We start from the raw sequence: 72,089 nt of genomic DNA, 5'->3' as shown, positions 1-72,089 counted from the left end.
GCCTGCAGCAAGATAACTTTCTATCCTAGTCATCTAATGTGCCTTTTTGGACGTTATTCTGTCTGCCTTTAAGAATGAGCTTTGTATCACTTAGAAGGAGGGCTTTAAAAGCAATAGGTGTTTTTGTCAGTATCCTTCATCTATGGATAAAGGAGTATAAAATCCGGAATCCATCTTTATAATTAAAAAATACCTAATATTTCCAACTGCAGTTTAATCCTTTTATTTCTACATATAATAGTAGAGATGCACCTGCTTCAACATGCATTGCTATAGTACAAAGACACATAGTAAAATATATTTCTAAATGATATTGGAATGGGTCACTTCAGGTCACTTTAAAATTTTCATCAGCTGCTTTTAAATAAGACTGATGAGTATTTATAATGTAAGTTGAATCCCATCAAAGATTTTAAAAACAACAAAAAAGGAATTTTCCACATAAAGTGAAACTTGCTAGTATGTAACATTTGAACTGAACTTGAATCTTTACTAATATAATATGAAGTTTTCATTGCAATTGTCTGAACTGCAGTCACAATATGTGCCAATTATATGCAATAAATTTGCCTTTGTATCTCTGTTCCTTTCTGTTGTCTTGTTTGATTTTACCAAAGAAGACTTGGAAGCCAGATGCTGTGGTGAGAATCTACTAGCTCAGAGATGCAGGAAAAGCACCCGATGACCTTCTTTAATAGCTGATCTCCTTAAAAGAGTTTGTTCCCTACACTGTCTCAAGAACATCTCAAAATGAATGTGAATTCTCTCTTTTTCCTATGTATTTCTTTATACATTCTCCTAACTTTGTCTTACCATCTATATTTTTCTCTGATTCGCTCCCTGTCAACAGATTGTTTGTTCTGCCTCTTAAAGTATAGTTGACTTTATTTAATCCTTTTATGACTACAATAAACATCAAACTCTTGAACTAAAGGTATGTTTGGATTGAGCCACACCACAACTAGAAACAGACATTAATACAGTCTTAGTGTTCATTGTATGATCAATTATCCTGCTATATTTGTCTGTTTCCCTATCCATGTAATTTATGCCAGCACACATACACAAATCTGCACAAACAGATGGGCATTCTCTCAGTTTCAGTATCCTGGAAATCTTTATGACAATTCTACCCATTTATAAGAATCTACTGCAATGTCCAATGAATTTTATGGAATCCTAATTCTAGTGGCTGTTCTTTTATTTACATATCTTTATTGTAAAATATTTCTAACACAGTACTCTGACGTTTAATATTTAGTGTTCTGTTGATGAGATTTGGAATTTTCTAAAAGATGTATCTCTGGGTGGTTTTCGGAGGATATATTTATAAAGGGTTAGTTCAGGAGAGGAAACCAACCCTGAGTGTGGGTAGCATTATCCTGTGAGGTGTTTGTCACTGTGCTTCCTAGTATGAACTCAGTATGACTACCAACTTGTGTTTCTTCTGACATGCCTTTCCATTTGATGAACTACATTCAGTCATAAACTATGAGATAAAATAGAGGCTGAAGACAAGGCTCAGGTGTTATGAACACTAGCTTCTTCTCCAGAGGAGCTACATCTGGTACACAGCATTCATATCATGACTCACAACCATAAGTAATTACAGCTTCAGTGTATCTAACATCTATTTATAGCCCCATGAATAGCAGCCATGCATGTGATATGTAGTCCTTCATGTAAACAAATATTCATATGCATATAATGAAATAAATAAAGCCTTTAAAATGTAATTCTTCCTTGGATTTTTTCTACTACATATTTTTCCATAGCAATTAAGAAAGCAACTAATATAGTCTAGTATTAAAATTTAAAATATTTGTATATATCTTCATTAACAAGAACAAATACTATAACTACTTTGCTTGGTCTGAAATACCCAACACTATCTATTTCCTATATAATGCTTTCGCTTTCTTGTCTTGAATCTATGGAAAACTGCAAGAATATAATATATTAATTTTAATATCCTATACACCACTTCAATTCTAAGTAGCACTTTTCTGTCCTTCCTCTTTTCTGACATCTTTCTTCGCTTACACACTCTTTCTCTTTTATCTTTAATATGCATAATGATTCACTAGGCAGCTCATAGCCTATAAGAGACTTGGAATGGAAGACATGTTAAAAGAAATTAACACTTCTACAAAAGTTTTTACTTTATCACCAAACTGCTATCTCTGGAAAGATGACAGTATTAATGGAGCTGGTGACTCACTACTGGAAGAATGTCATTTGATAAAGTAAAGTTGTTCTGCCTTCTCATAAAGAGGCCTTCACCATATATGCCACAAAAATAAATGCAATCCCTTGAGTTTCTGGATATAAACTGTCATCATCCTGATATGATTTTTCTATTTTTCACTTCTGTTTTTTTAACATGTACATTATATTCTTTCATCTATCTAACTACCCACATGTTGGTGATAATTTTCCATCTTATTCAAATTAATTTTATAAGATTTTAGTTGTGCTGGCTTGCAGTCCCTCTGGAATGATGAATTCAGATTTCACCATTCCTTTTCATTGTCCCATATTTGCTCTTTCCCTGATGCCTTTGCACCAAATTAGCTGGAACAAAGTTCCCATATTTGCAATAAGAATGAGGAAGTGCTTATACTGAAATTAAAATGAAAATCCTAGAATGGCAAGGCTATAAAATATTTGCTTGTTCTAGCTAGATTTCAGACCAAAAATTTATTGTAACATATCTATAGCTTTTATTCTTTTGACAGTAAGATTGCCTCTAATGACTAAGCCTCTCCTAAGAATATTTTGGATTCAGACAAGTCATAGAACCTCAATCCAATTGCCTTGTCTGAAGGTGATAACCTATTTTGAGTTGAGAATCCCTGAATGGCAAAAGGAAGCACAATTACATAATGTGTTTCACATTGGATACTAATCTACACATTAGCTTGAGATTAGCCACAGGTGAGTGTTAAAAGGGAAAAAGTATGAGCTTACTCATCACAAGGAGAAAATAAATGTTGCAGTGTTCTACACTGAGATTGTCTTCAACAAGCATAAGGCTAGACCATGCTTTAACTAAGTACTGATTAGATCACTATAAGTAGAGTAGTATTACCCACTCACTATCTACTTAGTTGGTTAGCTTTTGTTATTGTATACAAAGTACCCAAGACATTCATCTTAAAAAAGGAAAGGCTCACACTGCAGATTGAGAGATGTTAATGCTTGTAGTACTATAAACCACTGGAAAAAGGATAAACGCTGTGTTCATGTATAAAGCATCATTTTATAAATAGCATTTGAGAGACATGATGTCAGATGATACATCATTTCAATAATTTAAATCATACATGTTTCTTTTATCTTAGTTCCACCACATCTTTTTGTATCTTATTGATATCCGTTTCAAAAGACAGAGTTGAGGAATATATGAGACAGTGAATCCCTCTTTGTAAACACCACTCTTAGAAAGCAAGTGGGAACAGAAACTTGGTTGTGATTTAAACAAAATATTCTGTATCTATCACAATAATGACATTATTTTATTTATTTTACACTACAGTCAAAATTAGTCCTTAGGAATATAATAGCATTTAATTATGCAATAAGAAAGCTTGGAAAGAAAGAAAAGGTAGTAGCAGGTCTCATATTCAACTGAAATGTAGAAATCACTGACAATTTTGGGGAAGAGTGGATAGGCACAAGCACATATTAATGCTTAGAACACATTTACAGTAAACTTAGTGTTAGCAGGTCTTCTTTACTGAGAAATAATCTGAAAATTTGACTGACAGGTGTCTCTGGCAGCGGAGAGCATCATATAACAACTGCTTTTCCAGAGATGAAGTTTCTCTGAACACATGGAAATGGAGAACTTCAATAAAGGGCATAAGAAGAGTCATTTTTTTTGTGCTACTGCAGAGCCCCTAAATATACAGAAGGAAATAATATCTAATAGACTTGAAAAATGTACAAGCTTAAGGATCTAATATTTATCAACATGAATTCTATTCTGAGTACAAATTAAATCAAAGTAAAGAAGAGAAAAGTTGCGAGGTCTTTCCAGAGATGCAAGATGTAATGCAGCATAGAAATATAAGAATTTCAGAGGCCATCTGCCACCAGGAACAGCGGAGACCCAGGGACGCAGGCTTGGTGAGAATGCTCTGCGAGTCGCCGGGGGCACAGAGGTGTGAGCCAAGTGCACAGAAAGCACCCCCCCTTGGTTCAGGAGAGCAGGAACTCTGCCGTAGGGATTCAGTTTTCACCCAGAGGGCCTGTGCATACGGACCAAATGTTTAGTTCATTTGCCACCAGGAACAGCAGAGATCAAGGGACACAAGCAAAGTACACTGGAGAGACAGGAACCAATCAGTGACAACAAGACCACATATAATCACAACAACAAGATGGCAAGAGGAAAGCAAAAGAACTTACACAATGGAAACCAAGACAACCAGGCAACACCAAAACCTAGCTCTCTCATCACAGAAAACAGCAGAATGCCAAACACTCCAGAATAAGAACACTCAGAACCCAAAATTATACCTCAAGATGATAATAGAGATCCTTAAACAAGTACGGGAGGACAGGCATAAAGAAATAAAAGCTTTTAAAGGGGAAACAAGAAAAACATTCAAAGAAATAGAGAAAAACAGAACCAAAGAGATGAAGAAATTGAAGAAGGAATTTAAAATGAAAATAGAAACAATAAAGAAAACACTGAAAGAGACAACCCTGGAGGTAGAAAACCTAAAAAAGATATCAGTAGTCACAGATGCAAGCATCTCCAGCAGACTAGAAGAGATGGAAGAGAGAATCTCAAAGGCCGACGAAAATATGGAAAACATAGAACAGTCAGAGAATATGCAAAAACTGAAAAGCTCCTAACCGAAAATGTCCAGGAAATCCTGTAACCAGTGAAAAGACCAAACCTCAGGATAATAGGAATAGAAGAGGTCAAAGAATATCAACTAAGAGGCACTGTAAATATCTTCAAGAAAATCGCAGAAGAAAACTTTCCTACCCTTAAGAATGAGATGACCATGAGCATAAAAGAAGCCTACAGAACTCCAAATAAAGTGGACCAGAAAAGAAATTTCTCCCTACACATAATCTGACTTTGCAACAGAGATTATGAAAGCTAAAAGATCCTGGACAGACATAATGCAGACCCTAAGAGAACATAAGTGTCAGTCCAGGATTCTATACCCAGCAATACTCTCAATCATCATAGATGAAGAGACCAAGATATTCCAGGACAAAACTAAATATATACAATATCTGACCACAAACCCAGCACTATAATGAATTGTAGGTGGAAAACCCAATACAAGGAGGGATATGACATCTTAGTAAAATCAAGAAAATACCTAAGCAAGAAAACTAAAAGACAAAAGACACACAGGAACAATTATACCTCTAAAAGCAAAAATAGCAGGAAAAAACAAACACTATTCCTTAATATCTGTTAATGTAAATGGACTCAATTCCTTAATAAAAAGACATTTTGCTGCATACAGGAAACTCAACTCAGAGACAAAGACAGACATTATCTCAGGGTAAAAGTTTGGAAAAAAAAACTTCCAAGAAAACAGCCCCAAAAAGCAAGCTGGAATGGCCATTCTAATATCGAATAAAGTAGATTTTCTACCAAATGTTATGAAAAAAGATAAGGAAGGACACTTTTTACTCATTACATGGTAAATTTGTAAGGAGGAGCTCTCAATCCTTTATATATATGCTCCAAACAAAAGAACGCCAACCTTCATAAAAGAAACCCTACTAAAGCTAAAAAAATACATTGAATCCCACAAAATAATAGTGGAAGACCTCAACCCACCACTCTCATCAATGGAGATATCATAGAAACAGAAATTGAACAAGGACACAGTGAAACTAGCTGCATTTATGAACCAATAATAATTAATAGACATCTAAAGAACATTTAATCCTAAAACAAAAGAACACACCTTCTTCTCAGCACCTGACTGTACCTTCTACAAAATTGAGCACATAATCAGTCACAGAACAAGCCTCAATATGTATAATAAGATTGAAATACTCCCGAGCATCCCATCATATCATCATGGTCTAAGGCTGGTATTTAATAACAACAAAGACAACAAAAAGCTCATATACACATGGAAACTAAACAATGCTCTTTTAAAGGATACCATGGTCAAAGAAGACATAAAGAAAGAAATAAAGGACTTTTTAGAATTTAATGAAAATTAGAACACAACATAAGCAACCTATGGGATGGAATGAAAGCAGCAGTGAGAGGAAAACTAAAGCTCTGGGTCCTTACAAAAAGAAACAAGAGAGAGCATCCAATAACAACTTGAGATCAAAGTTGAAATCTCTAGAACAAAAGGAAACAGATACACCCAAGAGGCATAGATTGCAAGAAATAATCAAACTCCAAGCAGAAATTGACCAAATAGAAACAAAATGAACCATTTAAAGCATCAACAAAACCAAGAGCTGGTTTTTTGAATAATTAACAAGATTGATAAAGCATTAGCGACTCTACCTAGAGGGCAAAGAGAGAATAACCAAAATAAATAATCAGAAAGAAAAGTGAAGACATAACAACTGAAACTGTGGAAATTCAAGAAATCATCAGATCCTACTACAAAAGCCTATACTCAACAAAGCTGGAAAATATTGAGGAAATGGATAAATTCCTAGACAGATACCAGATACTAAAGTTAAATCAGGTCCAGGTAAACCACGTAAAGAATCCCATAACACTTAAAGAAATTGAAGCAGTCATCAAAAGCTCCCAAGCAAAAAAGCCCAGGTCCAGATGGGTTCAGTGCAGAATTCTATCAGACATTTATTGAGGACCTAATATCATTACTCTCCAAACTATTTCACAAAATAGAGTCAAATGGAACACTTCTTAACTCCTTTTTCGCGGCCACAATAACCCTTGTTTCTAAACCATACAAAGACCCAACAAGGAAAGAGAACTTCAGACCATTCTCACTTATAAACAATGATGTGAAAATACTTAAAAAAAAATCCCTGCAAACCAAATGTAAGAACACATCAAAATGATCATTCACCATGATCAATTAGGCTTCATCCCAGGAATGCAGGGATGGTTTAATATATCGAAATCCAGCAATGTAATCCACCATAAAACAAACTCAAAGAAAAAAAAAACACATGGTTATCTCACTAGATGTTCTGAAAACATTTGACAAAATTCAACACCCTTCATGTTAAAAGTTTTGGAAAGAAGAGGTATCCAAGGCCAATACCTAAACACAATAAAAACAATATACAGCAAGCCAACAGCCAACATCAAACTTAATGGTCAGAAATTTGAAGCAACCCCACTAAAATCAGGGACTAGACAAGGCTGCCCACTCTCCCCCTACCTATTCAACATAGTACTGGATGTCCTGGCCAGAGCAATTAGATAGCAGAAAGAAATCAAATGATACAAAATGGAAAGGAAGAAGTAAAAACATCACTGTTTGCACATGGCATGATAGTGTACATAAGTGACTATAAATTCCACCAGAGAACTTCTACAGCTGATAAACAAGTTCAGCAAAGTGGCTGGATATATAATTAACTCAAACAAATCAGTAGCCATCCTCTTCTCAAAGGACAAACATGCTGAGAAAGAAATTTTAAAAAAGATGCATTTCACAATAGTCACAAATAATATGAAATACCTTGGTATGACTCAAACTAAGCAGGTGAAGTACTTGTACAACAATAACTTCAAATCTCTGAAGATGAAAATTGAGGAAGATTTCAGAAAATGGAAAGATCTCCCATGCTCGTGGAATGGAAGTATCAACATTTTAAAATGGCCTTCTTACCAAAATCAATCTAGAGATTCAATGCAATCTTCATCAAAATCCCTACCCAATTCTTCATACAGATGGAAAGATCATTGTACAATTTCATATGGAATAACAGGAGACCAAGAATAGTGAATTCATCCTCTACAACTAGAAGACATCTGCAGGAACCACCATCCCTGACCTCAAGCTATATTACAAGGCAATTGTGCTAAAAACTGCATAGTACTGATATAGAAATGGGCACGTGGATCTATGAAATAGCATAAAAGATCCAGAAATGAGCCCTCACATATATGGTCACTTGATTTTTGACAAGGAGCTGTAAACATTCAATGGAAAAAGGACAGCCTATTCAACAAATGGTGTTGGTCCTACTGGCCTTCAGCATGCAAAAGAATGAAAATAGACCCTTTCCTATCTCTTTGAAGAAAGCCCAGTGTAATTGGTTCAAGGTTCTTCACATTAAACCAGGTACACTGAAACTATTAGAAGAGAAAGTAGGGAAAACCTTAGAACACATAGGCACAGGAGAAAATTTCCTGAACAGAACACCAATGGGTCCTACTATAGACAAATGTGACGTAATGGGATTGTAAAGTTTCTGTAAAGCTAAGGACACTGTCAAGGAAACAAAATGTCAGCTAGCAGATTGAGAAAAGGTCTCTACCAACCCCACATCTGATAGAGGCCTAATAGCAAAGGTATACAAAGAACTCAAGAAGCTAGACACCAGAGAATCAAACAACACTATTAAAAATGGGGTATAGAGCTAAACAAAAAGTTCTCAATTGAGGAATATTGAATGGCAGAGAAGCATCCTTAGCCATCAGGGAAATGCAAATCAAAACAACCCTGAGATTCTACCTCATACCAGTTGGAATGGCTATGGTAAAAAATTCAGATGACAGCAGATGCTGGTGAGAATATGAACAAATAGGAACACTTCTCCACTGTTGGTGGGGCTGTAAAATGGTACAACCACTGTGGAAATCAGTCTGGTGGTTCCTCAGAAAATTGGACATATTTCTTTCTGAAGATCCAATTATTCCACTTCTGGGCATATAACCCAGAGAAGCTCAAACATACAAGGAAGGCACATGTACCACAATGTTCATAGCAGCCTATTTATAAAAGCCAGAAGATGGAAAGGACTCAGATGTCCTTCAATAATTGAATGTATACACTGATAATTGATTACTAACCCCAGAAAGCTCTGAACACCCCAGAAACAACTCACAGACTATATGAATTTCAAGAAAAACAGAGGCCAAAAAAAAAAAGGAAAAGAAAATTCATTATGCTTAATCTTTACACACCAAGAAAACTTTGACTATTTCCAGGTTACATCTTGTTTCACATGTAGTTTATGCTCATTGTAACTAGTAAGATTTTAAGGCATACTATCAAACCTTTAAAAAAATCAAGTTTAACAAAACGTATTCATATACTTATACTTTTATGCAAAAGTTCTTTTAAAATCTGTACATATATCTTTTTTAAATAAAGTTTTTCAATTAAAAAATTAATATATGAAATTCAAACTTGAAATTTAATAACTTATTCATACATTGTACATTTTTTTTACAAAGGTGGTAATTGATTGTGGACTAGGTGTTCGGTAACATGTCTCTAATAGTCCATGGTAGACACAATTCATGATTAAATAGAAGACCAAGCTACTGCAAAACTATGTTACCAAATTTGTTATTGAGCCATGGATTTCACTTAATAGATACATTTTACATTTGCATTTCCTATATATTTATTTCACAATCCAGATAAATGTTTAAATTATTTTTATATCCATTATCAGCAAATGGAGTGAATGTGAGAATTATTAAATTAAGTGGACAAACCCAGATTTATGTAGACAAATATCATGTGTTCTAGATCATGTGCAAACCCTAACTTGGATATTTATATACATGTTCCTATTTGATTGTGAATCTGGTCTCATTATTGAAATAAGAAAGGAGACCATGCAAGGAGAAATGAGGATTTAGAAAGTCATTGGGGGAGTGAAATGGAACATGTGAAGCCTGAAAATAGAAAACCTACTACACCTTATGGAAGGGAACAGGTAAATGAGGGGATGGGAAGAGGAATGAGGAGACGAATCATTCGAAACAAAGTGTGCATGGGAATGCTAGAGCAAGACCAATATTGTATATATTATTTAAGTCAAGAAAATAGAAAGCTGCAAAAACAATATTTGATTTATACAACTACTCATGTGGTAATTTGTATAATCTTTGCTACATGGAAGTGTGAGGCAGAAGGATCACAAAATTGAAAGTTTCTCTGGCAAACTAGAGAGATGCTCCTTCAAATAAAGAGGGGCTGGTAATGAAGGACTAGCATGCCCAATGCCCTATGTGCATGTGAGCCAGTGTGAAGTTTTCTTTGCTTTATAACTACTCTGAATAAGCTGGGCAGTGGTGTTTTGTACCTTCAATCCCAGTGCTCCAGAGGCAGAGGCAAGCAGATTTCTGAGCTCCAGGATAGCCTGGTATACACAGAAATTTCAAGACAGCCAGCACTTTACAAAAAAAAAAAAAAAAAATTCTGTCTAGGAACTGCACCTTCCCACTTCCACACACAAACATCAACAGCAATATTAAACAATTTCTGAGCAAGAATTGCCTGATTTTAATCAATTAGGATATACTGCATATACTCTCCCCTAAACTTGGGGATTCTCATTTTGAACTCCAGAATTGTAATATACTTTAAGTTACGTTAATACTTGGGGAGGCAAGTACATATTCAGTTCCAGTTCAGTTTGTTAAACAGGATTAAAGACTCCCTTAATAACTTGTCTTGGGACTTCATTAAAACCATTTGATCACAAAAATGAGTATCTATGTAATTTTACTTATTTTTTTTTAAATGGGTGTTGTGTAACACATTATTGGTGCAAATTCACAAATTAAACATTAAAATCAGGATGACATTAAATTCCTGACTGATCCCTTTATCTCATAATGACTTTATAGAGCTCAAATTATTTCCCTGCCACCATGTAGCATATGGAGAGCAAAGCTGGTATCCTGACTGTAATGCCTCACTAGTCAGCCTTTGTGAGAATCCTACTAAATGCCTCACTACCAGAATCCTGTCTTGTAAGTTCTATTGCTAAGATCAGACTTGACAAGGTTTGTCTGGCTTATTGGTCTTAACTTTTTTTTCTTAGAAGAAAAATAACAGTATATAATGACAATAGAAAATCTGAAAATATAATAAAGAAAGTGTACAAAGATAAAATAACTTCTACATATAGTATATATAGGACTGAGAGAAGACATCAGGACTTGCTTAAATATTTACCTTTCAATTTACTTATTTCTTTTTATGACTAAGACCTATAAGATCCTAAGTGTGATGGTTAGCAAGTAGAAGCTACTTAGTAAGAAAACACAGCAAGGCAACACAAATTGATGTGATTGCATTTTTCAAATTAAGCCCAAGTGAGTAGCAATAAATACACTGTATACAGAGTAGAAAATAATTTAACTTGAAGTTTCAGGTTCATAAATGCATCAAATCCTCGAGTAAGTGTTGAAAATGCAGTTGGTAACCTCATAAAGAAGCATAGAGTCTGCGCAGCCATTAAGGCAGGGAGCCAGGGATTGTACTTGGTAGAACAATCTAGGCAAACTTTTGATATTCATTCACATGGGTTCCTTACCATTATTATTAATTAACTCATTTTCTCTTACTTAAAAAGAATATTTTTTATTTCCGCAAATCAATTGTCAGCTTTTCTCTAAATATGGATCAAAATTTGTCAGTTACTCCTCTGATATATCATATTATATAACTGAACAAATGGATAAAATATGCTCATCGAGGTACTTTTGAATTTTCATATGATCTACAGTATGGCACCCATCTGGGCCTTTAAATGACTTATTATTGAGAAGGCAATTTATTGTTCTGTTGTGTTTGCAGGGGTTAGAAGAAACCAAAGCTACAAACTAGGTATCAGAAGCTGAATACCTAATTAATTCTGTGAAGCATTCCTAGCTCTAAAAGATAATTCATTGGTAAGATGAGAGTGGGTGGGTGGGAGCTACCTCTTATAGGCAAAAGAGAGGGAAGAGGGGTAGGAGGGAAGGTTGTAGAAGTGAATTCGGGAAGAGGCAAAATATTTAAAATGTTCATAAATTCAATAATTTAAAAGAAAATAAGAATATATATATATATATATACAATAAAAACCTTTGAGAGGAATCACTATCCCTGACCACAGATCAACTGTGATAAAAAACTGCATGGTTTTGGTACAGAGACAGGCACGTAGATCAATGGAATGGAATTGAAGACCCAGATATGAACCACACACTTATGGTCACTTGATCTTTGACAAAGGAGCTACAAACATTCAATAGAAAAAGGGGAGCCTGAGCAAGTAGGCTTCATCCCTGGGATGCAGGGATGGTTTGATATAAGGAAATCCACCAATGTAATCCACCATATAAAAAAAAAAAAAAACTCAAAGACCAAAATGGCATGGTCATCTCACTAGATGCTGAGAAAGCATTTGACAAAATTCAACACCCCTTCATTTTGGAAAGCCTCGATAGCATTGGCTATCACAAGATGGCACTGACTTCCGTTGCGGCAGACTGGCCCCTCCCTGTAAACAAACTGTGTGCACATGTGCAAGAGTGTGTTTGTGCCAAGTCTTTGCCCACCTGGGGCATGCCAGTGAGATCAGGAGTAAGTGACCAATTAGACATGGACACCCAGCCTTGGGGACTATATAGGGGACAGCTCGCGAAGCCTCGAGGTCTTCCTCTTAAAGATGCAATAAACGCTTTGCTGCAGAAGGATCCTGGTGTTCCCTGTGCGTTCTTGCTGGGGAGAGAGTAGCGCAGGACATTTGGTGCCGAAACCCGGGAAACATTGAAATTGTCGGTACCAAGGAGACCTTCCGTCTGCAGAGATGATCCAGAACTACGGAATAAGGTAAGCTCTGAGAGACATGTTTGGTCTTGACCTCTCCCATCTCTCTCCCTCCGCTGAAGGCGCCGTAGAAGCTTTTATTCTTGTCTTCCTTGCCTTGATTCTTTTTCTTTTGGTGTCATTAGAAAATGAAGCCTATCGCCCTATGGTAGTGGCAGGACAGGGAGCTCTGGAGGAGTTGCAGGACAGCACATCAGAAACAGAGCGAGATGAAAGATTAAAGAGCTCAAAGAGAAAAGGTGCACCTAAGAAAAAAAGACCCTTCCAAGGACCTTGGATCCAAGGAAGCGAGAGATAAGGGAAAGGATGCCCTGGGTGAGAGACAGGAGAAAGAGGAAAAGCTTGAGGACAAAAGGATCCTGGGAGAGAAACAGGGAAAAGAGGAGAAAACCCCGAAAAGGAAAAGCTTTTATCTGGTAAAGGAGTTAGAGGCTTTGGGGCTTGATAGTTCAGAAACAGATGAGCTTAGCCCCTCTGAGGAAGAGGATTTAGAAGATGAGGCAGCTTGCCATGAAGAAGAAAGATACCACACAGATGAACGATGAGCTAACAGCTCGGGTAAAAAACAGAAGAAAGTGGGAGGTGGAAACCACACAGTTTTCCCGGCCTATAGGCCCCAGCGCCCCTCCACCTTGTACTTATTCAGGCAGAAAAGAGATTTTGGAATAACAGCAGCTGTGGTAGTGGTGATGGCTGCTTCGGCAGCTGCAGCAATTGACGCTGGGGCTGCCATGGCAATCACAGTTCAAACAGGCACAACCTTAAATCAATTGTCAGCCGCAGTGGCAGATGCTGTTGATTTTCATACCTCCCCTAGTGCCCAGTTAAAGGGCAGATTAATGATTGTTAACAAACACCTCGACCTGGTAAAGATTAGATATTCTCTTTCAATTGGCCCAATTGGGATGTGAGAGAAAATTGGGGGCACTTTGCATTACCAGTGTACAATATGAAAATTTTACCCAAGCAGCTAATCTGTCTAGACGATTGTCATTGTACCTTGCAGGAAATTGGTCAGCAGGATTTGACGAGAATCTCGAGTCTTTGAGGGCAGCAGTGTTGGCTATCAACTCAATATGAGTAGACCTGTCACTGATGGAGGGGCTCTCTTCCTGGATTTCCTCAGCCTTTTCTCACTTCAGAGAATGGGTGGTGGTGGCTCTGTTTGGTGCAGCCCTATGCTGTGGATTAGTGTTCATGCTATGGTTGGTTTGCAAACTCAGATCTCAACAGAAATGTGACAAGGTTGTTATCACTCAAGCACTTGTGGCCATTGAGCAAGGGGCCTCCCCTAAAATTTGGTTATCTATGCTCAAGAATTAGTCAGCTTCTGAGTTCTCTGCTCTTGCACCCCACGGATTTATAGATCCATTGCACTGGGACGAAAGAGACTCAGCGGTCCTTGGTCAGCCCTTGCACATCTCTGAAGTTTCCTCATTTCACGCAATAGGGTGATCATGACTTCCTCACTAATTCATTTTTTGGCTGGCCTCTTTTGTAGAGTTCACCCTAGGCCATTTAGCAGTTGTTGTCGCACAGCACTATGGTATCTAGAGACGGGAAACTTTCCTCATGCACAGACCAATCTAAGACATGGGGCCCGGTGGCGATAGGGTTACCCTATGACGGATAAGGCTGCGACATTAGAGGAACGACCTAAGACATGAGCCACAGCAGATACACATAACTACAGAGGCCTAGACCAGCCTTGTTCTAGTAAAACAAAAAGGGAAAGATGTGGAAAGCTACGATAGCATTAGCCATCACAAGATGGTGCTGATTTCCTTTGCGGCAGCCTGGCCCCTCCCTATAAACAAACTGTGTGCACATGTGCAAGAGTGTGTTCGGCCAAGTCTTTGCCCACCCCAGGGTGTGCCAGTGAGATCATGAGTAAGCTACCAATTAGACGTGGACATGGTGCCTTGGGGACTATATAGGGGACAGCTCGAGGGGCCTCTTGGTCTTCCTCTTCAAGATGCAATAAACGCTTTGCTGCAGAAGGATCCTGGTGTTCCCTCTGCATTCTTATTGGCGAGACGGTAGCACAGAACACTTCATGTTAAAAGTCCTGGAAAGAACAGTAATCCAAGGTCCATACATAAACATAATAAAAGCAATATACAGCAAACCAACAGCTAATATCAAACTTAATAGTGGGAAACTTGAAGCAATCCCACTAAAAGCAAGGACTCGACAAGGCTGCCCACTTGACCCCTACCTATTCAAATACTACTGGAAGTCCAGGCTGGAGAAATTAGACAGCAAAAAGAGATCAAGGGGATACAAATGGGAAAGGAAGAAGTAAAAACATCACTCTTTTTAGATGACATGATAGTGTACTTAAGTGACCCCACAAATTCCACTAGACAACTCCTACAGCTGATAAACAAGATCAGCAAATTGGCTGGATACAAAATTAACTCAAGCAAATCAGTAGCCTTCCTATATTCAAAGGACAAACATGTGGAGAAAAAAATTAGGGAAAAGATATCCTTCACAATACTCAAAAAAACAATGAAATACCTTGGTGTGACTCTAACTAAGCAAGTAAAAGTACCTGTATGACAAGAATTTCAAACCTCTAAAGAAGGAAATCAAGGAAGATCTCAGAAAATGGAAAGATCCCCCATGCTCATGGATTGGAAGAATTAACATTTTAAAAATGGCCATCCTACCAAAAGCAATCTACAGATTCAATGAAATCCCCATCAAAATTCCAACCCAGTTCTTCATTGAGTTGGAAAGATCAATGTGCAATTTCATTTGGAATAACAAAAGAATTAGAATAGCAAAATTTATCCTCAACAACAAGAAAACAACTGCAGGAATCACTATCCCTGAGCTCAAGCTATATTACAAGGCAATAGTGCTGAAAACTGCATGGTACTGGTACAGAATTAGGTCATGGATCAATGGAATAGAATAGAAAATCCAGAAATGAGCCCTCATGTATATGGTCACCTCATTTTTGACAAAGGAGCTGTAAACATTCAATAGAAAAAGGACAGCCTATTCAACAAATGGTGTTGGTCCAACTGGCACTCAGCATGCAAAAGAATGAAAATAGACCCTTTCTTATCTCCTTGTACAAAGCTCAAGTGTAAGTGGATCAAAGATCTCCACGTTAAACCAGCTACACTGAAACTATTAAATGAGGAAGTAGAGAAAATCTTAGAACACTTAGGCACAGGAGAAAATTTTCTGGACAAAACACCAATGGCTCAAGCTCTAAGGTCAAAGATTAACAAATGGGTCTAAATGAGATTCCAAAGTTTCTGTAAGGCTAAAGACATTGTCAAGAAAACAAAAAGGCGGCCAACAGAATGGGAAAAGATCTTTACCAACTCCACATCAGATAGAGGCCTACTATCCAAGGTATACAAAGAACTCAAAAAGCTATACACCAGAGAATCAAACAACTCTATTAAAAAATGGGGTACAGAGCCAAACAAAACATTCTTAATTGAGGAATATCGAATGGCTGAGAAATATCTAAGGAAGTGCTGGACATCCTTAGCTATCAGGGAAATGCAAATCAAAACAACCCTGAGATTCCACCTCACACCAGTTAGAATGGCTAAGATCAAAATCTCATGTGACTGTAGATGCTGGTGAGGATGACGAAAAAAGGAGCACTCCTCCACCGTTGGTGGGGTTGTAAGATGGCACAAGAACTCTTTAATTCAGTCTGAAGATTCCTCTGAGAATTGGACATAGTACTACCTGAGGACACAACTATACCACTCCTGGGCATATACCCAAAAGAAACTCCAACATCTAATAAAGACACATGTTCTACCATGCTTATGGCAGCCTTACTCATAATAGCCAGAAGCTGGAAGGAACCCAGATGTCCTTCATCAGAGTAATGGATACAGAAATTGTGGTACATTCACACAATGGAATACTACTCAGCTACTAAAATCAACAATTTTATAAAATTCCTAGGAAAATGGGTGGAACTTGAAGCTATCTATCATCCTGAGTGAGGGGACCTAGTCACAAAAGAACACTCATGGTATATACTCACTGATAAGTACATATTAGATTCCCACTTCTCCAAAATGAAGCTCAGAATACCAAAGAAACAATTCACAGAAACCATGATGCTCGAAGAGAAGGAAAACCAGAAGGTAGATCCCTCAGTCCTTTTTAGAAGGGAGAACAAAACACTCATGGGAGGAAGTAATATGATAAATAGAGAAGCTGAGATTGGAGAAAAGATCATCCAAAGACTGCCTCACCTGTGGATCTATCCCATATGCAGCCACTAATCCCATACATTATTGCTGAAGCCAAGTAGTGCTTCCTGGCAAAAATTTGATATGGATGCCTTCTGAGAGGATCTGCCAGAGCCATACAGATACAGAGGAGGATGCTTGCAACTAACCATTAGACTAAACATGGAGACACCACAAAAGAAGCTAGAGAAAGGATTGAAGGAGCTGAAAGGGTCTGCAACCGCATGGAAAGAACAAAATTATCAACTAACCAAACCCACCAGAGCTCCATGGGACTAAAACCAACCAATGAGTTTTTATGGAGAGACCTATTGCTCCACTTGTATATGCAGCAGAGAATATCATTGTCTGGCATCAATGAGAGGAAAGGGTTTTGGTCCAGATAAGGGTCATTTGGCCATTTTAGGGAAATATTGAGGTAGGAGAGGGGGTTTGGAAATAAAAAAAAAATTGAAAATGCCACAACATACTTAAAATTTCTGGAACACAATAGAGGCATGTTTATAGTTCTATGTGCTATTAAAAAATTGGAGAGATCTCAAATTAGTAACTTAACAGCACTCTAGAAATTTCTAGAATGAAAACCTGAGATAACATCCCAAAATAATAAATGGTAATAAATAAACAGATCTGTAACCAAGATAATTAAAACAAAGTAATAAGAATCAATTATATAGAGTTGTTTCTTTGGGAAAATCATTAAGATTGATTACTACTTAGCCAAATTACCTAAAAGACAGAGGGAGAATATCCAAATTAACAAAATTAGAAGTGAAAATGAGAACATAACAACAGACAGAGAGGAAATCCACTTTTATGGAGGCAATGGGTGGGGGAGGGGAGATGGGATTGGTGGAAAGTGGATAACACCTGAGTTGTAAATAGAAATAATATCCAATGAAAATAAATAAAAAGAAAAACAGAGAGAATGAATGCTGGGACAGAAAGAGTTAAGCCCCAACCCCCATTAAGGTATAAAAAAGATAAGGTTGTGGGGGGAAAAGTTACATACAACAAAAGTTTTACTAAAATCCCAAATAAAAGAAAATAGAAAAGAAAGAAATACAATGTACTGTTTCACTTCTTTGCTATGTCCTCTGGCCTCTTGGTAATGATATTTTATGTACAAACATACACTAAGACATACATACCTGATTAAAAGTAATGTGAAAGTGAATCTGATTGCCTGGGAACTTTGCAGAACTTCATATAGGACTCAGCCTCTCTCCCTCACCTTATCTCTTGAGTCAAACAAAATACCTGGAAGCATTCTCCACCTAGCAACCCACTAACATGCCAGCTTAGATCAGGTATATAATCTTCAACTCCCCTTCTTGAACTCCATGTCAATTTGTCCTCATCTCAAGTGAGGCTAGGCCACACCCTTTCTGCCTCTACTCCCTGGAGCCTCCACCAAAACACAAAGTAGACCTATTTCTCCTCATTCTTCTGTACACCCTCAAAGAACCTCCATTCTAGCCTATTCCTACTCCATCCTGTTATCCCCCAATATTTAGAACCATGTTTTCACTGGGACCTCCTGTGGCTATACCTGGCATGGACTCAAAAGCATTTTTTACTGGGCAACCCTAATAACCACAAATTCCTAAGACACATAGGCACAGGGAAACATGGAAAGAAAAATCTGCTCAACAAACACAAGACCAGATATCAACACCTAGAATTATAATCGTCCCAAACTCAGATATCCAGAAATAAACTCTAAACATAATTATTAATATCAACGACAATATTTCTCTGCCACAGTTTACCAAATTTGCTACAATGAGGCCTGAGAATGTCATATAGCTGTAAGCAAAGAAAAGAACTTCAAGATGGTTAATATAAATATGTGAAAAAACCTTAAAAAGGAAACAAAGAAGATATTTAAATCCCTTAATATCGTATCTAAAAATAAACATAGGAGGTGGGAGAAGAGACTTGGGAAAAGGGGGTAATACTTGTTTGCTGTATATTGCTTTTAGTATGTTTAAGTATGAGCCTTGAATTTCTGATCTTTCCAAAACTTTTAACATGAAAGTGTGTTGAATTTTGTCAAATTCTTTCTCAGCATCTAAAGAGATGATCATGTGGGATTTTTCTTTGAGTTTGTTTACATAGTGGATTACGTTGATAGGTTTTTGTATATTGAACAATCCTTGCACCCCTGGAATGAAGCCTCCTTGATTGTGGCGAAAGATAGATAGTTTTGATGTGTTCTTAGATTTTGTTTGCAAGAATTTTATTGAATATTTTGTGAAATAAGACATCAGTAGTGTCTTATTGATTACAAATGAAATCATAGCACTGTATGAAAAAGAGATAAAATTTTGTCACTTACTTCTATGGTCTAGGTCACAGTAATTTGGAAAATCAAGTGAACTTGGTCTTCAGACATGATAATGGTAAATAGAACACAACATCATCACAAGCTAAAGTCAGAATAGGGGATGATAGAAAGACTAATGAGTAGCTCTCTCTCTCTCTCTCTCTCTCTCTCTCTCTCTCTCTCTCTCTCTCTCTCTAACCCTAACCCTCCCTCCCCTCTCTTTCCCCCTCCCTCCCTCTCTTTCTCCCAGCTCCTCACCTCCCTTGACATCCATACCTACATTTCAAATTTCAGGAGATGTTATTTCTGTTCAGCACAAAGACAAGAGTCAGTTTTGAGACATTGACTATTCTTATGGATTAAAGTAGAAAGTATTTCCTCAAGAGAAAAAGTAAACACAGCACCTTGGGATATATACACAGCAATGATGCTTTTATTCTCATTCCAAAGGCCACATACAGAATAAGACATATAGTTTTTGAGTTTAAGGGGAAAGGTACATAGAGCTTATGTTGAGAAATGATCAGGAGTGTCAAAATGGTGATAAGAAAGTATCAGAATATTCCAAACATATGTCTCATGTGATCATGTGAGTCACATTCCCCAAACACTGGAGAGCAGCAAATCATAGTATTAAAGTCTGAAGAGTATTTAATATAGAATATTCCCAATGAAGGAGCTAGAGACCTGACTGAAGAAGCTGAAAGAGTCTGCAACCCCATGGTAAGAAAAACATTATCAACCAGTCAAACCCACCACAGCACCCAGGGAATAAAACACCAATCAATGAGTTTGCATGGAGAGATCCATGGCTCCAGGGGCATAGTCAGCAGAGGATAACATTATCTGACACACACTTTAAATACAGAATAAAAAGACTATTATAATTTGCATTAAGAAAAGGCCAAGTAACCTAAAAATGGGTACATATTAGAAATACATCTCATTTTCAGTGGAAGCTCTAAAGTCCAGAAGGTCTTCACAGATGGTCTCCAAACTCTAAGAGACCCCAGATGCAGTGTTAAAATACTACACAAAATGTTCTACCACAATAGATGAATAAAGAAAAACTTCCCATGATAAAGCTAATTAGTGCAGTATTTATCTATGAGGCCAGATCTACAAAAGCACGTATGTAGAAAATTTCAATCTGAAGAGATTAGCCACATTTATGAAAACACAGAGAATATTTACTGTCAGACCAGCAAACAGAAAGAGGGGGACCTATCCACACTGAAACAACAAATAATAAGAATTCACAGATATTGTTCATTGATACTTCTCGGCATCACTAGTCTCTATTCCCCAATAAAGAGACACAAACTATAGTATAAATATAATACTGGGATTTATCATTCTCATGCACCCCTTGCCCCTTAAAAAATACAGCAACAAAAGAAAAGAAAGTAACAAACAAAAACATACCTTGACATTTATAGCAAATAATAAACTCAGGTTAAAAATGTGGAAGAATGTATTCTAACCAAATGGACTAAGAAGCAAGATGGCATACCCATTTTAATATGTGACCAAATAGACTTTAAGCCAAAACTAAACAGAAGAGATAGAGAAGGACACAATATAATCATGAGAGGAAAATTTAACAGGAATATATTTTAGTTCTCAAAATCTATGCACATAAACAAAGGCACAAAAGTTTATGAAAGAAGCATTACTATGTCTAAAATCTTATATTCAGCCTCATACAGTGACAGTGGGATATTTCAATACTTTACTCTCACCAATGAACAGGTGATTTGGTCAAAAACTAAACATGGAATGCTGGTGCTAAATGTTGTCACAAATCAAATTGAATTAACAGATATTTACACAACTTTCTATCCAAATACAAATAAATACTAGGACAGAAAGTCCCAAAAGATACAAGAAAATTAGGAAACACATCAAAAAACAAAGAAAAAAAAAAACAAAACAGAAACACAGTCCTGTATCATATTTGAGCACACGATTAAAGCTATATCAATAGCAGCAAAAATAAGCATTATAAAATTCAAAGAAAAAGAACTCGTTAGTGAATGAAAAACGTGGGTCAAAACAGAAATTAAGAGATGTCTTAAAAAACTTTTTGATTTGAATAAAACTGAAAATGCCACAACATACTTAAATTTCTGGAACACAATGGAGGCATGTTCATAGCTCTATGTGTTATTAAAAAATTGGAGAGATCTCAAATTAGTAACTTAACAGCACTCTGGAAGATTCTAGAATGAAAACCTGAGATAGCACCCCAAACAAATAAATGGTAATAAATAAACAGATCTGGAACCAAGATAATTAAAACAAAAGTAACAAGAATCAATTAAATAGAATTGTTTTTTTGAGGGGGGGGGAAATCATTAAGATTGATTAATACTTAGGCAAATTACCTAAAAGGCAGAGTGAGAATATCCAAATTAACAAAATTGGAAGTGAAAATGGGGACATAACAACAGACAGAGAGGAAATCCAGAGAATCTTATGGACATACTTTAAAAACCTGTACCCCACCAAATTGGAAACCCTTAGAGTAATGGGTAATGTCATCAATACATAACACCACCAAAGGTAAATCAAGATCAGATAAGCAAATGAAGCAGACCTATAAACTCTAGTTAAATAGAAGCAGTCATTAAAATTCTTCCATCTAAAAAGAGCCCAGGGCCAGATGGTTTTAATGCAGATTTCTACCAGATTTTTAGAGACAATTTAACTGCAATACTACTGAAGTTATTCCACAAAATAGAAGTAGAAGGAACATTGCCTAATTATTTTTTACACAAGAATAATTACTCAGATACGTAAACCACATAAAATTTCAAGAACAAAGGAAAATCACAGAGCAATTTCCTTTAAAAAGATAGGTGATAAAAAGAAACCAAAAACAAACAACAAAAACCAAGATATTTGCAATCAAAATCTAAGAACACATCAAACATCTTCACTGTGATCAAGTAGACTTCATCCCAGAGAAATGGGATGGTTCACCAAATATAAATCTATAAACATCATAAACACATACTAAAAGACAAAACCCCCACCAAAAAATCCCCCAAAAAAAACAAAACAAAACAAACAAACAAACAAAAAAACCCAAAACCACCTACATGATTACCTCATTAGGTTCAGAAAAGACCTTGAGCAAAGTTACCACATCTTCTTGATCAAAGTCCTAGAGAGAGTAAAGGTATAAGGGGCAGACAATTCATGATAAAAGTTCTGGAGTTTTAAAGGATACAATGTATATACATTGATACAATAAGGAAAGTCTAAAAAAAATATCAATTTGGATGTGAAGGAACACAAAGCGATTCTACTAAAATCAGGATCAATACAAAGCTGTCCATTCTCTTAATAATTATTTATTAGAGTACTTGAAATTTTAGCTTGAGCAATAAGAAAACTTCAGGAGATCAAGTGGATACAAATTAGAAAGGAAGAAGTTAAAATATCTTTATTTGCAGATGTTATAAGAGTATAGAAAATGACCCTAAAAATTATACCATGGAACTTCTACAGCTGATAAAAATTTTCAGCAAAGTATCTGTATAACAGGATTAATTCACAAATGTCTTTTTAACTTCTATATGCAAATGCCAAAGAATCAGAAGCTCCCATATCAAATACAAAACCTATCTCCAATTGATATCACTTACAAAGGAAAATGTAATGTCACCAGCAGAGCCTGACTATGTGTTCAAACTACACTAAAGTGCAGACCAGCTGCCCAGAAGAATATGGCTGACACACATGAACTCAATGGTATTTTGGAGTTTGTTGTTCTTGTGTCATAATGCTTTGTCTGAGCATTTTTTTATGTTTCAAGTTTTTGCTTAAATATTACATTTTCTGATTTTGTGTTTTAATGGGATTTCTGCTGATGCAAATATTCATGTCTCTGTGTGGGTCTCTTGTGGCTCTTCTTTGGACAGTTTTTCTAGTTGTTTGTTAATTTAGTTGACTATTTGCTTTCCTTGGCCCATTCAGGCATGCTACAGTGCCCTGTGTCCTGGGCCTTCCCATAGTACACATTAGGCAGCTATGATAACTGAACTCTGTGAGTTTGATTTGGATGAGGGAAACACTGTCATCTGTGACTTTTGAACACACCTCTCAGATCCCTCTTTTTCTCCTCTCTATACTCAGATGTATATACATATATAAAGGTATCCTTATGTTATGTTCTTGCTATTTTATATTTTATTGCTATTTATTAGTTTATGTTGTATTTCTTAAATTGCATAAATCATGAATACAATATATATATATATATATGTATATATATATATATAATATATATATATATGTATATATATATATAATATATATATATATATATGTATACATACATACATACTTTTCCACCTGGACCTGTAGAGAACTGGGGACACAAGCATGGTGAGATTGCGCTGTGAGTAACCAAAGCATAGAGTGGGCTAGGACGTACTTCAAGAAAAAGTGACCCTCCGGCCAACAGTAAGGGCTGGGCCTCTGGTAGAGGGACTCTAGTTCTGCCCAGGAAGCTTGTGCTCCTGGACTAAACACACAGGCCCACAGTAAGACACAGGCCTTTGTCAGTGGGAAGAGGGCTCTGCCCTGGCAAGGCAGTGCTTGAAGATCAGCTCCACAGGCCCTATGCCTGTACCATAAAGGATCCTAGCACATAGGTTCAGGGAGAGCAAACTGGGAGTTCTAAGAGTAGAGAGTACTGTGCTATCTGGAAAAGGGTCCGTTTTAGCATAACGAAAGAGCCAGATCCCTAACAGTAGTACTCAGTACCTATGGACAGAGGGCAGAGCACCCAGAATAGCATCACAAAAGCTCCCATAACAGAGCCCACAAAGAAAAAGCTGAGTCACTGTGACTAGAAATCACTGCTTGACAACTAAAAGATGAACACTCAGAAACAATTCTCTTCCAGAGCCCACAAACCCTCAGAAACACAAGAGAGACAGGTGTCAGTCACCGACAATAAGACCACCACGTATAATCACAAGTAACAAGATGGCAAAAGGAAAAGAAAGAACTGAAGCAATGGAAACCAAGACAACCTGGTAACATCAGAACCAAGCTGTCCCACCACAGCTAGCAGTGGATTGCTAAACACTCCAGAAAAACAAGACTCAGACTTGAAATCATACTTCCCGATGATGATGGAGATCTTCAAGAAGCAAGTGAATAATTCCCTTAAACAAGCACAGGAGGACACACATAAATCTTTTAAAGAGGAAACAAAAAAAAAATCAAAGAATTACAGGAACATACAATCAAAAAGATGAAGGAATTGAAATGGAAATAGAGGCCATCTGCCACTAGGAACAGCGGAGACCCAGCAACACAGGCCTAGTGAGACTGCACTGCAAGTAGCTGGGGAGCAGAGAGGTCAGTGCCTAGTGCTCCGAATGTGTGCCCTCCTCCTCCTGATTGGTTCAGGAGAGGAGGAACCCTGCCTTAGCGTCTCTTTTCCTACCCAGCGGGCCCGAGCTTGCAGAACAGATGCTCAGGCCATCTGCTACAAAGAACAACAGTGATCCAAAGACACAGCCTGGTGAGACTGGGCTGCAAGTAGCCGGGGAGCAGAGAGTTCTGGGTCGAGTGCCCAGAAAGCACACTCTCCCATTGGTTCAAGGAAGCAGGAACTCTGCCTTAGGGACTGGGATTCCAAGCTGACGGGCCTGTGCATGCAGAACAGGCACTCAGGCCATCTGCAACCAGGAACAGCAGAGATCCAAGGACACAGGCCAGGTATACTGGAGAGACGAGAAGCAGTCACTGACAACAAGACCACATTTAGTCACAGACAACAAGATGGCAAGAGGAAAGTGAAAGAACTCACCCCAGAGAAACCAAGACAACCTGGCAACAACAGAACCCAACTCTCCCATAACAGCAAACATCAGAATGCCAAACACACCATAAAAAGAAGACTCAGACCTGAAATTATACCTCAATATGATGATAGAGATCCTTTAACAAGAACGGGGGGGGGGGGAAACATAAATAAATATAAGCTTTTAAAGAGGAGACAAGAAAAATACTAAAAGAAATGAAAGAACTAGAGGATAACAAAAAAAAAAGAGATGAAAGAATTGAAAAAGGAATTTAAAATGGAAATGGAAACAATAAAGAAAACACTAAAAGAGACAACCCTAGAGGTAGAAAACTTAAAAAAGAAATCAGGAGTCAAAGATGCAAGCATCTCCAACAGACTACAAGAGATGGAAGAGAGAACCTCAGTACCAGATCACAACATTGAAAACATAGACAAAACAGTCAGAAAATATGCAAAACCCAGAAAGCTTCTAACACAAAATGTCCAGGAGATCCAGGACACAATGAGAAGACCAAACCTAATGATAATAGGAATAGAAGAGGGCGAAGAAAATCAAGTAAGAGGCACAGTAAATATCTACAACAAATTCATAGAAGAAAACTTCCCTACCCTTAAGAATGAGATGACCATGAGCATAAAAGAAGCCTACAGTACTCCAAATAGAGTGAAAAAGAAAAGAAATTCCTCCCAACACATAATAGTCAAATCGCCAAGTGCTCAAAGCAAAGAAAGAATACTAAAAGCAATAAGGGAAAAAGGTCATGTAACATATGAAGGCAGACCAATCAAAACCACACCCTACTTCTCAACAGAGACTATGAAAGCTAGAAAAGCCTGCACAGACATCATTCAGATCCTAAGAGAGCACAGGTGTCAGCCCAAGCTGCTATACTCAGCAAAACTCTCAATCACCATAGATGGAGAGACCAAGATATTCTAAGATCTAACTAAATTGACACAATATCTGACCAAAAATAGAGCACTACAATGAATTATAGGTGGAAAACCCAATACAAGGAGGGAAACTACATCCTAGTAAAAACAGAAAAGTAACTAAGCGAGAAAACCAAAAGAAAAAGACACACAGGCACAATTCTACCTCTAAAAGCAAAAATAGCAGAAATCAGCAACCACTATTCCTTAATATCTGTTAACATAAATGGACTCAATTCCCCAATAAAAACATATAGTCTCTCAGACTGGATACATAAACAAAATCCAGCATTTTCATGCATACAGGAAACTCATCTCAGAGATAAAGACAGAAACTATCTCAGAGTAAAAGGTTGGGAAAAAAAAACCTTCCAAGCAAATAGCCTCAAGAAGCAAGCTGGAGTGGCCATTCTAATATCAAATCAAGTAGATTTTTAACTGAAAGTTACCAAAAAGATAAGTAAGGATATGTTTAAGTCAATACAGTGAAAATTTATCTTTTTGAATTCTCAATCCTTAATATATATGGTCCAAATACAAGAGCACCCATATTCATAAAAGAAAATCTACTAAAGCTCAAAACATATATTGCACCACACAATAATAGTGGGAGACTTCAACACCCAACTCTCATTAATAAACAGATCATGGAAGCAGAAACTGAACATGGATGCATTGAACTATCAGAGGTTTTGAACCAATTGGAATTAACAGACATCTACAGAACATTTCTTCCTAAAACAAAAGAATACTCCTTCTTCTCAGCACCTCCTGGCACCTTTTCCAAAATTGACTATATAATCTGTCACAAAACAAGCCTCAATAGATTAAGAATACTGAAATACTCCCATGCATCCTATCATAACACCATGGATTAAGGCTGGTCTTTAAGAAAAACAAAGACAACAAAAAGTCCACATACACATGGAAGCTGAACAATATTCTTCTCAATGATAGCATGGTCAAAGACGAAATAAAGAATAACATTAAGGATTTTCTAGAATTGAATGAAAATAAAAGCACAACATACCCAAACCTATGGGATACAATGAAAGCAGTACTAAGAGGAAAACTCATAGCTCTGAGTGCCTCCAAAAAGAAACTGGACAGAATATACACTAGCATCTTGAAAGCACAGTTGAAAGCTCTAGACAAAAAAAAAAAAAAAAAAAAAAAAAAAAAGCAGATACACCCAAGAGAAGTTCAAGGCAAAAAATAATCAAATTAATAGCAGAAATTAACCAAATAGAAACAAAAAGAACCATGCAAAGAATCAACAAAACCAAAAGCTGGTTCTTTAACAAAATGAAAAAGATTCATATGCTCTTAGCCAGACTAACTAGAGGGCAAAGACAGAGTACATAATTTAACAAAATCAAAAATGAAGGTGGAGACATATCAACTGAAACTGAGGAAATTCAAGAAATCATCACATGGTACTACAAAATCTTATACTCAAAAAAAAAAAAAAAAAAAAAAGAAAAAAAAAAAGAAAAAAGAAAAGAAAAGAAAAGAAAACTGGAAAATCTGGAGGAAATGATTAAATACCTAGACAGATACCAGATAACAAAGTTAAACCAGGACCAGATAAACCATCTAAATTATCCCATAACTCTTAAAGAAATAGAAGAAGTCATCAAAAGCCTCCAAACCAAAAAAAGCCCAGGACCAGATGGGTTCAGTGCAGAATTTTATCAAATATTTATTGATGACCCAAAACCAATACTCTCATAACTACTCCACAAAATAGAGTCAGGTCAAACACTACCCAGCTCATTCTTTGAAGCCAAAATAAGTCTCATTACTAAATCACTCAAAGATTCTACAAGGCAAAAGAACTTCAGACCAATATTTTTTATAAACATTGATGTAAAAATACTCAACAGAATTTTTGTAAACCGATTCTAAGTACACATCAAAATGATCACTCACCATGATCAAGTAGGCTTTATTCCTGGGATGCAGGGATGGTTTAATATTTGGAAATCCATCAACATAATCCACCATATAAATAAACTCAAAGATAAAAACCACATGGTCATCTCATTAGATGCTGAAAAAGCACTTGACAAAATTCAACACCCCTTTATGTGAAGAGTCTTTGAAATAGCAGGAATCCAACGCCCATTCCTAAACATAATAAAAACAATATATAGCAAACCAATAGCCAACATCAAACTTAAGAGTGAGAAACTTGAAGCAATCCCACTAAAATCAAGGACTAGAAAAGGCTGCTCACTCTCCTCCTACCTATTCAGCATGGTACTAAATGTCCTGGCAGGTGTAATTAGAAAGCAAAAGAAAATCAAAGGGATATAAATCAGAATGGAAGAAGTCATAATATCACTATTTTCAAATGACATGATAGTATACTGAAGCAATGCCAAAAATTCCACCAGAGAAATTTTATAGCTGATAAACCACTTCTGCAAAGTGGCTGGACATAAAATAAACTTAAAAAAAATCAGTAACCTTCCTCTACTTAAAGGACAAAGATGCTGAGAAAGAAATTACGGAACAGGTAAACTTTACTATAGTCACAAACAATATGAAATACCTTGCTGTGACTCTAACTAAGCAAGTGAAGGACCTGTATTACAAGAACTTCAAATCTCTGAAGAAGGAAATTGGAGAAGATCTCAGAAGGTAGAAAAATCTCCCATGCTCATGGATTGGAACAATCAACATTGTAAAAATGGCCATCTTACCAAAAGCAATCTACAGATTCAATGCAATCCCCATCAAAATTCCAATTCAATTCTTCATAGACTTGTAAAGAGCAATTTGCAAATTTATCTGGAAAAACAAAAAACCTAGAGTATCGATATCCATCTTCAACAAGAAAACATCTGCGGGAATCACCATCCCTGATCTTAAGCTGTATTACAAGGTAATTGTGTTAAAAACCACATGGTGCTGGTACAGAGATAGGCAGGTTGATCAAAGGAAAAGAATAGAAGACCCAGAAGTGAACTGTCACACTTTCGTCACTTGATTTTTGTAAAAGGAGCTAAAAACTTTCAATGCAAAAAAAACAGCCTCTTCCACAAATGATGTTCGCTCAACTGGCACTCAACATGCAGAAGAATGAAAATAGACCCTTTCTTATCTCCTTGTACAAAGCTAAAGTGCAGGTGAATCAAAGATCTCCACATAAAACATATTACACTGAAATTATTAGAAGAGAAATTGGGGAAAACCTTAGAACACATAGGCACAGGAGAAAATTTCCTGAACAGAATACCAATGGCTCCTACTATCGACAAATGTGACTTAATGGGATTGCAAAGTTTCTGTAAGGCTAAGGACACTGTCAAGGAAACAAAATGTCAGCTAACAGATTGGGAAAAGGTCTTTACCATTTCTCTTTCCTCATATAGTTTTGTGCCTTTATTTTATTCAAAATACATTAATTTTGTACTTTTGTGTATGTGGCCATTCACTGAAACACTGAAATACCAAGGGCCACTCTATTATAGAAAAGTGACTGCCCTTACCTTAAGAGCTATCACTTGCCAATGGTTTATCTTCTAGTATTGGGACTTGAAGGCCATCCCCTCTTTTCAGGCTGAAATTTTTATCAAGATTGAGATAATATATGCCTTGTTGATATTATCATCATATTCACCATTAGTTCATGATTGCAACTTCACTTCTGTGCCTTAAACATTTTTTATCTACCTCAGACTCTTATAATATTTCTTCTCACTTTTCTGTATAGGTCTCTGAGCCTTGGGAAGAGTGTGTGTGATAAATGTCTCATGTTAGCTGAGCATTCTATTATCTTGTTATATCTGTACCTTGTCCAGTGATGGCTGTGCTAATTGTGGGGCCCTAAGAGACAAGGAAGATCTGGTGAGTCAAGCCTGTAATAACTGTGAGAAAGAAACAAAAGCAGACACAGATGTAGAGGTACCAGAGGACTCCATTTCCTGCCATACCCCCAAGAGGCCAGATAGTTATAATATTCCTCAAAGGGTCTCCACTTGTGGACTTTATGATGCTAGGAACTTCCTGCCATATCCCCCAAGTGGGTGTGACAGCTGTAGCCAGATAACTATATCACTCCTCCAGGGGTCTACAATTGTGTGAAAGTTCTACACTGATGGCAAATGGAAAGTAGCTGACTCATGCTGTGTTAATCTTACCTCAGTAAAGGACAAATGCTGTGTGTAACTGACTCATGCTGATTTAATCCTCCTTCACAAAAAAAAAAAAAAAGTATAAAGGGGGTGTGTTTTGAGGACTTATGGTCCTCACTGTCCTGATTACAGGACGTCCCCAGTGTACTGAAATTACACCACCTCTTGCTATTGCATTGCTGTCTGTCTCTGTGTCTCTGTGGGTGTGGACATCTCAGATTTTGAACCCTCTGGGGCACAACACTAATGAGCATCTATTGCATGAGGGTGCTTTCCTGATGAAGATAGAAAGGTCCACTGTGGGTACTAAGGCAAGCCATTAGGGATTGGTTTAGTACTATGTCCATTTAACAGAATAAAAGCAATTGGATTTTCTTGGAGTCTCTTGCCTGTTTAGCCATAGGTATGCAGTCATGATACTGCTAAATATGGTTCTCATTTTTAAAAAATAAATTTAATGAAAAAGTGGTTGGATTCTTCAATGATAGTTGGGTCACCATGGTACCAGAGCACATATCTTTCTAGGTTAATAATCACTGCACAACTCAAGGATCATAATGGAAAATAATGAAGAATACTTTATTCTTTCAGAAGCATGCATGACACTGTGAAAACTAGACATAAAGACAATACTTTTTGGTTAATATCAACTTGATTCTCTGTGTTCTATGACTATGTGATTTTTTAACATCATATTCAAGAAAGTAACTAAAACAAATCACAATATTCTGTAATATTTTGAAGTTTGTAAAACCTCATTGGCCAAAAGTCAAAATAGACAGCCCAATCTTGGCACTGGACATTGTGTTAAACATTTGTGCACTTAACGTAACAGTAAGAAAGGCCCTTCTTCAATCATTAGCTTTGATACGTCAGAGATGGGAAAAACAAAATATGGGGTTCACCAATCAGAAAGTTATATACATATAACCTGTTTTATGAAATAAATATATTGCTACTCTTTTCATTACTTTTGAAGAATTTGTCTAACTTTTATTTGCTCTGAGAATGAGCAGAAATTCAAATTCAGGCATAGAAATTGACATCTGCAGCCACTATAAATTATTTGTTATTTTTCTTCCCAAAGCCATATTTAAAAAAAAAAAACACAGTAAAGACTGCTGCTCCCCAGATTTCTTTCTTCCAGGTTCCAGCTAAGGTGGCCAGCTGTGGTGAGCAGCACCCATTTCTGTGACTTCCATTTTCTGGCCCAAGGCTCTGTATTCTTTTCAGGTTATGTGTTTATACAGAGGTAAGGAGGAGTGTATATGTTCTATGGAGGTGTAGGGAGGTGTGGGGGAAGAGGGTGCCTCTGGCAGGCCCATGTTGAGGCATCACTTCCCCCTAAGAGACCAAACACAGAATGTGATATATGGAATAGAGTTTATTCAGGGCATGGGGAGGGGAGTTATGAGGGTATTAGGGACAGAGAGAGAGAGAGACAGAGAGAGAGGGGGAGGGTGGAGCAGGCAGAAAGAAGAAGAAGAAGAAGAAGAAGAAGAAGAAGAAGAAGAAGAAGAAGAAGAAGAAGAAGAAGAAGAAGAAGAAGAAGAAGAAGAAGAAGAAGAAGAAGAGAAAGTGAGGGAGGGGGAGAGAGAGAAAGTAGAGGAGTAGAGGTTATCCAGGAGCACATGGAGAGAGAAGGGGGGGAAGGGAATGGAAAGAGAAGAGGCAGGAAGAAAAGAGCAAAAGAATAAGTGAGCAAGAGAGCAAGAAGGGAGCTAATAGCTCATTTGATAGTGTCAGGCATACCTGACTATTGCAAAGTAAATTTGGGGCGGGGCTCAGGCTTCCAACACCTGAGCAAACAAAGCAGGACTCAGACTCAGGCCCTTTGCCTGCCATGTCTTTTTAGGTCAAGGCCAACAGTTTTACCCAATATCCTGAACTCCCATTTTTAGACCACAACACTACAAGTATCCCCTGAGTGTTACCAGCATTAGTGACAACCAAGTAAAACCCGTCTTCACAAATCTCTTGCCTACAAACTCTCCCAAAAGCTCTCCAAATAGCTGTAAACTTCATCTGCTCTTTTGTGATTTTTCCAACCCACAACAATGACTACATTTCTGGAGAACTTCAGGCAATCAGGACATTCAGATGGCTAAAGCCAGTATAAGAACACAATTAACAATACTCAGGGTATTATGATACAACTAGATCCCACAGTCTCTTCATAGCCTACTGAAACTGAAGCACAAGAAAATGACCTTAAATTCTACTTTATGAAGACAATAGGTGTCTTTAAAAAATAAATAAATAAGTCCTTCAAACAAACAAACAAACAAACAAAGAAAACAAAATGAAAAGGCCATGAACTGATGGAATCATAGAGATGGAATCGTAGGTAAGAGAACAGGACTATAGACATAAATGTCACCACCAAAAGAGATACAGATTTTCAGGCAGCGAAGACAAAATAAAAGTCATTAATATATCTGTCAAAGAAGATGTTGAATTTGAAAAATGTGACACAAAACATGCAGGATATCTAGGACACTAGGAAAAGACAAAACCTAAGTATAAAAGTAAAAGAAAAGATTCCCAGATCAAAGGACCAGAAAATATCATCAACAAAATCATAGAATAAAATTTCTCCAACCTAAAGAAAGAGATGCCTATAAGCATAAAAGAAACTTCCAGAATACAGAACACATTAGACTCGAAAAGAAAATCTTCTTGTTATATAATAATAAAACCACTAAATCTACAGGAAAAGAAAATAATATTAGGAGATGCAAGGGGAAAAGTCCAAGTAAAATATAAAGGGAGACCTATCAAAATTTCATGTGATATCTCAGCAGATACTGTAAAAGCCATTAGTACCTGGGGAGATGTTTTATATTCTCTAAGAGACAACAGATGTCCGACCAGACCACAATATTCAAAAAACTTTTCAGTCACTATAGATGGAGAACATAAGATATTCAATGACAAAACCAAATTTAACCATTATCTATCAACAAATCCAACCCTACAAATGATACTAGAAGAAAAACTCTAACCCAAAGAAATTAACTGCATCTAAGAAAACACAGAAAATAAGGAATGACACATTAGCAAAATTGAAAGAAGGGAAACACACACACACACTCACTCACACACACACACACACACACACACATACACACACACACACACACCACTACCACCAACATCACTACCACTATCACCACCACCACCAATATTAATACGACAGGAACTAAGAACTACTAGAAGTTCTAACTAAAGCAATAAGACAAAGAACTAAAGGAGATGAGGTGGATACAAATTAGAAAGTAGTTCAAATACCACTTTATGCAAAATAAAAGCTGTTGGCAAGAGCTGTGTCAGAAAAAGAAATGAGCAGAAGGTCCAAGTAGGCAGAGAAATAGTCAGACACCAAGAGACTCAAACAGACACAGCAGAAAACCAGAATGGAGATAAGATGGAACTGGTAAGTAGGCAATAAGAACCACGTGGAGGGAGTCAATATCAGAAAAGTAGATTAAGTTATAGGCAAGTTCAAAGATTGTCTCAGCAAAAGGCCAACAGATTTCTCACTGCCTTATTTATTATTCCACAAAGAGCATCTGAGAAAGTGCCTAAATACTGCATGGTACTGACATTAAAAAACAAAACCGAACAAAACAAAACAGGTTGATTAATGAAATCAAATCTAAGGCCCAGAAATAAACCCACACACCTACAGAAACTTGAGCTTTAACAAAGAAATCAAAACTATGCAATGGAAAAGGGAGAGGATCTTCAAAACATGGTGCTGACTAATTGGACATCTGCATGTAAATCATGGGAATAGAATGATGTCTATCGCCCTGCACAAAACTCAACACCAAGTAGATCAAACACATCAATGTAGAACCAGACATATTAAATCTGATAGAAGAAAAAAATTGGAAATAACCTTGAATACATTGGCACAGCAGACAACTTCCTGAACAGAACACTACTAACCCAAACACTATGATCCACAATTAATAAATGGGACTTCATAAAACCTAAAAGCATCTGTAAAAATAAAGGACATCATGAATAGGATAAAATGGGAGGAAATATCCTCACCAACCCTACATCTGACAGGTTAATATTCAAAAATTTATAAAAACCTCAGGAAGTTACTTATCAACAAACAAAATAACCCAATATAAAAATGGGGTGCAGAGCTAAACATAGAATTTTTGACACAGTTTTTCCTAATGGCTGGGAAGAATTTCAAATTCAAAATTTCAATGTCCTTAGTCATCACGGAAATGAAAATGGCACTGAGATTCCATCTTATACTTTAAATTTAAGAATAAATTTGAGTGACATCACATGCTAAGGAGAATGTGGAACAAAGGAGACACATTTCCATTGCTGGTGGGAATGCAAACCTGTACAGCAGCCCAGTAAATCTACATTGCTGTTGATTTCTCAGAAAATTTCCAATAATTTTATCTCAAGATCCAGTTACTTCACTTTTGGGCATGCACACACCCCAAAAAACTTCCATCATATTACAAGTATACTTGCTCAACTAAGCTCAGATCATACTCTTAATATCCAGAAACAGGAAACAGCCTAGCTATTCCCCAACCAAAGAACAAATAAAAATGTGGTACAATTATACAATATAATATTACTCAGCTATTAAAAACAATGACATCATGAAATTTGCTGGTAAAGGAATGGAACTAAAAGAGATCATCCTGAATGAGGTAGATCCAGAAAGACACACATGTTATGTATTCACATATAAGTGGATATTAATCATAAAGTCCAAGATAGCTATGGTACATTCCATGAAGCCAAAACACTAAGAATGAGGGTCAAAGGGAAAAAATGCTTGAATTTTACTGAGAAGGGAAAATAACATTGACATTGGAGTTGAATGGAAATTGAGAATGGGGGTAAGGGCAACAGGAGGTATCAAGTGTAGCAGGGTGGTAGATGACAGAACTGGGAGAAAGACCTAGAATAGGTGGAGTTGGATATCTAGGATGAGCTAGAAACCTAGGACAGTGGAAACTCCATGGAATCTATAAAGGTGACTCTATCTAAGAATCCTAGAAATAGGGGATAAGGAATCTGAAACAGTCAGTTCCTGAAGTCAAGCAAGAGTTCCAATAAGGGATGGGTCCCAGCCACAAAACCCCTGACTCACCAATTTTCCAGCCTATAAGATGTTCAAAAATAGAGAAGGAGCAGAAATTGAAGGAATGGCCAACAAATAACAGGTCTACCTTGAGAACCACATCATGAGAGAGAGCCTGCTCATTGCACCATTAACCATATTCTGCTGTACTTGTAGACAGGAGCGTCACCGGCATCACAGAATCACCTAACAGCTGATGGAAATTGATATAGAAATCCACAGGCAAACATTAGGCCGGACTCAGGAAATCTTGTGGAAGAGGGGAAGGAATGATTGAAGGAACCAGAAAGATCAAGGACACTGCAAACCATATACAGAATCATCTAACCTAATCCTAGAGTGGCTCACAGAGTCTGAACGTCTGTAAACCCTAAACATGAACTAGACCTAGGTCCTAGCCACATAGGTAATAGATGGGCATCATGATCTTCATGTGGCAACCCTAATGACTGAAGGAAGAGCTGCCTCTGACACTGAGGGCTGCCTTTGAATCCCTTTTACCTAACTGAGGTGTCTTGTCAAGAAAAATTGTGTGCTCCGTTGGTTCTACTGCAACTTAATATGTCAAAGCAAATTGATATTTATAAAGACCTCCCCTTCTCTGAGGAGACATGGAAGTGGGGATGTGAGTGACAGGGAGGGAATAAGAACAGAGGAGGGGGAAGAAGCTGTGATCAAGATGTTATTAATTGATTAATTAATTAATTAATAAAAAGCATAGTATTTTTCTTTTTATATTTGGATTAAAAATTGAAGTGCTCCTCTAAAAGCTGAAAATCTGATGCCAAGATTGTAATTACGATTGTTATTAGTGGAGCCAAATTCATGACAACACTCTGCTAACACTGAGAGAAAAAATATTTTTAATCAAAGCATGTATTTAAAAAATTATTCCCCTGGGAGAAAATGTAATCTTAATAAATTAGTACTTTGAAAGTATGCCTACTTATTGATGTTACTTACCAAGGAGAGCTAAGTAAATGCATTTCCACCAAAATAAAATCCTTGAAGGCATCTCTCCCATAATCAGCCTTATTCATCTGAAAAGAAGGTAAAACCATCTTACTTCTAGAAGTGTTAATTAGGAATGTAATACACATCATCAGATAAATGAATGCAGGTTGATTCTCAGTGAGATTTCAAAATGTACCTCATGTTCAGTTAACTTACATACAAATCACTGAAAATATGGATTAAAGATCAGCCTGAACGAATAAGGAATTGCTCCTATTGAAATAGAATAAGTGGGATCAAATGCATTTCTCCTGCTGAAGTGTATTTTATTGATTAAAATAATGATATTTTTATCAGACGTTAAAGGGACCTAGCCACACTAACATACCATTTTCTCTGTGCAGTGCTGTCATTAAGAAACATCATCTATGGATTTTAGTGAAAGTCTTGTGATGATCTGTGCAGTTATAATGAGAATCAAAATAGTAAGTAAAAGGTAAGCCATTATCAAGGAACTTAAAATTCATCACATTTTGGAGTAGGTGATAATGTCAAATTATGTATATTTCTGATAGTGATATAAATTTGATATTATCTAGATCTAATACATACTAAAGGCCATTTGACTAACACAGTTTATATTATTATATTAAATACTAATAAAACACAAAGTTTCAGTTTACTGTTATCTTATTATTCTGATTACAAGTGATAAATTGACCATCAATTTGGATGTATTAGGACTTCTTAGTAGAAATAAGGCAAAAAGTTAATCATGTAATAATGACACACAAACACACACACACACACACACAACACACACACAAAATATAAACTCCTAATTCTACAGTGTAAGGTCTTGTTGATGCTGCCTTAGCCATGACAAGTCTGTGCTTCTGTATCGGAAAAGCACTGTTTCCACAGTCATCTGCCAACCCAGACTCTTACTGTCTTCCTCTTTCATATGCTCCACTGCTCTCTCAGCCTTGGAAGAGAGCATGTGAGGATGTTTCTTCGAGCTGAGCATTTCCTACTCTCCATTTTTCTGTACCATTGACGAATTATGGGTGACTGTAAAATAAATGTTACATTTTGATATGTCAAAAAAGGAAGAGAATTAAGAAAGAAAATTGGGGATTCCGAAATATTCTGTGTTAAAAACTCAAATCTGAGTCTACCTAATAGCATGCATAAAATACATTCTAGATTTCTGTAGACTCAAAACTTGAAGCCATCATGGACTAGGTTTAATTCAAGCTGTATGCTTGAAGGTCTTCTCTTACAGATGGAAGAGTAGGAAGGGACCTGATCAATATTAATGAGAGAGGTTAGGTATTAAATACTTCCCAACTTAATGATTATTTCTTATGTTATCAAAAGCATATTTTTCAATCCTTTGTATGTTTTTGGTACTTTCACAACTTTATAATCCTCCACTCCTAAAATTAGTGATTTTCAACTTGGAATTTGGTGAGATTATGTTTCTCTTTTAAATTTTTATTTTGTGTTATATATGGCATGTATATCTGTGTACTACATATGTACAATGTCCTCAGAAGTTAGAGATGGAAAATGATGTTGGATCCCCTTGAGTTATAAAACCTGTTTCAATCTTAGATTTAGGTATTGGGAATTAAACTTGAACAATTGTAAGAGCAGCCAGTACTCATGTTTTTTCAGTGTGACAGCTGTGATTAAATGATTTCTGGGAAACATTTTTTCTTCATAGTATGATTTTACTTACCTCAGTGATTGACTAACGCCCTCAGGTCTATTATTTGAATGGGAAACATGTTTGGTTACATCACTGATTCACAAATAACTTTAAGGCAATTAGTCTATGAAAAGGGAAGGGGGAAGATTGGCTTTAACATTTAACATTTGCAATCTTAATAACATTCATCTGAAGGTGAAATAAGCTTTGACCAAACTTGGACAAAGCTCTAAGTAGAAATAGAGCCTCTGGTTAGACAAAGCGCCATAGTGTAAACAATTTAGACCTTTGGAAACATGTAAAGCTCCCTGGGCAAATTATTCTACTTCATATTCACATATGTAAATATTTGTGTCATAGTTTATTTAAACTATACTGACATCTTTTAGCTTGGAGCAAATATTATTTTGGTTTTAGATCAAACTAACAATCTATACAACAATGCATTCTGTGAGATTTATCTCTTTTTTATTGTTGTTCAGAAAAGAGTATCAGAGAAGGGGCAGAAGAGAAGGATGTTAGACTGAAATGGGAACAAAAAGATTGGGAAGGTAGGTAACATTTGATGCCAATTTAAGGATCTTATAACTTAAGATATTTTCAGCATTTCCTTTTTTGTGTATCACATGACAATATTTTTTCCAGAATAGTGACTGCTGTGCACTCACCTGTAAGGTAACAGTTATTATAATGGTAAAGCAGCAACATATAATCTACACAAACAAAGAAGTTCAGTGTGCTAAACAGAAGCCAAAGATGTAAAGAGCCATGAAATTGGCAGTGTAGTAATTTAGTTCTAGCATTGGTAAAGGCTCAATTTATGAAGCACTGAGGTGTGGATTGAGATTTACCCTGGCTTTAAAGTATTGGTGAGTTCAGGGACTTTAGTGGAATAGATAATTATTGTAAAAGAAGAAGCAGTAGAAGAAGGAGAAGAAAAGATAAAAGAAGAAGAGAAAGAAAAAAAGGAAGAAAAAGAAAAAGAGGAGGAAGAAAAAAACAGGAGAAGGAAGAGGATGAGGAGGAGGGAAAGAGGAAATAATGAAAAAGAGGATGAGAAAGAAACCATGGAGAACGATGTGGATACAATTTTAATTATGAAAATCTATTTACATTTGTTTTCAGTATTAAATTTGATTTAGAGTGTTCCCCCTCTCTGGGGTTTTGAAATTCACATGTGCTCAGGCATAGAGTAATGGCTTCTATGTGCTCAGGCTAGAGAGTGGCACTATTCGAAATTCTAATCCTGTTGGAGTAGGTGTGTCACTGTGGATGTGGGCTTTAAGACCCTCATCCTAGCTGCCTTGAAGTCAGTATTCTGTTAGCAGCATTAGGATAAAGATATAGAACTCTCTTCTCTGCCTGCACAATGCCTACCTGATTGAAGCCATGCTCCCACCTTAATTGTACTGGATTGAAATTCTGAACCTGTAAGCCAGCCCCAATTAAATGTTGTCATGAATAAGACTTGTGGTGGTCATGGGGTCTGTTCACAGCAGTAAAACCCTAACTAAGATACATAGGTTTTATCATTCTATGTGAATATTGAGTAAACATTATAAATCAGGCATGCAAAACTAAATATGAGTGAGAGATGCAGGTATGAGAGTTGTGTATGGAAAATGACTGTAATAGAGATGAAAGTTAAAAAAAAAAAAAACGCACGTATCCATTTTTTTTAAAAGAAGTTTTGTAAACAATCTAATTCAAATAAGTTCTTGTCATGAACAATTTCATTACATCCAATGTTTCTTGGCTGAATTAATTTACTTAAGATATCATTTCAAACATGTTGGAAGGATGGCTCAAAAGCCTATACTTATCTTCCAGAAGACCTGTGTTTGGCACCACGGGACAAAGGCAGTCACAGGCAGAGTAAAACCACCAAGGGAATGAAGTAGCTCAGTCAAAGAGAGACAGTGGGGGAGGCTCAGCACAGGCAACAGAGGTGCCTGCGGCTCCGTACTAGAAGTGGTGCCCACAGAGTGATACTGCTAGTCTGAGAAAGAGGTAAGACATACTTATTATATAATATTTACTACAATAAGTGGCACCCAACATGTTAGGTAAGAATACACTAAAAGGTTTACAGCTAGCAGCCTGAGTTATTTAATAAGTGTTTATCTTTTGAGTAAGAGGGGGCCAGTGCCATGTTAAGTTACGTGATGGGTCAAGCGCGGGAACCTTAAAGAAACAGCTTTTGCTGGCAGGCTGTGGTGTCCTCTGGCTAAAAAGACAGGAGACCCGGGTACACAAAGGGATCGAGAGAAGGAGAGAGAGAGAAAGAGAAAAAGAAATAGAGAAATAAAGAGAGAAAGAGAGAAAGGGAAAAAGAGATAGAGAAAGAGAGAGAAAAAAAGAGAGAGAAAAAGAGATTGGTAACCATTTGTTTCTTTAAAATTATTTTTAAAAATTAAAAATATTATTTGTTTCAACGTGGTATAAAGAATTGAAATAGACTTCAAGTTTGTTTTTCTAGTTAGAATAATAGAGTATTGAATTTACCTGAATCACCTGGAAATTTTCACTAGTGGTTCAGAACTAACTATACACCAGAAAAGTGAATACAGATGTATAATAGGTTGAGTAATTATAATGAATATCTGATTCTCCAGATTGAAAAAAAAAAGACAGATCAAAACACTTCAGGCTAAGGTCCTAGATTTACAAAATTGTTTAGTAAATGTATAAAAAGTTGGTTCAAAATTAGAAAAAAAAATAGTCACTGACTCCAAGAGAGAGGGGTGATTTTTGCCAGTTAAGGGTTTACCTTTTATAGAGATCTGTATACTACAGAGTGTATATACAAGCATATATTAAGGAAATTATTAATAATTAAAAATCTGACGCTTCAGATTGAGAGCTAGACAGGTCGAAATACGTTAAACTAAGGTCCTGGTTTACAAATTACTTACCTATTTATTAGTAAGTGATAGTAGTTTGTTCTTTGTATTATCCCGCTAAGACCAAGTGGCTTGTCAGATGCTGGCTAGAGAGACTTTATAATTATCTTAATTGTTTATATTGTTTCAAAATAGATATGATGTTGAATTTTGTGTTTATATTATTTCTCTGGAAGCGAATACAGGATTCAAGATACTCTAATTGCCAAGTGAAGGACACAATAAAAAAAAAAGGTTTTTTCATTGTGTTTTTAAAAAGTGTGATTCAGCTCTGTGTGCCTTCCAGAGTTATATGGATTAGATTTGATAGAGTTAGACAACCTGAAAAACTAAATTCAAAAATATCAAACACAATGTTTCTTGATACTAAAATGTTCTCTGTTGAATTTTATATATGCTACAGAATGTACATCTATGACAAAGCTTGCCATCAGTATTCTGAACTGGCCTCTTTGCAAACATCAGAGACTACAACAACCATCAGGTGGCTTTCCCTCTTGAGTCTTGTCTGGTTTCTTCATTCCCCTCCGCCTTCTAAATTCTCAATGCCAATGTTTTCACCTTGAAGAAGCTATGAGGACTCATTGCCTGGCTCCCTGGACTTTGGGAGGTGAAAGTGGTAATTGTAAGGTTGTTTTCATGAAGAGTTTAGAAATGGTCATTATCATACAGGGAGCAATTAGCCAGATTTGATTAGACAGTCATAATCCTATTTTGGTAGCTAAGCTAAAGTCATATCTTCATTGGTAAGAATCTTTCTAATTGATACAAAGTTAAAGTTATAATTGTTACAGTACTATAATATTGATTTGATGCAGATTGAAAGTTTATACATTGTGTTTAGTTGATTAAATCATATTAGTTGAGGGCTAGAGAACAAGCTCATGCTTCTGACTCATTAAAAAGATGTTTTGTTTTGTTTTTAAAGATAATTTTAATTAAAGATGGCCAAAAGTAGTCAAGGCTTAACAGTTCAGAGATGCTTTATGTAGATAGATGATCTTCAAGAGCATCAGAAATCCACAGAATATGATATTTTAGACTTTTTTATTTAAAGATAATTTGACTGGAGACTTGTCTGCTCCTGACAACACCTCTTCTTAGATTCTAAGAAGAAGTTGAGTATTGATAGAGTTGCTCTAATTTTGCCAAGACATCCACTGGGCAAGAATTGCCTCATTCATCTAGAGACAACACTGTCCAGAAAGGGATACTTTTGCAGAATAGTTGACTGATAATCTTTGCCAAGCTAAAATTCTCAGCCCTTCAGATTCCTGTATTAAAAAGGTCTGTTAGATATGATCTTGGGCCAGAGGGCTGAAGACTGATACTTCAATGTATTGAGGGATATGGGACTGTCCTTGTAATCTGCAGTCTCTATATCTTGACTAGTTTTAGAAGCTGTGTTTTGTGCTTCTCGTATTTCAGGTAATATTAGTCATTCTGGGATTTCTGAAGACTAGTAGCCTCATAGCCAAACCAGCTGTTTGACATTAGGAAAGTTAATATAGATCTACAAAGGTGGTATTCAGATCACATACATTCTAAAACCAAGTTATAATTCAGGTATAGAAATATAGTCTTTCAAGATAGATGAAAAGGTACTTTATTTAATAGACAAAATTGATGGACTTGGTGTTAAGGCTGTCTTCTACTTTATAAATTGTAAAAAATGGAAATTGTTGTATTTATTTTATACTTGAGCGGAAAAAGTCTTTCAGCTGAACAAAAAGAAAGAAATGTAGATTGTCCTGAAGGTGTTCATATTTTAATGTTAATTCCACTTACCCCAAAAGGGCTGCCTAGTGACACACTCATGAGGTGACTTAATTTGAACCTTCCCATTTTAATTAGTGAAATAAAGAAGAGCCAGTTACTTGGTGAGGTAAGAATGTGGAAGGAGTGGGTCAAAGGTGAGAGGAAGGAGCAGGACTGGGAGGATAAATTCAAAGATGGACCCTGGGAAGAATGAGCTAGATCCAGGCGGGCTTAATTGGCATTAAATAGCTATGATCAGCTAAGGATTTTATAGTTCTAATATTTTATATAGAAGGGAAGGTTGTATCTCTGTCTATTTGATGAAATATTGTTGTATAGAGCATTTGTGGATTGAGAATTGAATACATAAACCTGCATGAAAAGCTATCAGGCTATAGAGTTGTGTCTGTGTTGAGTTTTGGGGCAAGGAAACACCCTAGGCAGGAGGCAGTAACATATGGAGTAAAACCACCAAGGGAAGGGAGTTTTGCAGACAAAGTTAGACAGTGAGGTTGACTCAGACGAAGCGACAGCGATATGTGTGGCTCCATGGTAGAATAGGTGCCTGCAGAGTAAGGAGTGGGGCCAATAAAGAGATAAGCCTTTTTAATTTTTTTTTAGTATTTGCTGCAACAGGTTGTTTAGAATTGCATATTTTTAATTTTCTCAGTTTATGTTGTCATTCCACTTCTAATTTTGTTATTTTGGATATTTTGTTTGTGCCGTTTAGGTAATTTGGTTAAGGGTTTATGTGACTTGAGATTGTTTAAAAGTATCAGCTTTTGATTTTGTTGATTCTTTGTATTATTATCTTTTGTCTTTCTAATTGTTTATTTTTAGCCCTAAGTTTGACTGTTTTCTGCCATTTACTCCTCTTTGATGTGTATTTGCTTTTGTTCCAGAGTTTTCAGATGGGCTGCTAAGTTGCTATGATCTCTCCACTTTCTTTATAAAGGCACTTAGTAGTATGGATTTTCCTCTTAGCGCTGCTTTCACTGTGTTCCATATGTTTGGGTATTCTGTGCTTCATTTTCATTGAATTCAAGAACTTTTAATTTTTTTTATATCTTTCTTCTCTTACCAAGTTATCATTGAATACATATTTTTTTCAGCTTTGTGTGTGTGTGTGTGTGTGTGTGTTTGTGTGTGTGTGTGTGAGAGAGAGAGAGAGAGAGAGAGAGAGAGAGAGAGAGAGAGAGAGAGAGAGAGAGAGAGAGAGAGAGAGAGAGCTTTCTGTTGTTTTTGTTATTACTGAAGTTCAGCCTCAGTCCATGGTGCTGCAATAGAATTCATGGGATTGTTTTTGTCTTGTAGCTGTTGAGGCTCTTATGTGCCTGAGTATATGGACAGTTTTGGAAAAGTTTTTTTGAGGTGTTGAAAGGGTACATTATTTTAGTTTGAAGAGAAATGTACTGTAGATATCTGTTAAATCTATTTGAGTCCATAACTTCTGTTAGTTCCACTGTGTCTATGTTTAGCTTTTGCTTAAGTGATCACTTATTGAGGAGAGAAGGTGAAGAAGACTCCCCCTATTACTGTGTGAGGTTCAATGTGTGTGCTGGGTTTTAGCAAAGTTTTTTTTTTTTTTTATAAATGTGGGTGCTTTTGCGTTTGAGGCATAGATGTTCAGAATTGAGACTTTGTCTTGGTGGATTTTTCCTTAAGTGAGTATGTAGTGTCCTTCCCTATATCTGTTGATTACTTTTGGTTTAAAGTATGTTTTATTTGATATTAGAATGCTTTGTTACTTGGAACTGTTTGCTTAAAAAATCTTTTACTCTGAGGTAATTCTGTCCTTTTGGATAAAGTGGGCTTTTGTATTCAGCAAGATGAGAAATCTTGTTTATGTATCCAGTCTCTTACCCTGGGTCTTTATATTGGGTGATTGGGTCTATTGATGTTTAGAGATAGTAAAGACAGTTGGTATTATTTTTGTTGTTAGTTATTTCCTGTTATTTTTATTGTTGGGGTGCTATTATGTACATACAATTCTCTTCAGCTTGTTGTGATGTGATTGACTTCTTGTGTTTCATGTTTGCAATTAACACTTTTGTACTGGAGTTTTTCTTCTGGTATTCTCTGTATGGATGAATTAAATTTATTTGGCTTAGAATTTCTTCATTTTTCAATCTATGGGGATTAAAATTTTTGCTGGGTATGGTAGCCTAGGTTAACATTTTTGGTCTCTTAGTGGCTGTATTAACTATGCCCAGCGTTTTCTACTTTTAGAGTTTATGTTGAAAATTCATTTGTCGTTATTGATAGTTCTTCCTTTGTATGTTATGTGACCATTTTGCTGTATGGCTTTTAGCAGTTCTTTGTCCTGCATATTTAGAGTTCTGTTTATTATGTAGTACGTGATTTCTAATCGAATATCTGTGCTGTTCTGTAGGAGTACTGTATGTTTATGATCATCTCTTTCTTTAGGTTAAAGGAATTTTTTTTATTATTATTTTGTTCAAGATGTTATCTGACTCTTTGAACTGGGGGGACCCTCACCCTCTTCTATTTCTAATATTTTTAGGTTTGGTCTTCTCATTGCGTTCTGGCTTTCTTGGATGTTTTGGATTAGGGACATATTTTACACTTAGCATTTTCTTTGACAGGTATGGTAATATCTCTATGGTATCATCTATGCCTGAGATTTTGTTTTCTATCTTTTGTGTTCTGGTGGTAATCTTTGCATCTCTAATTCCTATTCTGTTTTGTAAGTTTACCTTCTCTAGGATTGCTTCTATTTGTGACTTTTTTATTGTCTATTTCCATTTTTTAGGTCTTGGACATTTTTTTTTTCATTTCTTCACATGTTTGATTGTATTTTCATGTATTTATTTAAGAGATTTGTTTATATCCCATTTAAAAAAATGTAAAGTTGTTTATATCCTCTATTATCTTAAGATTAGAGTTTAGGTAAGAAGAGCTCTTCAGATATGTTAAGATATTCAAGGTTTGCTGTCATAGGAGAACTCTGTTCTTTAATTGCCAAATTACATTGCTCATGTTTTTGTCCCTGCCTTTAACCATCTGGTTATCTTTAGTAGTGTTGGTTTGGGTGTCTCAGATTAGATCAGGCCTCCTTGGAGGCAGGTAGAGCTATGTGGCCTGAACAAGAGCAAGCATCCTGAAAGTCAAGCACTCCAGTTTTTGATTAGGGTGGGTCTCCTGTGACTCTTGTTATGGCAGATCTCCTTGGAGAGGGGCAGGGTATATGGTTCTGGAACAGGCAGACAAATCTACCACAGGTACCAGTGGATGAACAGAATGGAAGAGCAATGGGTGTCAGGCAGAATGGGATAGATTATATGCCTGCTGGTTTCTATGGGGCTTCCACCTGGTGTGGCTATTGGGCTGGGGATCTCACTGGTGTGCCTGATTAGGGAAGACCTCCTTGGAGGCTGTGAGGTTCGGATAGAAAGCAGGCCCATTGATCTGCCACAGGTTCAGGTGGAGGTATAGAGAGGAAGGACTGACAATTCAATATTAAACATTTATGTTTGAAATGCAATGCCATGTACACATGCAAGAGAATTTTACAAAAGCTTAAATTATACCCAGACTCTTACACATTAACAGGGGAATGCTTTAATACTTGAGTTTCAACAATGGACTGGTCAGTTAGACAAAAAGATGAAACAAAGAAATACTGGAGCTAACAAATGTTATGAACCTCTATAAATATACAGAACATTCTCCCAAAAACAAAAACATATCCTTTCTCAGCACTTCACTAAACATTCTCCAAAATTGACAATGCACTTGGGAATAAAGCAAGTCTGAAAAGATACAAGAAAGTTGAAGTAAGGCCCATATTCTCCTCAACCACCACAGATTAAAGGTGGGTTAATAGTCACCCTGGTAACCTAGCAACACAAGGATTCATGAAAGAAAAAGAATGCGAGAATTTCCCACATGAATTTGTGATGCAAAAATACTCAATAAAATACTTGCAAACCAAACCCCCAAACACATAGAAAACACCACCCAATTGATCAAGTAGGTTTTATCCAACAGATGCAGAAATATCTCAACAAATGAAAATGTCCCAATGTAATATACCATTCATACAAACTGAAAGAAAAAAAAGCATGATCATCTCTTCAGATGACAAAAAAAAAGCTTTGATATAATTCAAAATCCTTTTATTATTTGGAGAGATTAGGAAACCCAGAGACATATCTCAATATAATAAAAGCAATTTACAGCAAGCCTATAGATAACATGAAGAGAAACTAAAAGCAGTTCCACTAAAATCAGAAACAAGATAAGGCTGTCCACTTTCTCTCCCTATTACTTGAAGTTTTACTGGAGTAATAAGACAGCTGGAGGAGGTCAAGAAAGTATAAATTAGAAAGAAGTAAGTCAAATATTTTTTGACTTGCAGATGGTATGATTGTATACATAATCAATTACAAAAATTATACCAGGAAACTGTTGCTTTTGTTAGCACCTTCAGCAAAGTGGCTGGAAATAAGATTCACAAAAAAAAAAAAAAAAAAAAAAAAAAAAAAAATCACTAGCCTTCTGATAAAAGTCTGAAAAAGAAATCAGGGAAAGTACATCTTTCTTAATAACCCCAAATACTATTTAAAGTATATTGGGGTACTTCTAACTAAACAAATAAAATACCCATATAAGAAAGCTTAAAAGGTTAAATTGAAGAAGATATCAGAGAATGAATATATCGCCCATGCTCATGAATCAGTAGTTTTAATATAGTAAAACATATCTTCTTACCTAACGCAATCTATAGATTCAATAACACTCACATTGAATTTCAACACATGTTTTTACAGTCTCTGAGAAAACAATACTCAACTTCATGTGGAAAATCAAAAATCTCATGATATCGAAAACAATCTTGGACAAAAACAACAAAAATTAAAACTTTCAGAGGTAATAATAACTTTAGTTTTAAAAGACCTATAGTATTGTCATAAAACAGACAAGCTGGTGGATTCAAATTAAAGACCCAGACATATATCCACATGCCTATGGACTCCTGGTTTTATAAAAAGAAAACAAAAATTTACATTGGAAAAAAGAATGCATCTTCAACAAATGATGTTAATCTGATGAGAGGTCTTTCTGTAGAAAAATGCAAATAGATCTATAGCTTTCACCCTGCACAAAACTAAAGTCCAAGTGCATCAGTGTCTTCAACATAAAGTTAGAAACATTAAATTTTATTTAAAAAAGTTGGAAATAGTCTTGAACACATTGTCACAGGAGACACCTCACATAATCATCTGAGTAGGCCTCATAGTGTCTCACAGAGACCAAATTTAGCCTTTATGGGTTTGACCTGGATCTTCTGCATATAATAAGGTTGTGACACTTGTTTTTGTTTTTGTTTTTTGTGTCTCCTGATAGAATAGACTGACTGTTTCTGACTTCTTGGCCTCCATTTGAGAACCACCTTTTTTTTTTTTTTTTTCAGCCTCAATATGAGAGGCCTTATCTTATTGCAACTTGTTATATGATGTTCACTTGATGTTCCTTTGGGGTCTTTTTCTTTCTGAAGAGAAAAGAAAGATGGGTGGATGTGAAGGGCAAAGGGTGTTAGAGGAGAGATTTCAAAGACTGAGAAGAGCTGAGGAATGGAAACTGCAGTAATACATGAAACAATAAGAAAGAAAAATAAAGAAAGGGAGGAAGGAAGGAAGAAAAGAAAAAAGAAAGAAACAAAGAACATTGAGTGAAATTATCATAAAAATGTAAAGCATTGTTAAAATGTATACTATTAAATAGCTGTTTATGTATTCCAAACGTATAAATGAAAGTGTAAAACTTTGAAAAGTGAAGTTTTCTTTCAAATTATGAGAATAAATAAAGTACAATATTAAATTTTCTTATGTATTACATTTTCAAGTAAATAGGAAAGGATTCATTGTGAGTTGTGTGCATGCTTCTATATTTGCATTAAAATTAAACAGGAAACATCATTCAAATGGCCTAAATCTACTATAATATCAAGCAATGATGCTGAAGTCCTCTCTACCAATTAGTTCTCACAGTATGAACCAGAGCTCATATTTTTAAATTGTTATGCCATTTCTAAGCATTTTTCTTTCAATTGCTATTATATGGATTTAATGGAGGCCACCCCACTGTATGAGAATGTGCCCCTAAACCTCAACAACGATAATTATATGCTATCAGTTTTTCTAAGCCCTCTATAGCTCTCAGTGGAGATATACATTTAGAAAGGCCTATGATTAACCATTACTCCTGTCTACCTCAAAGCAAAATTTGTGAGGTTTAATTGGATAGTGTCTGCAAAGTGTTTCAATTCCAAGAGAAAACAATACTGAAGCATGAGGAGAAAAGATGTCAAAGTGAAATTATTCCATGCCTGTAGCTTTAAGGTAGGTTTGGTTTGGTTTCTAACAGACTAAATGTGAAACATAAACATGAGTTGTTTTAAAAAGCTATTGCAACTTTTATCAACAAATACTTATAAAGCTGAAGTATTATGGTATAAAGCTGAAGTATTATGGTATAAAGCTGAAGTATTATGGTATAAAGCTGAAGTATTATGGAAGACCATTAGGCAGATAGAGTGGGGTGAGGAAGCATGGCATTCTTTGCTCTTTTTCCATTAACCATTAATATATAATGCTGTCATGTAAACTCTCAGTGAGTTTCCTCTGCTTAACAAGACTTTTCAGCTTTTTCATGTTTCTGTAATGCTAATGCATCAAAGTGCTTATGGGAATTTCCTTGAACATCTTCAGTCTTATATGGAAATGTTGCCTAAATGTCACAAAGTTATTATAAACAAGGAATGAAAATAAAAAAAGTATGAATGTTTTGCTTGGATGCATGTGTATGCCTAGTGCCCACAGTGCTCCAAAGAGGGCACCAGATCGTCTGAAGCAAATTGGAGCATTTGTGAGCCAAATAAACACTCTGTTAGCATATGTGTGCTGAAAACCAAACCCATTATCTTTCCCACAGTGGTGGGTGCTGTTAACCCTTGAGCTGGTGCTACAGCATCATTTTTATTTTTATTTATAAATTTAGATACCTTATATTTACATCCATTTTTATTTGTTTGCTTAGAGGTACCCTTAGTCCCATACAGTAGATTGAGAACCAAATTTGGCATATGTATTTCTGCACCCCAACCTTAGCATAAATTGTGGAGAATTTTAATGGTCTTTTGTTCTTATAGATTGTCAAAGAGATTTTTCATATCGAGAAATGGTTTGAGTTCCCAAAGGAACAATTTCAACAGGAAAACAAATCTCAAACATAGTAAAAGCAATATACAGCAAACCAATAGCCAGCATCAAAGTAAATGGTGAGCTACTTGAAGCAATCCCACTGGGACTAGACAAGGCTGCCCACTCTTTCCCTACCTATTATATATAGTACTTTAAGCACTAGCTAGAGCAAGAAGACAACAAAAAGAGGTCAAAGTGATACAAATTGGAAAGGAAAAATGCAAAATATCAATATTTGAAAATGATATGAGAATTTACTTAAGTGACCCTAAAAATTCCACCAGGGAACTTTTAAAGCTGATAAACACCTTCATCAAAGTGGCTTGATAGAAAATTAATTCAAGCAAATCAGTAGCTTTCCTCTACTCAAAGGACAAACAGGCTGAGAAAGAAATTAAAAAAATCAACAACCTTCACAACAGTCACAAAAAGCATAAGATACCTTGGTATGACCCTAACGAAGCAAGTGAAGGAACTGTAAGACAAGAACTTCAAGCCTCTGAAGAAGAAAATTGAAGAAGACCTCAGAAGATAGAAAGGTCACCCATGCTCATGCATTGGAAGGATCAACATTGTAAAATGGCAATCTTGCCTAAGGCAATCTACAAATTCAATGCAATCCTCATCAAAATTTCAACTCAATTCTTCATAGAGTTAGAAAAAAAAAAAACTCTTTGTCTCTTCCTGCCTGTTTCCTTCTCTCCCCATTACCCTCTGGGTCTCTATTCACCTGTTTGTGGTCAGCCTCCTCTACTCCTCTCTCAATCTCTCTCTCTCAATCTCTCTCTCTCTCTCTCTTTTTCTCTGCCTTTCTTTGTCCCTACTCTCTCAACTCCACTCCCCATGTCCTAAATAAACTCTATTCTGTACTATACCATAATGTATATATAGTACATCATTTTCTCCTCAGGAGAAAGAGATGCCTCAGGATGGGCTGAGGTACCCACTTTGCCTAAACACACCATACCATACTTCCACCGAATATATCCCTAGCTTCTTTTCCTTTTTATAAAACACAACAAAAGTTAAGCACCACTACTGACTCTTTCCTCTATTCTCTTTCTCTGGGAGCTATTGAGGATTTACAGCATGTTTGCCCCTGGGATTTTTCCTTTAAACTCTAATCAAAATGTCATTAGCTTCCAAATGGAGGGGGGAGAAGGAAAGAAAAAGAATAGAAAGAAAACAAACTTAATTTTATAAACTCTTCTCTAGTTAATTTTCATTCCAATGAAATTTCTTATTTCTTTTAAATTTCCCAGTTGTATGATGATTTATAATTGCATTTTAAGTCTCATAATTTGGAGATTCTTGTCAATTGAATGTACTAAGCAAGAAGGCAACATGTGAAAAAATGTCCTTGAATTTGGTGTGTGTGTGTGTGTGTGTGTGTGTGTGTGTGTGTGTGTGTAAGGGGGCGGGGGGACATAGGAACCAATGTTCTCAATGCTTTAAGCTCTCAGATATAATTAAAAAGACACTTCTTGAAGTATCATTCTAATTATCACTGTTGAGTTATTTTATTAAAAACAATGATTCATAGAAGACTTAGAATATTCATATTTATTGAATGCTACATTTATCCAGATCTTTTAATTTGAGTTCAGTAAACGGTTAACACTCTTTAAGTCCAGATAGTCTCTCTTTCCAAAAATAGGTTTTACCTCAAGTTGACTGTAGGTTTCCATAATTATGGACTAAAAAAGGAAACCGAGGATGTCCCTAAACCTCAAATTCGTAATATTAGTATGGGTGCCTAATTCATTTAGTCAGTTTTGAATGGACTATCCAGAAGTGATCTGTCGAAGACAGTTCTTTAAACCTGAGTCAGGCTCAGGGAGCTCCATTAGGCTTTGCCTCCAGTTCCAGCAGGCCCAATAGAGCCCGACAACTTATAGGGTTTTGTATTTATTTCTTAATAAGTCCAGATTTTAACACTTGGTGCTATGCTAAAGGTATATAATTTTGATACATATATCAGTAAAGAATGTGACTGTATGTTCTTGACATTCCCATGTATGTAGTCATAAAAATATCAATTATGTATATATGTGATCTTTTGCATTTCTCCAAGAACCTATCAAGTTTTAAAGCACTGTAATGATCAACTCACTAAGCCTAGATAGCTCAAAAGAATCACAATGAAAGGTAGTATGAAAATATTATTAATGTCATTTTCAGAAGAATGTTTGAGAATTCAGGAAAAGTTACTAATTTTAGATATTTTCCTTTAATGAGATAAATGATGTGTCCTCATTAGATTTTGTGTGTGCCCATTAGGATTTGTCATTTTGACATAAAATTAGAGTCACCTAGGGGGATAGAAACTTATTTGAAGGATTGTGACCATCAGACTGGCCTGTAGACATTTCTATGGAACATATCATTAATTATAATTGATGTGAGAGAGTTCATCTTTTTGCGGGAAGTGCCATCTGTAAGCAGGTATTCTGGTGTTTGGAAGAAAGCAAACTGAGAAAGCCATGGGAAGCAAGTCAGAAACCATATTCTACTGTCATTCTTACCCTGTTCCCCTTCATAACAGTCTGGGATTAGCCAATGTAAACAAAATCAATCCTCTCAATCTTGGGGCTTTTGGACATAATTTAAGGACAGAAACTAAAAGCAAACTAGGACAGTATGTCTCTAACAAGTCATATATATAATCAGGGACACTACCTAGTATGGTGGCTCAGTGACTGAGCCCAAAGGCCAGACTTTTAAACTTGGCTGCCTGGTTTCAGTCCCTCAAGTTCAAATGTAGTAAATGAAGACAACGGACGCCTATGTAAACAGTAACAGACAGCAAGCAACCCAGGTAAAAGATATCAGTCCTGATGTTGTGTGACAGATTGGAAGGTTAGAAACTCTTCGTTTATAGGTAAAGGTGTTTACTGTTGATAACTTAAAACAACAACTGCCTTTAATAGCTTTAAGAACCAACTTGATATTCAAAATATAATCATATATTTATGATTTTTAAAAATATCCATTGAAGATGCAAAACAGATCAACACAGTGGAATAATTAACGTGTTGGAGCAGTGTGCTTAGAAATCACTGGAGAAGAATATTTGCTAAGCAAGTTTTGAAATTTCAATCAGGCAAACACATCACCTTTTGAGAATTAAATATAAAAATAGTATAAGAATGCACCATATATTAAAATCAACAATCCACTATAATGTAAAATCAAGCATTATTGCTTATATGTAAAATATTTTTACCCCGTTCTATGGGAAAAACAACAACTGTACAGTGACATTTTATGAGACAATTTTGGCAAATCTGAATTTCAGGATTCTGATGTAATGACTAGAAGAACAAAGAGACTCCTGCCTGTACTGGCAACCTGAAGGTTTAGGAAGGACACTGTGTGCAATTTAACCTGCTGTCAATCATTGTCCATTTACCTGGGGGATATGTAAAGCTCATAAAGTATACCTTAAGTAACACATTGTATTTATATTGTCTTTGTATTATGCAGGCATTTAAAAAAATCCACTCAGTAAATGATAACTCAGAGATTGGGATGGTAACAATGAAACATTGAACACATGGGTTTTGTGGTGTATGTCATGTGGGGCTGAGAAATAATTTAAATCTATTGGTTCATTTTAAAAGGTCAATATTTGTGAAGAGATCTAGAGGAGATGCATTTGCTGAACAAGGGGAAGCTGTAAAAGCTGACCTGGATGGAGTCACCAGACCTTACCATCTCATTATGGCAGGATTCTGTTGGCCTCCATCACCAGATTCTCAATGTGACATTTAAACTTTTAGTGGTCACATGAACATGCTAGAGAGTATGTGTTTTCATCATCATCAAGTAGGAGAAGAAACTACTTAAAAGATTATAAAGACTTTTTTTTTCTTGGTGAAATTAAGTCAAGAATGTATGCTAACTATGGGATTTTAGAAAATTATTGTGATTTCAATATTATGTACTTGAAAAGTAAAAGTGTAGTTTTGCATTGGGGTTGTTCTAGAACAGTGGTAGGGAGCTTCATAAGACTGAAAATGTTGTTATCAGCAGTATGAGTTTGCTAACCTTATGGTGGCATGGTGACTTTCTAGTAAAATGACACTGTATGTAACAGTAACTGACTGTTAGCTTCCTTGGAAACAGTGAAGCAAAGGTGTGTTGAGGTCACTCTGCAGCTTCTCTATCAACAGTTTTTATTTTAATACAAAACGATGAAGAAAAACCAGAGGCAGAGAAGCAACTACAAACAACACCAGCAAAAACTAAACAGAATTCTGTGAGAGGTAGATGAGCTTGAGATTGTCACTTGTTACTCACCAGATCAGAAATGAGAGGGTTGTAGGGAATTGAGATCATAACTCAAATAAAAAAAGTATAGCATTGAGATTGACAAAAGCGGGGAAAATGTCTGCTGGTTTTAAGATTACTAGCTATTTCATTTTTTTCCTGCAAACATATAAACAAACAAGCAAAAACAAACAAAAATTCCTTCCTAATTAAAGCAGAACTATATTCAAAATGAGACACTAAGTAAAACCCCCTTGTCCAACATTCAGTTGAAGTACATATATATGTAGTAACCCAACAAGGAATATCTGAAGTGCTTCTTTAAGATTTTCACAGACCTGTCACAGCTCTCTCTACACAGACCCCACTCAGAGAAAGTTGTTCTCCCAGGAGTACTGACACACCTGAGAGCACAGGTGAGACCACTATTTCTGCTCAAATTCTTCAACCAAGAAGAACCCAGCTGAATCAATCAGGACACAGGAATGGAGTAGCAGTCTGGGACAGGATCCTTTCTACCTGTGCCCAGAACTGATCCCGTTCCAAAGTTGTCTCTAACCTCTCCCCTTTGGAAGAGAGCTGGTCCACAGGAAGTGCTGACATACCTGAGAGCACAAGTGAGATCAATAATTTTACTGAAGTTTCTGGCCCAAGGGGAGTCCGCAGTTGAGCCCTCAAGTCACAGGAACCAAAGAGCAGTTTGGAACAGGATCCTCCTGGTTTCTGCCTGCACTCAGAACTGAACCTGTGGCACAGGTCTCTGTACCCAGATGCCATGGGGAACAAGCTGGTCTCTAGAAATGCGGACAAAGCTGAAAGCACAGAAAGGTTAAGCCATTGTCAGAACCAGCAAGAACTGCTAACACCAGAGATAAGCAGATGGAAGAAGGCAACTCATGATGATGTTAGAAGGCTTAAAGAAGGTCAGAAATAAGTCTTTTAAAGAAATACAGGACAACACAGGTAAGCCCTGAAAGAAGAAACACAAAATCAACCAAAGAGGTGAAGGAATTGAACACAGCCACCAAGAACATAAAATGGGAAATAGAGACAAGAAAGAAATCAGAAAGGGCAACAACCTTGGAGACAGAAAACCTAGGAAAGTGATCAGGAGTCATAGATGCAGGAATTTCAAACAAAATACAAGAGTTAGAAGAGAGAGTATCATGGGCAGAAGATACCACAAAAGACATTGACATAACAGCCAAAGAAAATGCAATACACAAAAACTCCTAACACAAAACATCCCAGAAATTCAGGACACAATAAAAAGATTAAACCTAATGAAATAGATATGGAAGAGAGTGAAGATTTCCAACTTAAAGGGCCAGTAAGTGTCTTCAAAAAATTATAAAAGAAAACTTCTCTATCCTAAAGAAAAATATGCCCATAAACATACAAGAAGCCTACAAAACTTCAAATAGATTGGACCAGTAGAGCAATTCCACCTGTCACATAACACTCAAGACACCAAATGTACTAGACGAAGAAAGAATATTAAATGTAGTAATATAAAGAGGTCAAGTAACACATAAAGACATAACTTTCAGAATCATATCAGACTTCTCAATAGAGACAATGATAGCTAGAAGATCCCGGACAGATGTCATACAGATCCTAAGAGAACACAAATACCAGAGCAGGTTCCTATATCCAGCAAAACTCTCAGTTAAGATAGAGAGAAAAACTGAGTGCTCCATGACAAAGCCAAATTCACACAATACCTTTCCACAAATTCAAGACCTACAAAGGACAATGAATACAAAACTGTAACACAAGTAGGAAAAGTACACCTTAGAAGTAGCAAGAAAATAATCTTCTTTCAATTATATATATATAATCCAGCCATACAAACATAATTCTACCTCTAACAACAAAAATAACAGGAAACAATAATCATTGGGTCCTAATATCTCTCAACCTCAATAGATTCAATGCTCAATAATAAAAGATAGTCTGACTGAATGGATATGTAAAAAGAACTCAGCATTTTGCTACATACAGCAAACACACTTCAGTGAAAAAGAAAGACACTATCTCAAAGTAAAAGAAAAAAAAAATTTTCCAAGAAAATGGTCCCAAGAAACAAGCTGAAGTAACTATACTAATATCCAATAAGAAAGACGTTCAACCAAAAGTTTTAAAAAAAGAGTAAGAAGGAACCTTCATACTTGCCAAAGAAAAAATCCAACAAGGTAAACTCTCAATTCTGAATATCTATGCTCCAAATGCAAGGACACTTTCACTCATAAAGGAAACCTTACTAAAGCTCAATAAACACATTACACCTTACACAATAACAGTGGGCAACTTCAACTCTCCACTCTCATCAAAGCACAGATCATGGACACAGAAACTAAGCAGAGATACAGTTAAACTAACCGAAGGTATGAACTAAATGGATTTAACAGATATCTATAGAATATTTTATCCTAAAACAAAAGAATATACCTTCTTTTCAGAACCTCATGTCAACTTATCCAAAATTGACCATATGTTTGGTCACAAAATAGGCCCCAACAGATACAAGATCGAAATGCTCCCATGCATCTTATCAGATCACCATGGGCTGAGGCTGGTTTTCAATAACAATAAAATTGACAAAAATTTCACATACACATGGAACTGAACAATGCTCTACTCAATGATAATGTGGTCAAGGAAGAAATTTTTTAAAAAATTAAGTCTTTTTGGAATTTACTGAAAATGAAGGCACAACATACCCAAACTTATGGGAAACAAGGAAAGCAGATCTAACAGGAACATTCATAGCTCTGAGTGCCTCCAAAAAAGAAACTGGAGAGAATATACACTAGCAACTTGACAGGACACTTGAAAGCTCTATAACAAAAAGAAGCAAATTCACCCAAGGGGAGTAGTCAGCAGAAAATTCTTAAATTTAGGGATGAAACCAAACAAGTAGATACAAAAGTAACTTTTCAAAGAGTTAACAAACCCAGGACCTGGTTCTTTAAGGAAATCAACAAGATAGATGAAAACTTAGCAAAAATAACCAGAGGGCATACATAGCATATCCAAATTAACAAAATCAGTAGTGACAAAAGAGACATAACAACAGAAATTGATGAAATTAAAAAAAAAACAGATCCTACTACAAAACTATATACTCAACACAAGTGAAAAATTCAAATGAATTGATCAAATTGCTAGACACAGAACAGATACCAAAGTTAAATCAGGATCAGATAATCTATCTAAAATGTCCCAAAACCTCTAAAGAAATAGAAATAGTCATCAAAAATTTTTGAACTAAAACAAGCCCAGGACCAGATGGGTTTAATGCACAATTCTATCATTCTTTCCTAGAAGATCTAATAACAATATCATCCAAACTATTTGACAAAATAGAAACATAAGGAACACTACCCAATTCCTTCAATGAAGCTACAATTACACTTATACTTAAACCACACAAAAACCTAACAAAGAAAGAAGAGCTCACACAAATTTGCCTTATGAATATTGATGCAAAAACACTCTAAAATTTTTGCAAACTATACCAAGAACACATAAAAATGATCATCCATCATGATCAAGTGGGCTTCATCTCAGGAATGCAGAATGGTTCAATATTCTGAAATCTATCAACATAATCTACTATATAAACAAACTCAGTGGGAAAAAAAATATAATCATATCATTAGATGCTGAGAAAGCATTTGATGACATCCAACTGCCCTTCATGTGGTAAGTCTTGGAAAGATCAGGGATTGAAAGCCCATACCTAAACATAGTAAAAGCAATATACAGCAAACCAGTAGTCAACATCGAAATAAAAGGAGAGACATTAAAATAAATTTTACATAAAACCATGTGAATATGTTTTTTAGTCAGTACTTGATTTTTTTCAAGGGCTTGACAGTATGCATTGAAAACGTACTAGTTGCAATAAGCGTAAAGTACATGCAAAACGAAACGCAACATGGAAATAGTCAAAGTCTTCTTGTTTTGTGAATATATGTCTGAAAAAACAGTACTGACAAAAATGTATAATTTTAAGCAAAAAATGTTTAAAATCTTTACATTTATCTTTGTTTTGCAAAATAAAGTCGTTTAAAAAATAAAAAAAAAAAAGGAGAGAAACTTTAACCAATCCCACTAAAATCAGGAACTTGACCAGGATGCCCACTCTTTCCCTGCCTATTCATTATAGTACATAAATTCCTAGCCAGAAGTGCTGGCCAAAGCAATTAGACAACAAAAGGAGGTAAAAATAATAAAAATTGGAAAGAAAGAAGTCAAAATATTACCGTTTGCAGATAATATGATAGTATACTTAAGTTACCTAAAAGTTTCAACAGAGAACTCTTACACTTGACAAAAATCTTCAGTAAGTGGTTGGATATAAAATTTACTCAAACAAATTAGTAGCCTTCTTCTACTCAAAGTATAAATAGCCTGAGAAAGAAATTAGGGAAATGACAGATTTTACAATAATCACAAATAATATAAAAACCTGTGAGTGTCTCTAACCAAGGAAGTGAAAGACCTGTATGACAAGAACTTCAAATCTCTGAAGGAAAAAAAAAAGGAAAAATCTCAGAAGGAAAGATCTCCCATGCTCATGGATTAGAAGGAGTAATGTAGTAAAAATGGCTGTCTTTGGCAGGGTTTCTATTCCTGCACAAACATCATGACCAAGAAGACAGTGAGTATGGAAGGGGTTTATTCAGGTTACACTTTCACATTGCTGTAAATTACCAAGGAGGTCAGGACTGGAATTCAAGCAGGACAGGATGCAGGAGCTGATTGAGAAGCTATGGAGGTATGTTCCTTACCGGCTTGCTTCCCCTGGCTTGCTCAGCTTGCTTTCTTATAGAACCCAGGTCTACCAGCCCAGGGATAGCACCACCCACAGTGAGCTGGGCCCTCCCTGGACCTTCCCCCTTGAAAATAGTTTACAGCTGGATCTCATGGAGGCATTACTCCAATTGAAGCTCATTTCTCTGTAATAACTCCACCTTGTCTCAAGTTGACACAATACCAGTCAGTACAATGGCCATCTTTCCAAAAGCAATCTACAGAGTCAATGCAATCCCCATCAAAATCCCAATGCAATTCTTCATAGAGTTAGAAAGAGTAATATGCATATTCAGTTTTAATAACAACAACAACAAAACAAGAATAGCGAAAACTACTCTCAATAATAGAAGAACTACATCCATGACCTCTAGCTCTATTAAAAAGCAATTGTGATTAAAAAATAAAAAGCCTATTCAACAAATAGTTTTTGTCCAACTGGCACTCGGCATGCAAAACAATGAAAATGGACCCTTTCTTATCTACTTGTACAAAGCTCAACTGTAAGTAGATCAAAGCTTTCCACATTAAACCAGGTACACTGAAACTATTTGATGAGAAAGTAGGGAAAACCTTAGAACACATAGGTACAGGAGAAAATTTCCTGAACAGAACACCAATGGCTCGTGCTCTAAGGTCAAAGATCAACAAATGGGACTTAATGAGACTACAAAGTTTCTGTAAGGCTAAGGACACTGTCAAGAAAACAAAATTAGAGAAAACTTTCTCTTGGAACTGATACAGGACCTACAGTCTATGAATGGTCATTAAGTGAGCAGAACCAATGCATAAAAATAGTAATAGCTCACTGTTTGATCTCTACTTAGTTCTTAATTATCTTGTCTCAGCACCTGGTACTTAGCTTACACATGTGTACCATGCTTCAATAACTAGTAAAAGCTTTCTTTTTTTAATCAGAGATTTTATTTATTTACATTTCAAATGTTATCCCCTTTCCAGAGACTGAAGCCCCTCCTTCCTGTGAACCTGTGAGCCTATGAACTTAAGAGTGACAGCACTCCAGGGAGATCAGTTCTCTCTGTGCAGGGTTTGGGTCCAGAGAGCTGCGTCATAGGTCCAGGGTTCAGATGGAAACAGAAATGATCCTGTCCCCATTTGCTCAAAGGTTCCTGACCCCTGTGGTCTCCTTTCTAGTCTATCTTTGGTCAGTTATTGGAGCAAAAGTGTTCATGTTGCCTGTGAAGTTAGGAGTACAGCACTCTTGGGAGACCAGCTCTCTCTGGGCATGATTTTCTAGCAATAGTTTCAGGTCATATTAAAAGGTGTTTCAATTTGTTTACAATAAAGCCTTGCTCCGCCAATTTTTCTCTAGTGATCACTCTTGGGAGTTGGCTGTGAAGGCTGGGTTTTTCAGAGGGACAGTGTCATGACACTGACCTCTGTAAAGTACAAATTACTTCAATAAACTTTCAGAGTGAAACCAAATCAAAAGTTTAAAAAAATTCGGAATTAGGAAAAGTATTTTGTTGAGACAAATGCACAGAGCCCTGGCTGGAACACGATAATCTTTAAATGACTAGAAATGTGGGTTTGTTTCACAAGGCTCAGTTTGAATAAATCAATTATGGAAACATATCAAGACTCTAAAATAAGTTCAGATGAGATGCTCATAGTGAAATGAAACAGAAATTTTCAAGAGTGACTTGACCAAAGCTCCAGGATTTTCAGAATTCTACATTCTAGTGCTTATATCTTTAGTCTTTGATGTCTCGTGTTCAGATACATGGCTACCACATGGTAATGGAGGAGACACTCTATTCCTAGTCTCTCTCTGACTCTCTCATACCTTTCATTAGAAGGCTGCTTAAGTAGTATATGTGGGACATAGGCTCACATTCCAAAACAAGTCTAAAGTTCAGTTTTAAAAAGTGGAAGTTTATAAAATGTATTTTATAAGTAAAATTAAATTTCCTTGAACTTATTTGTAAAGCTTAAGTAAAAATAGTAGAAAGCTGTATTGTGATTTCTTGTTATTCATATATGGCTATTATTAATAAAAAAAATAATATGCCTAAGTAGAAGCTCCTCTTCAAGTGTATCAATGACAGCAAACCATTATTAGATAAAGTATGATACTTATGATTTCTGTAAGCCTTTCAAGGGAAAATACCCCAAATATTTCTAATTTCTAAAAACTCATCTATAAAAATCTACTTTAACTGAATTCCTTAGTTGCTGTGTTTCTATTTCTATTGTCTGAGATATGAGTGTCTTATTCTGTTATATTTCAATAAATCCAAGGTCTGCCTGAAATTAAAGTCTCCATAGTCTGACCGAAAGTCTTATGGCTGTCATGGAAGTACAGTTTTGTTCTCCTACTTTAGAACTCCAGGTGAGGTTCATGGAGTTTTTAGAAAGGAGAGGAAATAAACTTGGCCAGATCCACTGTTGGTAACAACTGTCAAATTCTCTTTCAATAAAATGTCCTGGGCTTTCCGTAGGACATTTTCATCCAGAAGATTTATTTTGAAAGTTAAGAGAAAGTAATGTGCCCAGAAGAAAGAAAATCACACATAAGTTGGGGTATGTGCTTCAATAGGAAGTAAAAGGGAAGTGGGCTGCCCAGTAAGAGCAGGAATACCCCAAGGGAAAGTAAAGAACGAATTAGCCATATGTCCTCCTTTGGTGGGCTCAAGTTACATCATACATGGATATAAGAACTGCAAGGTGTTGGCTGGGAAGCAAAAAGGGACTGTGCTGGACCACTTGTGGATAGAAAGTGCATCAACCAGATTCTAGACCTAGGAGCTTCTTTCCCTCTCTCTTGCCCCCAGGATTTTTCTCCTTTTCTATACTGCCTCTAAATGATAATAATCACCAAATAAAAAAGTTTTTTTGGACTGGATCTTCATGACAGCATTTAATGAGAAGATTCAGGAAAATTTCAGTATTTGGTTTATCTTTACTATGGATTTGCTTTAATTGATGTCTTTTTCCCTAAGAAATTTCTGATGATAATTTAAATAAAAATAAATCACTTCAAGCCACATTTTGAATGTGGCCTGAGTAAATCTAAAGCAGAGAAAAGTACTTCTATTTTCTCAAAATTTTCATTCTGGAAAAATAGTTGTAAATAAAGAAACGGGACTAGTAAAATCATTTTACTCCAAGAAAAAAATTACTGGTGAGCAGATGATATTAAAATTATTTGTACGTCTGAATGATGTGATTTCTATTATGAAAATAGGCAACTTAATATTTTTTAGCAAACTTAATAGCAAAAAAATATATTTTAAACACTGGATTATGTCAGTGTTTGCCTTTCTATTATTAAATATGACTTTTATTATTTTTAAGTTAAAATGAATGTGGAAGTCTTGCAATATCCTAACCCTAGGTAAAGCATCACCGGCAATTAATGGCTACCAGTGAGGGACAATCAGTTTTCTTTGGAGTAGGTTTTTCAATCCTAATTGGTAAGCTTTAAGTGTATACCTATCTAAGGAGCACTAACTGCACTCAGGATATGTTAAAAATATTTAAAAATAATGCCATCCATTTTGGAGGTAAATCGGGAGAGCCCAGAGGAAAGGTTTGGAGTGAAGGGAGAAGTGTAGAAATATTATAAATACATTACCCACATGTGAAATGCTTTAAAATGATGACCAAGAAATAAAAGTAATATGTTCATTTTATAGACTCCTGTAAATTCTCCCACAGTTGTCTGGTCTTAAAAGGTGAGTTGTATACACAGAAAGATCACACAAGACAAGAAGACATTAAAGAATGGGGAATGCTTTTCTTCATTTCCACATGGGACACACATTTAAAATATTTGCTTTTAAACTGTGAAGATACATTTGATTAGTGGGAATTCATGTTACCTTGAAGTATGATAGTTATTTATTTTTAATGATAAATCACTCTTCTCTGTATCCAGAACAACTGTAAAATATCCCCATTTGCATTATTTATTCTCTAAAGGCAAGTTGATTAGACTGGATTCTATGCATTATAGTTATTTTGTATGATAATGTATATAGGTTTTGAGTTGTAATACAATGTATACTTATAAAAATTTATAGTATAAAATTAATTCTTTGATAATCAAAATAATTTCTCTTAAATTTTTCTGCAAGCTAAATTCATGTACTTTGCTTACATTTACTTAAATACCATAACTTGTATTTATATGTATATACATTGCTAACATTTTAAATAATATAATTGTTTAAAGGTTTTTAATGATCTTGCCAGTATTTTAATCTTTAGGTACTGTTTACATTATATTTACTTTACATGCATTTTATAATAACTTGTGGACTTGCAGTATTTTCACCTGGAAATATAAAAATCCCTGTTTTGAGGTGATTGTCATTTTTTCCTTTTAATTATTTTATTTATTTACTTTATTCAAATATCAGCTCCTTCTCCTCTCCCAGTACCGCCTCAAACTGATTCTCTTGCTAACCCCCTCATCTTCCTCTACCCCTACATATACAGCCACTGCAGGATTAGGTACATCCTCTCCCACTGAGGTCACAGAGATTGCTCAGCTAGAGGAATGGGATTTACAGAAACTCAACATATCCAGGAATAGCCCCACCTTCAGTATTTTGGAGGACCTGCATGAAGACCCAACAGCACTTTTACTACATATGTGCTGAGGGCCAGTGGCCATACCATGACTGCTCTTTGCTTCTGTTTAGTCTGTGGGAGTCCCCAAGGGTCCTAGTTAGGGGTCGCTGTTGTTCTTTTTATGGGAGTTCCTTTCCTTGCCAGGTCCATCATCCCTTAACCCCACTCTTCCACAAGACACTCTGATGCTGCCTTTGGGTCTCTCTATCATATTTGTTCAGGTAGCTGCTGGGTGGTGTCTCTCAGAACAGTTATGCTAATCTTCTTTCTGCAAGCATAAAAAAGTATTAATAGCTTCAGGGGTTCTTTGGTATGGTGTTCTGCCTCTCTTCCCTGGTGGTGTCTGGGTGCTGACAATTCACAGGCACAGAGAAGGCCAGGCAGGAGCTAGACAATGGAGTACAGAGCCAGTGTATCCCAGTGGGGTGTTAGAGGTCATCATTTGACTGGCAAGAAGGGGAAACGTCATGGTTTTGGGACCAAGGCTGTCGTTTCAGATCTCCTCTCAAGGTTCCCAGGTGCTTCTGATAAAGTGGCAGGGCAGGAACTCCACCTTTCCCTTCTAGGCATCTGTACTCCAGGCAGGAAGGGGAATGCAGAGCTTTGGTGAATAGGATCTGAGCTGATTGGGAGTGAGTGCCAAGTACCAGAGGGTCTGGATAATGGCAAAGCCTACTTTGGGAGTCCAAGGTGTTCCTCTTTTAAGTGAAGGCCTGCCCTGTGGTGATGGTTGATGAAGCACTCTCTGAGAAAAATCCTTGCTTGTTCACATTATTTTCTTGTACTTGTGGTATTTATGGGAATGAACACTTTATTCAGGATAAACCAGAGATTATATGCTTCACGAGGAAGGGTATGAGAATACCCCAAAAGGGAAGATCATTTGCTAAAGGTAAAGGGTAAGAAAATGTGTCATTAGCATGGAGAGGCATTTCAGAAATCACTGATACTAGCTAAACAAATTCTTATTTGGAGAAAGAAATTTGAATCTGTAATCTTAACCAAGGCTTCCTGACATTCTGCAGGTAGAGATATGGGGGCTTTTGAACTCCACAGACAAGTTCATGGAAGAAGAAGCCATGGGAATGAAATGAGTCCTCCATATAGTCCTAATCCTCAGAAGGCTGTCTGGTCAATGGTAGACTTTGATTTCAATTAGCAGTGTTTTTTTTTTTTTTTTTTTTTTTTTTTTTTTTTTTTTTTTTTTTTTTTTTTTTTTCCCACAGGATTTGTTCTTGCCCATGGGGTGGGTCTCAATTTTCACTAATTTCCAGTTGGCCATTCCCTCCTTTTTTGTTCTACCTTCGTTCTTGCACATATTGTGGGCAGGACAGATTTTGAGTAGAAATTTTTTTGTGGATGGGATGGTGTTCTAATCCCTCTTTTGGGAGTTCTTCCTGGTTACAGAAATTAGCCCCTTCAGGATCTATATTTCCCTCTGCTGAGAGTTTAAGCAACAGTCACCCCAAAGACCCTTTGGGACTTATTCCTATCCCATGTCTCTGGCACAGAGATGCTAAAGATGCCCCTTACCATCCCAATGAAGCTAATTACACTCAAGAAAACACAAGAAATACATAACTTTACACCCTTAAAATAAAAAGAAAAGAAATACATACACTACCAATATGAAAATAACAAGAATTAATAGGCATTGGTCATTAAGTTGTCTATTTAAAGTAGTAAAACACTACCTAACCCACCATCTATGGTGTTTAAAAGTTTTGCTGGATATAGTAGTCTAGGCTGGCATTGGGGTCTCTTATGGTCTGGAAGACATTTGCCTAGGCCCTTTTAAAATTTATAGTCTCTGTTGATGAGTCAGGTATAATTCTGATAGGTGTTCCTGTTTATGTTACATGGCCATTTGACCTCGAAAATTTTATTTTATTTTTTGTTTATTTTTATTCTCTACTTTTAATGTTTTAATTAATATGTGGTTGTAGGATTTTCTTTTTCAGTCTAATCTACTTGGTTTTCTGTAAGGTTCTTTTATGTTTTTACATATTTCTTTCTTGAGGTTAGGTGAATTTCCTTTTGTTACTTTGTTGAAGATGTTTTCTGGGCCTTTAAGCTGGAAATCTTTTTCGTCTATTTACATTTTTTAAGTTTGAACTATTCACACTGTCTAAAATTTTATGAATGTATTGGGTCATGACCTTTTTAGATTTTGTGCTTTATTTGACAGATGTATCAATTTCTTCCCTTGTATGTTCTTTGGCTGAATTGTCTCTTCCATTTGCTGTATTTCATTGGTTATGTTTGGGTCAGTATTTCTTATTCTATTTCCAAGGTTTCCATTCATAGGATTATCGCATATTTTGTTTTCTCTGTTGTTTCTTTTCTTCTCTTTTTTTAATGGAACAACTTTATTTTAAAATACAGATATAAATATACAAATTTTAAAAGCATTTTGGCATGAAAGCATATGATTACATTTTTGTCAGTACTTGATTTTTTAAAAGGTTTGATATTATGAATTAAAATGTTATTAGTTACAATGAGCACAAAGAACATGTAAAAGATGATGTGACATGGAAATAGTCAAAGTTTTCTTGATGTGTAAAAATTAAGCAAAACAATTTTCTTTTTTTTGCCTTTATTTTTTTTTTTTTTTTTTTTTTTTTTTTTGAAATTCATATAGGCTGTGAGTTGTTCCTGGGGTATAAGGAGCTTTTTGAGTTTAGAATCTAATTATCAGTGACTGCATATAATGTCTGTTTTTTTGTGACTGGGTTACTTCCCTCAAGAAAATATTATCTAGACGGATCCATTTTTTAAAGAATTTCATAAAGTCATTGAATCTGATAGCTGAGTAGTACTCCAATGTGTAAATAAACCAAAATTTTTGTATCGATTCATTTACTGAAGGACATCTGGATTCTTTCCAGGTTCTGGATATTATAAATAGGGCTGCTATGAACATTGTGGTACATGTGTCTTTGTTGTATGTTGGAGAGTCTCTGGGGTATATGCCCAGAAGTGGAATAACTTGGTCTTAAGGTCATATTATGTCCAATTTTCTGAGGAATCACCAGACTTTTTTCCAGAGTGGTTGTACCAGTTTACAACCCCACCAACAGTGAAAAAGTGTTCCTCTTTCTCCACATCCTCACCAGCATCTGCTGTCATCTGAATTTTTGTTCTTGGCCATTCTGACTTGTGTGAGGTGGAATCTCAGGGTTGTGTTGATTTGCATTTCCCTGATGGCTAAGGATGTCGATTACTTCCTTAGATGTTTCTCAGCCATTTGATATTCCTCAATTGAGAACATTTTTTCCAGCTCTGTACCCCATTTTTAATAGGGTTATTTGCTTCTCTGGTGTCAAGCTTTTTGAGTTCTTTGTATACCTTGGATGTTAGGCCTCTATCTGATGTGGAGATGGTAAAGATTTTTTCCCATTCTGTTTAGCTGCCATTTTGTTTTCTTGACAATGTCTTTAGCGTTACTGAAGCTTTGCAATCTCATTAAGTCCCATTTGTTAATCTTTGACCTTAGAGCTTGAGCCATTGTTGTTTTGTTCAGAAAATTTCCTTCTTTGCCTATGTGTTCTAAGGTTTTCCCTACTTTCTCATCTAATAGTGTCAGTGTATCTGGTTTAATATGGAGATCTTTGATCCACTTACATTTGAGCTTTGTACAAGAGATAAGAAAGGGTCTATTTTCATTCTTTTGCATGCTGAGTGCCAGTTGGACCAGCACCATTTGTTGAATAGGGAGTCCTTTTACTACTGAATGTTTGTGGCTCCTTTGTCAAAAATCAGGTGACCATATACGTGAAGGCTCATTTCTGGATCTTCTATTCCATTGATCCACGTGCCTATTTCTGTACCAGTACCATGCAGTTTTCAGCACAATTGCCTTGTAATATAGCTTGATGTCAGGGATAGTGATTCTCACAAACATTTTCTTGTTGTTGAGGATGGATTTCACTATTCTAGGACTTTTGTTACACCATATAAAATTGCACATTGTTCTTTCCAACTAAGTGAAGAACTGGGTTGGAATTTTGATGGGGATTGCATTGAATCTGTAGATTGCTTTTGGTAGGATGGCTATTTTTAAAATGTTGATACTTCCAATCCATGAGCATGGGAGATTTTTCCATTTTCAGAGATCTTCATTGATTTCTTTCTTTAGAGGTTTGAAGTTCTTGTCATACAGCTCCTTTACTTGCTTAGTTAGAGTCACACCAAGCTATTTCATAGTTTTTGTGACTATTGTGAAGGGTATCTTTTCCCTAATTTCTTTCTCCACATGTTTGTCCTTTGAGTATAGGAAGGCTACTGATTTGTTTGAGTTAATTTTGTATCCAGCCTCTTTGCTGTACTTGTTCATCAGCTGTAGAAGTTCTCTGGTGTAATTTTTGGGGTCAATAAAGGACAATATCATGTCATCTTCAAAGAGTGATGTTTTTACCTCTTCCTATCTGATTTGTATCCCCTTGATCTCTTTTTGCTGTCTAATTACTCTGGACAGGACTTCCAGTAATATGTTGAATAGGTAGGGGGAGAGTGGGCAGCCTTGTCGAGTCCCTGATTTTAGTGGGATTGCTTCAAGTTTCCCACCGTTAAGTTTGATGTTGGCTGTTGGTTTGCTGTATATTGCTTTTATTATATTTAGGTATGGACCTTGGATTCCTGTTCTTTCCAGGACTATTAACATGAAGGGGTGTTGAATCTTGTCAAATTCTTTCTTAGCATCTAATGAGATGAACATGTGATTTTGTTCTTTGAGTTTGTTTATATGGTCGATTACATTGATGGATTTTCTTATATTAAACCATCCCTGCTTCCCCGGGATGAAGCCTACTTGGTCATGGTGAATGATTGTTTTGATGTGTTCTTGGAATCGGTTTGCAAGGATTTTATTGAGAATTTTGCATCAATGTTCATAAGTGAGATTGGTCTGAAGTTCTCTTTCCTTGTAGGGTCATTGTGTGGTTTAGGAAGAGGGTTTTTGTAGCCTCAAAAAATGAGTTAGGTAGTATTCCATCTGATTCTATTTTGTGGAATAGTTTGGAGAGTATTGGTGTTATGTCCGCAATAAATGTCTGATAAAATTCTGCACTGAACCTGTCTGGACCTGGGCTTATTTTGGTAGGGAGGCTTTTAATGACTTCTTCTATTTCTTTAGGTGGTATGGGAGTATTTAGATGGTTTACTTGGTTCTTGTTGAACTTTAGCATCTTTTATTTCTCTAGGAATTCATCCATTTCCTCCTTATTTTACAACTTTGTGGAGTATAGGTTTTTGTATTAGGATCTAATGATTTCTTGAATTTCCTCAGCTTCAGTTGTTATATCTCCACTTTCCTTTCTGATTTTGTTAATTTGTATACTCTCTCTTTGCCCTCTAGTTTGTCTGGCTAGGGGTTTATCAATCTTGTTGATTTTCTCAAAGAACCAGCTCTTTGTTTTGTTGATTTTTTCAATGCTTCTTTTTGTTTCTATTTGGTCTATGTTTGCCCTAATTTTGATTATTTCTTGCTGTCTACTCTTCTTAGGTGTATCTGCTTTCTTTTGTTCTAGGCCTTTTAGCTGTGCTGTCAAGTTGCTGTTGTATGCTCTCTCCAGTTCCTTTTTGGAAGCACTTAGGGCTATGAGTTTTCCTCTCAGTACTACTTTCATTGCATCCCATAGGTTTGGGTATGTTGTGTTTTCCTTTTCATGGAATTCTAGAAAATCCTTAATTTCTTTATTTTTTCTTTGACTCTGCTATCGCTTAACATAGTGTTGTCTAGTGTCCATATGTATGTGTATTTTTGTTGTCTTTGTTGTTGTTAAAGATCAGCCATAGACCATGGTGATCTGAGAGGATGCATGGCAGTATTTCAATCTTCTTTTATCGATTGAGGCTCGTTCTGTGTTCAAATATGTAGTCAATTTTTGAGAAGGTGGCATGGGGTGCTGAGAAGAAGGTGTATTCTTTTACTTTAGGATGATATGTTCTGTAGATATCTATTAATTCTAGTTGGTTCAAAGTCTCTGCTAGTTTTACATTGTCTTTGTTCAGTTTCTGTTTCCATGATCTGTCCATTGGTGAGAATGGGGTCTTAAAGTCTCCCACTATTATTGTGTGGGGTGAAATGTATTTTTTGAGCTTTAGTAGGGTTTCTTTTATGAAGGTGGGTGCTTTTTTATTTGGAGCATATATATTAAGGATTGAGAGTTCCTCCTGACAGATTTCCCCGGTAATGAGTAAAAACTGTCCTTCCTCATCTTTTTTGATAACATTTGGTTGGAAATTTATTTTATTCGATATTAAAATAGCCACTCCAGCTTGCTTCTAGGGGCTGTAGCTTGGAAGTTTTTTTCCCACCCTTTTACTCTGAGATAGTGTCTGTCTTTGTCTCTGAGATGAGTTTCCTGTATGCAGCAAAAGGCTGGATTTTGTTTATGTATCCAGTCTGATAGCCTATGTCTCTTTATTGGGGAGTGGAGTTCATTTATGTTAATAGATATCAAGGTATTGTTGTTTCTGTTTCCTGATATTATTGCTTTTGTAGGTTGAGTTGTGTCTGTCTCTTTTTCTTCTTTTTTTGGTTTTCTTACGTAGGAGTTTTCTTGTTTTTACTAGGATGTAGTTCCCCTCATTGTATTGGGTTTTCCACATATAATTTGTTGTAGTGCTGGGTTTGTGGTAAGATATTGTGTAAATTTAGATTTGTCTTGAAATATCTTCATCTCTCCATCTATAATGATTGATAGGTTTGCTGGGTATAGCAGCTTGACTGGCACTTGTGCTCTCTTAGGGTGTGCATGATGTCTGTACAGGCTCTTCTAGCTTTCAAAGACTCTGTTGTGAAATCGGGTGTGATTCTGATTGTCCACAGCCTTAGAGTAACTTCGCAATCTCATTAAGTCCCATTTGTTGGTCTTTGACCTTAGAGCACAAGCCATTGGTTTTCTCTTTAGGAAATTTTATCCTGTGCCTATGTATTCTAAGGTTTTCCCTAGTTTCTCTTCTAACAGATTTAAGTGTACCTAGTTTGATGTGAAGATCATTGATCCACTACAGTTGATCTTTGTACAAAGAGATAAAAAAAGATCTATTTTCATTCTTCTTCATGCTGAATGACAGTTGGACCAACACCATTTGTTGAATAGGCTGTCCTTTTAACATTGAATATTTACAGCTCCTTAGTCAAAAACCAAGTGACCACATATGTGAGGGCTCATTTCTGGATCTTCTATACTATTCCATTGATCTATGTGCCTATCTCTGTACCAGTACCATATAGTTTTAAACACAATTGCCTTGTAATATAGCTTGAAGTCAGGGATGGTTATTCCCGTAGATGTTTTCTTGTTGTTGAGGATGGATTATGCTATTCTAGGTCTTTTGTTATTTCAGATGATATTGCACATTGCTCTCTCCAACTCTATGAAGCATTCATTTTGAATTTTGATGGGCATTGCAGTGAATCTATAGATAGCTTTTATTAAGATGGACTTTTTACAATGTTGATCCTTCCAATCCATGAGCATGGGAGTTCTTTCCATTTTCTGAGTTCTTCCTTGATTTCATTCTTCAGAGATTTGAAGTTATTGTCATACAGGTCCATCACTTGCTTAATTAAAGTCACACCAAGGTATTTCACAGGTTTTGTGACTATTGTGAATGATATCTCTCCCCTAATTTCTTTCTCCACAAGTTTATCCTTTTAGTAGAAGAAGGCTACTGATTTGTTTGAGTTAATTTTATATTCAGCCACTTTGCTGAACTTGTTTATCAGCTGTAGAAGTTCTTTGGTAGAATTTTTGGGGTCACTTATATACACTATCCTGTCATCTGCAAACAATGATGTTTTTACTTCTTCCTTTCTAATTTGTTTCCATTTAATTTCCTTTTGCTGTCTAATTGCTCTAGCCAGAACTTCTAGTACTATGTTGAATATGTTGGGGGAGACTGGGCATCCTTGTCGAGTCCCTGATTTTAGTGGGATTGTTTCATGTTTCTCACCATTAAGTTTGATGTTGGGTATTAGTTTCCTATATATTGCTTTTATTAAATTTAGGTATGGGCCTTGGATTCCTGTTTTTTCCAAGACTTTTAACATGAAGGGGTGTTGAATTTTGTCAAATGCTTTCTCAGCTTCTAGTGGGATGATCATGAGTATTTTTTTCTTTGAATTTGTTTAAATGGTGGATTACTTGATGAATTTCTATATATTAAAACATCTTTGCATCTCAGGGATGAAGCCTACTTGATCATGGTGAATGACCGATTTGATGTGTTCTGGGATTCGGTTTGCAATGGTTTTGTTGAGTATTTTTGCATCAATGTTCATAAGTGAGATTGGTCTGAAATCCTCTTTCCTTGTTGGGCCTTTGTTTAGTTTAGGAACGAGGGTTATAGTGGCCTAAAAATGAGTTAGGTGGTGTTATATCTTACTCTATTTTGTGGAATAGTTTGTATTGTATTGTTATTAGGTCATCAATAAATGTCTGATAGAAT

Source organism: Micromys minutus (genome assembly GCF_963924665.1).
Source record: "Micromys minutus genome assembly, chromosome: 16".
Taxonomy (NCBI): Eukaryota; Metazoa; Chordata; class Mammalia; order Rodentia; family Muridae; genus Micromys; species Micromys minutus.
Note: the sequence above shows the minus strand (reverse complement) of the source record.